At 42.5% G+C, this 72,089-nt stretch overlaps 1 protein-coding gene across 2 annotated transcripts; it reads right to left on the bottom strand.

Moving 5' to 3' along the window:
* Positions 1–20,867: 20,867 nt before the first annotated feature.
* LOC118589997 (C-C motif chemokine 12-like) lies at positions 20,868–35,141 on the bottom strand. Of its 2 annotated transcripts, none has more exons than XM_036197774.1 (3): positions 22,297–22,406; positions 21,471–21,585; positions 20,868–21,091 (listed from the first exon to the last, which is right to left on the bottom strand). In XM_036197774.1, exons 1-3 carry the CDS (start codon positions 22,370–22,372, stop codon positions 20,986–20,988), a joined length of 297 nt encoding a protein of 98 aa, XP_036053667.1. In that variant the 5' UTR covers positions 22,373–22,406; the 3' UTR covers positions 20,868–20,985. The 2 variants fall into 2 exon arrangements, with proteins under 2 accessions (XP_036053667.1, XP_036053666.1); XM_036197773.1 differs by lacking the exons at positions 20,868–21,091; positions 21,471–21,585; positions 22,297–22,406 and adding exons at positions 33,708–33,980; positions 34,278–34,395; positions 35,023–35,141.
* Between the last annotated feature and the right edge of the window lie 36,948 nt (positions 35,142–72,089).

The following is a 72,089-nucleotide window of genomic DNA, read 5'->3' as shown; positions in this document are numbered from 1 at the left end:
AGCTGTCACTGTGAGCTTCCTGGGGCCCTCCACTGCTGGCTTAATGAACACGTTCTGACACTCCCTGCTTAGAAGTGCAGTGTTCATTCTATGCTCAGTAGAAATCTCTCCCGTCAGTTTCAACATATTTACAAGTTGGCTGATTTACTGGCCGGACTTTTTACTGTAAATTGTCACCTTGGGACACTTATAAAACTTAGCAGTTATGAAATAATTAGCTTTTGCACAATAAAAACAAATGCCTTCCCCCAAATTCTCCTAGATGTCTACGGTTATAATTAAAACTGTCTTCTAGACGTGGAGAGGCCAGCAAAGAGCCATCCCGCCACTGCTCTGACCACATATGTGACGTCTGCCTGCTCAGGACCACATGAGTTCTATGAGGTCGATGAACAAAAGTCACCACAGAAGACAGTTTTCTCTGAAAACTAGCAGGACATTTATAGAGGGAGGGATGGTTTCATGGCTTCTAACACATGTGGGCATTAGGGATTATCCATTAATACTGAGCAACACTTGCTGAGATACCAATATAGAGCAATGGCCAGACAATATGAACAAACCTACCAGGCTCAGGACCCTCCTTTCCACACAATCCCCTCCTTGATGTCCAGCATCTACCACTCAGAACACCCAGCATTGCTTCTAAGACATCCTGTTTATCACTCCTCAAAGGCAGCCATTCCTTCCAATAACAAAGAAGAGAAGAAATCTTTAGAGGGTGTTATGTTAGCCCTTGATTTTTACCACTTATGTCCTGTTTGTTTTTATAGTCTTAAAACATTTATATTTAGTTATGTGTCTATGTATGTACCTGAATGTGGGCTTATGTATAAGAGCACGGTGACCATGGAAGAGAGTGTTGGATCCCTCTGAAGCTGGAGTTACAGGTAGCTGCCAAGCCACTGGATGAGGGTGCTGAGGTTCTCTGCAAGAATAGCAAGCACTCTTAACCTCTGAGCATCTCTTTAGACTCCATTTATGGAATTTTTGAATATCTAGAAAAACTATGAGACGTGTGCAGCCCATGAACCATGTGTAGTCAATGAAAGCTGTAAATATAGCCCACAAAACATTAATTAAATTAACTAATTGACTTAATTAAACTACGATGAGGTCTTTTTGTTTTCCTAAAACTTCATTGTACAGTTCTCAAGCGTGAATTTTGTAAATGACAGTATTATGTCACACTATCAAAAGGTCTGTCACCTGGTAGATACTTCCTACAAGGACTTAGTTTCCTGGTGTGCATACAGTACCATTGGAAAAAACTGCACTAGTTGAACTAAGGCTAGAATCAGCAAATGTTTAGAGGTAAACAGTCACATTTTGTCTAGAGTCCTTCCTACCTCTGTGAATACCACGGTCAGGTTTGTGCAACTGTAATGTTCTGAGGGCCCTTGGACCATTGCAAGGTGTCAAAAGAGCAGCTTTTTCACCGGGTGGTGGTGGTATATGCCTTTAATCCCAGCACTCGGGAAGCAGAGGCATGTGGATCTCTGTAAGTTTGAAGCCAGCCTGGTCTACAGAGCAAGATCCAGGACAGGCACCAAAACTACACAGAGAAACCCTGTCTTGAAAAACAACAACAACAACAACAGCAACAACAACAAATACAGGTTTTCCTGTAAACATGACACAGAGGATACTCAGTGTCTTAATTACTAACTTTCTTTTGTCGGGCACCAGTAACCCTTTTAGCACCTACAAAGACAATGCTGTGTATCTGGGCTTGCCCACATCCTTTGGTATACATAAATGAATACAATACTTATAAAATGCAGATGTGAGGGACAGTGGTCAGCACTGCTTATTAAAACACACTGGTTTAGAACCATTTGCACTTCTCCCTGCTCCCTCCCAGAACCGGCACAGACACGATGTGTACTGCTCAGAGTGGTGGGTTCACCACTGCTTCTGACAGACAGCGTGGTATCTACAAAACGTGCTATTTTTATGCCCACTTTTAATGTACTTTGTCCCCTTCTAAACATCTGTAAGATGAGATATCTCAGGTTAGGACTCAAGTTTGTCTACTGAATACACAGTACTGTTGGATGTGGTACACACACATAGCAATGGTCATATCTGCAAGTGTCATCCAATGAATATGCTCTGGTCTAGTAGCCTTCATTTCTCCATCTTCTCATCATGTCTATCATATGTGATATGTGCACATGTGTCCTTAGCATACAATGCTGCAATTTCCTTCCCCCACCCCCAAAAAAATCCCTTTTCAGAAGAGGGCTTTTCTATGAATTTGAACACAAAGTATACAAAAGATGTTACCTTACTAACTACTTTTTTTTTTTTTTAAAGATTATTTATTTAATATATATACAGTGTTCTGTCTGTCTGTATGCCTGCAGACCAGAAGAGGGCACCAGATCTCATTACAGATGGTTGTGAGCCACCATGTGGTTTCTGGGAATTGAACTCAGAACCTTTGGAAGAGCAGTCAGTGTTCATAACCGCTGAGCCATCTCTCTAGCCCCTTACTAACTACTTTTGTTGTATGTCAGCTACCTCTTTAATGTCTAGCTTCCACATATCATAAAATGAGGACTCATTTGTCCAATCTGTATACAATATATCCAATATAGCAAAACTGAATGAAATGTATACGAGGTAATGACCAAACCTTCCTTACACATTATAGCGAAATCCTTTCTATCGTCTTTGCTTCCACCCCCTTCAGCCCACTAACAGGTACAGACAACAGTCTGTCCTCAGAGGCAGTTTGGTAAACCACTTTCCACACACTGGACTTCCTAAGTTTAAGAATCTGTTTACACAAAGCATCATTTTGCTATTGCTACCTTTAGACATGTCAAGAATGTCTAAATGTCTAGAAAGACTAGCTATTTCACATAAGAACTTCTCTGCTATGTACATGGTGGTGGTGAACTAAACCACATGTGTAGCAGTGGTCAATCATCTGCCAAATGTGGCCATTCTCTCCCAGCTTTCTCCTTACACTCTTGTCTTCAAATCAGTTGATGAGCACAGGCCTGTGCAATGCTCAGAAATAATTCAACAGCTCTGAATCCAGATATCATTTGCAGGAAGCAAGCATTCCTGTGAATTGCCACATGAGGTATATATGAAGTGATAGCTTTACCAACCACTCTATTGTCTACTGGCAGCCTCGTTAACATGCTGGACATATTCGATCATTATATTCACTTACACAGCAAAACAAAATGTGCAAAACATCCAGGAAGCCAGCCTCTGAGATGGTGCAAGGATAAACACATTAACTTATTATCACCTTTTGTCACACTATCCCTCCATTTCCTTCTAACCACTGAATGAGCAAGAGTAGACCACTCTGCTCCTGCCTGGGCTGTGGTTCCATAACTCTATTCCCCAAAGACAGTGTTTCCTACAGACTCCAGCAAAAACGTGCCTACAAAGTGAAATTTTACTGCCTCTGCATCCAGTAAGGACTCGATCTGAGCAGCGAGTGCTTGGCAGTTTGCAATAAACTGCACATGTGTAACAATGGTAGTAAATCTAAAAATGTCATACAATAAGTACATTCTGGGCTGGAATCCTTCTGTTCTCTACCACCACAATGTGCTAAAATGTCCCAAACTTTCTAAATGAGTCTTTCCTTGAAATGTTAGTGCCACATATACAAAATGGATTAATTTGGTATTTTTGTTGTGTGCTGGTAACCTACAAGGGCCTGCCAAAGGCACCAAACAGCATGCCTATCTGTCACTGCCACTTCAAGTACAATCTGGTCTGCTGTATCATATGGTCCAAGTGGTAGAGCAGCCTGCACAGGAGACTGAACCTATTGAAGAACCTTCTCTTGTTCCAGGCTCCACACAAAGCTAGTCACTTGGTATATGGGCCAGAGTAACATACCCAAGTGGGGAATATGCTGTCTCCAGAATCAAAATAGGTCCACTAAACATTGTGCTTCTTTCTTGGTGGTGGGAGGGGCCAGGTGCAATAACTTATCCTTTATCTTAGAAGGAATATCCCTGCATGCCCCACACCACTGGATTCCTAAGAATTTTACTGAGGTAGAAAGTCCTTGGATTTTGGTTGGATTTATTTCCCATCATCTGATGCACATATGTGTTACCAATGAGTTCAAAGTGGTTGCTACATACTACTCATTTGGTCCAACTGTCATAATGTCATCAATATAGTGCACCAGTGTAATATTTTGTGGATGAGACAGACAGTCAAGATCCCATCTAACTAAGTTATGACACATGGCAGGAGAGTTAATATAGCCTTTTAGGCAAAACAGTAAAGGTATACTGCTGGCCTCGCAAACTGAAAGCAAATTGCTTCTGGTGGTCCTTGTGGACAGCACTGACAAAAAGGCATTTGCTAAAGCAATAACTGCATACCATGTATCAGGAGATGTGTTCATCTGCTCAAGTAAGGACACCGTATCTGGTACAGCAGCTGCAATTAGAGTCACTACCTGATTGAGTTTTTGATAGTCACCTGTCATTCTCCATGATCCATCTGTTTTCTTCACTGGCCAGACAGGAGAGTTGAAGGGAGATGTGGGAATCCCCCCCCCCCCTTCTTTCAAGTTCTTGATGGTGGCACTAATTTCTGCAGTTCCTCCAGGAATGCAATACTGTTTGTGATTTGTTATTTTCTTTGGCAGAAGAACTATAAAGGTTTCACATTTAACCTTTCCAACAATAACAGCCCTCACCACACAGGTCAGGGAACCAATGTGAGAATTATGCCAACTTCTAAGAATATCTATCCTAATTATATATTTTGAAATTGGGGAAGTAACTACAGGATGAGTTTGGAGTCCTACTGGACCCATGAACTGGACATCAGCCAAAACTCCATTAGTCACCTGGCTTCCATAAGCCCTCACTTTAACTAGAGGGCCACAATGTTCTTGGAATCTCCCAGAATCAGTGTCAATTCAGAACCAGTATCAACAGACCTTGGAAAGTCTGATTGTTTCTTTTCTCCCAGTGAACAGTTACCCTTGTAAAAGGCATCAGGTCCCCCTGGGGAAGAACTGGAGAAAGGCTAACAGTAAAATTTTTAGGTGTCTTATCAAGGTTCTTCCTCAGGGGAACCTGGCCACCCCTTCATTCAAGTGGTCCTGGGTCTGCAAACTGGCTCAAGTCTGGAAATTGATTCACTGGCCTAGATTGCCTTTGGCAGCGATCCAATGTAGCCTTTCTTTCATTTGTTTGGGAATTTTTCTGCTTATACAGGTCAAACAAAAATGTAGTAGGCTTCTTATCTATTTCATGCCTGGAAACGCCACGACTGATTAGGCAGTGCCAAAGGTCCATATCGGTCATGCCACCATAAAATTCACTTTGCCTGTGCTGACCATTACATGTTAGGTCATGATGAACATTGTTTTGTCTATGCTGCCCATTATGATTACTATGACAACCTTGCCTCTGGAGATTCAATGCAGCCACCTGGCCCCTGTTACCTTGGGGCCCAATGAAACCCACTGCATTTAATTCATCCAGTTGAGCAGCAGCATCTCCAACCATAAGGTTTGGCACAAGGAAAAGGGAGAAAGCAAAGCTCTTCAAATGTGCTGGTGCCTTTCTCACTAGTTTGAGGATTATAGGATTAGTGAAGTGCATGTCTTCTGGGCCTTCCCATTGTGGGGGATTAGATTTTACACAGCATACCCACTCTAGCATTGCAATTTCCCTGAGTCTTAAAATCCCTTCATAACAATATTAAGCCAAGGGATATCAAGCATTTCCAAGTCCTTTTCAGTAGGCCAACACTTCAGCCAACCATTTAAACAAACTTTTGGACACCTGTTTTTAAACTGTATTAACTTCCATATTAAACCTAGAATCTCTACTCAGAGGGCCCACGTCACTGACCTCAGCCTGATCTAGTTTTATGCTCCTTTCACCACTGTCCCACACCCTTAAAACCCATTCCTACACACATTCCCCAGACTCCTGCTTGAATGAATTAGCAAACTCATTAAGCTCTTTAGTAGTGTAGCACACTTCCTCAATGACTACACTTTCTACCTCCCCTCAAGGAGCCTGCTCTGCATGGTTTTGGGTCTAGAGGCAACTGCTGGTGGGCCCTGATGGACATCAGTACTGTCTTGCCTGGCATTTCCTTCAGAGAACGTCACTGCTGGGTTAGCAGACACTGAAGGATTCATTTCCTCAGTGAAAGATGAAAAGGGCACTATTTCAAGGGGTGGACTGAGGGTACTACTTCCTCAAGAGAGAGAAACCCTTGAAAATCTGAGGGCTCAAAGTTCTCAGCTTCAGTAGAGTCCTTCCACAATCTCCACCTCAAGTTAGAGGACCCCATTCTTTACCAATTAGTGACCTTACTTTAACCGATACCCTCTGAGGCTGAGACTTGAATTTTCACAGTAATTCTGCCAACCTTGTACTAAGGGCTTTAGTTTGATTTTCTGCAACTCAAGCTCTGTGGCTGCTGGAGAGAAGATTCTCTTCCAGGGAGCACTTAGACTTTTTGAGTGTTTATTTGCATCTGAAGCCGGGCATCTATTACTAGTTCATTGCTGTCCTTCATGGTATTCTGAAGTTGGTTAATTTTGTCATGGAGTGCATTCCTATCCTTTATCAACTTATCCAGAGATGTTGTCTTATGGTTTATATTGCTGTGAAGAGACACCATGACCATGACAACTCTCATAAAGGAAAACATTTATTTGTGATAGCTTGCTTACAGTTCTGAGGTTTAGTTCATTATTGTCAAGGTGGGAAGCAAGGCAACAAGCAGGCAGACATAGTACTAGAGAGGAATTGAGAGTTCCTACATCTTGACTCAGAGACAGCAGGAAGTGGTCTGTCTCACTGGGCATGGTTTGAGCATATATGAGACCTCACAGCCTGCCTCCACAGCGACACACTTCCTCCAACAAGGCCACACCTCCTACCAATGCCACTCCCTTTGGGGGCCATTTTCTTTCAAATCACCACAGATGCTAAGAGCAACACCATTTCCCCCCACACCGTCAAAGTTTCATATACAGGGTCCTTAAACCCATTGGCACTCACTACTGATGAATCAAGATGATTAAAGACATTTATCTCTTTAAGTGTGAAATACAGTTTACAGCATGGGCTATCAGTACTCTGAGCTCCCAGGAGAGGGAGTTACTGGAGAGGCTTCAGTAGCTGAAGGTGCTGGTTAATTACAAAGCCTATCCTATATCCTTAAAAGATTCATACTTATACTTCTGTTTCTCTAGAACCACTCTGGTATGAAATCTGTATTAATCAGGATTCTCTAGAGTCATAGAACTTTTGGAATGAATCTCTCTGTCTTTCTTTCTCTCTGTCTCTCTCTCTGTCTCTCTGTCTCTGTCTCTGTCTCTGTCTCTCTCTCTCTCCCTCCATATATATATATATATATATATATATATATATATATATATATATATATATATATATAAACTGGGATGATTAGCTGCAGTTCAGCTAATACAACAATGGCTAGCTGTGAATGGAAAATCCAAGAATCTAGTAGTTGCTCAGTCCCACAGGCTGGGCATCTCAGCCAGTCTTCTGTATACGCTGGAATCCCGAAGAAATAGACTCCGATGCCAGTGAAGGCATGGATGTCCTAACAATGTGAGGACATCTGGGCAAAGAAGAAGGAAACCTTCTTCCTTCTTCCATTGTCTTTATACAGGCTTCCAGCAGGAGGTGTGGAGCAGATTAAAGATGTGCCATCTTGTCTCAAGATCCAGATCAAAAGCCTGTCTCTTCCAGGCTTAAGATCCAGATCACAGTGTGCTCTTCATTTCTGGATTGCAGTTCATTCCATATATAGTCACGTTGACAACCACAAAGAGCCATCACAGCAAGGGACCTCTTCCTCTGTACTTTGCTCTTAGTGCTCCAACACACTGAACAGGGAGGAGTGGTCTTCCCAGGTCTTTCTAGAGATGGTCCAATGACATCATTGTAAAAATCCACTCCCAAAAGACATTTTTTTTTCTGAGCTCTCAAAACATCAGAGTGACTTCTTTCTGTCTCTACTTTGTCTTTTGTTGGCAACCTCGACACACCTACAGTGTCCTGATGGCTTAGTTGGCTTCCCCGCTGCTGTGACAAAACACTGACCAAAGACTTGGGGCACAAAGGGCTCATTTCCTTTTATATTTCTAGGTAGCAATCCATCATTAAGGGAAGTCAGGGCAGGAATTCAAGGCAGGAACCTGGAGGCAAGGACTGACAGAGGTCATGAAAGAACACTGCTTACTGGCTTGGTCTCCATGATTTGCTCAATTAGCTTTCTCACATAACTCAGGACCACCTGCCTAGGGGTGGCACAATCCACAGTGGGCTGGGCTCTCTCACTTCAATAATTAATCAAGAAAATGGTCCTATTGTCTTGTCTGCAGGCCAATTTGATGGAGGCAATTTCTTAGTTGAGGTTTCTCTCTCTAAGATAACCCTAGCTTATGTCAAGTTGACAGAAAACTTCTAAAAACTTGGCAGATCTTCCTTAGGCATGTCCCATTGCCCACATGTGGTGTATTTTGTCACTGTTTCTCTCAAGTGGAAAGAAGACCAGCAACCCAATGGCTACTCATCAGTTCTTCCTGAGGCATCTTGGCTCCCCCACTATTTTAGAGACCATTAAGGCCTTTCTTTGTCAATGTAGGGGCAAGGTTATTATGAGGTCTCAAGTCTTGTCCACAGGGCAGTCACCCTACAGCAGCGACAGAGCTTCCTGGTACAGACCTGCCTTTTCTGATTCCCTCAGGGTTGAGCGTGATATCTGCTGGATACCATTATTTTTCTTATATCATGCCTTCTGCCTCTCAAAGGCTCCAGATTCTTGAAGGCATCTTTTAGATACTAGATCATGGGAGACCTGGCCCAATCAGGTCTTGGTAGAGGGTCAGGGGAGGGCTTTGCTGCTCCTTAGAGTTGGGCAGGTTCCACTCCCACTATAAAGCTCTCCATATGGGGCTGGAGAGATGGTGAATTGTTGAGACCAAGATTGGAAAAGCACAGGGACAAATAGCCAAACAAATGGAAGCACATGAATTATGAACCAAAGGCTGTGGAGCCCCCAACTGGATCAGGCCCTCTGGATAAGTGAGACAATTGAATAGCTTGAGCTGTTTGGGAGGCACCCAGGCAGTGAGACCCGGACCTATCCTTAGTGCATGAGCTGGCTGTTTGGTACCTTGGGCTTGCACAGGGACACTTTGCTCAGCCTGGAAGGAGGGGACTGGACCTGCCTGTACTGAATCCACCAGGTTGAATTGAATCCCCAGGGGAGTCTTGGCCCTGGAGGAGATGGGAATGGAGGGGAGGGGCTGGGGAGAGGTAGGGGTGGGGGCAGGAGGGGGGAGGACATTGGAACCCATGGGTGATGTGTAAAATTAAAACACAAATACCATAAATTTAAAAAAGGAGAAAAAAAAAAGAAAGAAAAAAGCTCTCCATATCAGATGTCTCAAGTTTCTGGCATCTCCAATACCTTGGAGTTCCTGCTACTCCTTTATAGCTTTACTTTCAGGATCTCCTTGAAGGAATTTTTTTCCTGCCACACTTAACCTGGCCTCAGCAGCTCTCTAAACTGTGGAGGAAGAGGCCATGCACCTGAATGTGAGTTGTTATATTGTAAAGGCTGATACACTCTCATGAAAATCCAAGCAAATATCTCATTCAAACTGGTAAGTTTGTTTTAGACTTTATAAGAAGACATTAAAAGCCCTAAATAATCAAAAAAAACTTTAAGGACAATACTGTAGAGCTTTTTCCCACCCAGATATATTAAGTTTATAACAAAGTATGCATTCCAGAATAGTTAGGAAAAATAACCCTATGAATGGCTGGTACTAGATCATGGGATATTCTATGAAAAAATAAAACTATGATTCCTACTTTTCATTACCTCTGAAAATTGATTGCAGGTAGATTGTAGCACTAGATGTGAACAGAACAATAGAAGCTTCTACAAGAATATGTGAAGATATAGCATGTTCTTGCATGAGAAAAAGTGTTCTTAAACAGAAGACAAAGTTACTGTCAATAATAGAAAATAATTAAAATTAGGCTGTATTGAAATTCTGAAACTCTTTTAGTAATTTTTAAGGAAGTGAAAAGGTGAGTCACAGATTGTAAGAATTTTCTAGTTGCATGTCTGAGAAAGGAGCCCTAGCTGGAGTGTAGAAAATTCGTTTAATTCGAAATATCCAAAAATCTAACAAGAGGGAATGAAACATGTAGAGTATAATTTTATAACATCAACTACTGAATAAAAACTTGACCAGATGCTCAACTTCGTTAGTTATGAGTGTGAAACTGGTTAAAACCAAAATGAAATGAGTGTCACACATAGGCAGTGACTCAGTAAGCAAATTGAAGAGTGTTGCAAGATCAGATGCCCAACTACTCAACCTCCACCGCTGTGCCTCTTGATTTATTTTTTTTAACCATTTGAGATTAGCTTGTAGACTGGATACCTTTTTAATTAAATCATTATATTTAAGTGTATATTTCCTAGAAACAAATACACATCTCTGCAGAACAATTGTACAAAGGTCATAATCAGACATGACTCTGGATCCAGCCTCATGAACTGACCAAAACAGCCCATTCATAATTTGATCATTGTCCCACTAACATCTTTTATGGACTCAGGAGCCAACCCATGGTCATGTGTTTCATTTAGCTGCCATGTCTCCTTAGTCTCCTTCATGGTCCATTTACTCAGTAGGCTCTTCCTCGGTTTGAGTTGCCTGATGTTTATCATGGTGAGATCTGGTTCATGGGTCTGACTGAAGTGACGATGTAGACTCCATCAGGAGGTATTCAGGCTCATCAGTGTCATTACTGGCCATGTCAACTTCTGTTACTAGTTTCTTGGTGAAAATCTTTGTAGCTCTCTCCTCTTATTAGAAATGTACAGTAGTTAGATCTTTAATTTCTTTAGTTATTGTTAGTTATATTGTAGGGAGATACTTTTCTATGTCAATAATCTTAGTGAAATATTCACCCACTGGTTTGAGCATTCATTAATGATTCTTGGCTGAATTAATTTTCACTTTCATGGACAACCAAAGGGTGACTTAATAACTCTATCATTCTTTATCTCTCTGTATTGGCTAGCATTGTATAAGTTAGGACCTCCTCTTCTCTGATTTTATTAAATAACTTATTTTGTACTTTCAAACCGATTGTATTTATTAATGTGAATATTTTGTCCTAGATTGGCTAGTGTGAGCCTCCTCTCTTTGGTTCTCTCATGTTTTCACAGACCTCTTTCAGTCTTTGAGGACTTCACTCCATTTCTTTTTAACATGACAAGACGCTGCAGCTCTAAAGCCAGGCATTTATCCCCAGGAACTTCTTGCTTCTTTAACAGAGAGAAGTACTTATAAATTGGCACTTTGGTGTGCACACTGCCATGCATATGTCATTGTTTCTACATGTTCTCGTTGAACATAACCAGCATATGCATATACTAATGTTCTCATGTATGCATGTGGGTTTATACATCTCTCTAATTCTATTTCTGTTTGTCTGTCTGCCTGTCTCTGTCTCTCTTTCTCTCTTCTGTTTATCCTTAAAATGATGAGTTCATATCCATATTTCTAGTACTGGACCAATATGTCATAAGTTTTTGTTTGTTTGGTTTTAGTTTTCCAACTTCTTTCACTTGTCTATGTCCTTCTCCAACCACAAGTGACTTATTTCCTACTGTCTTTGATAAATTTATTTATTTAATCCATTTCCTTGGCAGCCTTTTCCCTAGTCAAGTGGTTAATGTAGCTTCATGTTTGTTAGCCCTAATTTGTGAGCTGCCCTGACTCTGAAGAGCATGCTGGTAAGTCCCTGTCCCTGATCTTGGTCCTAGCTCTAACTCTAGCTCTGGCAAACACACCCAACAAGTGCCCAGATGATTCTGTTACCCTGTCACAAGTTAATTGCTGACTTAGATCCAGGCATTGACCCAGGGGAAGAGAACATGTTGACTGTGTTTTAAAAAAAGTCAAGGAAACAAAACATAATTGAGGCCTTGTGGGCAGACAGTTCACTTGGGAAGGTACCTTAGTGATCAGACTGAGGAGGTGACAGAGTGAGATGGGGACACAGAAGACACTTGGTGTCTTGCCTTCTGAGAAATGGTTTTGTGTCTCATAGAAGCCTACAGAATGAAACCCAGAGTCAGCCACTGAAAAGAGGGAATCAGAGGTATTTAGATGTCTACTACAGTGGCATCCTTTGGAAGGCTGCTACCCAGAGACCCTTCTGTGCCCCAGGATAGTGCATAGCCCAGGCTGCTCATGACCCAGCAAGTTGCCCAAGATGGGCCTGTGGGGAAAATACACGAAGTAAGAGACACTGAAAACAGATGTTGAAAGAGTAGCATGAGTCATAGCTTACAACATATTGCAGTCCTAGATCCAGGATGAAATCAAAACATGCCCAAGAGGAGGTGTTCGCTTAGTGACCTCCATGGCCCTGTGTCTCATGTCTCCAGTTTTCATGGCAGTGTGCATTAGAACACACAGATATGAACCAGTTCATATAAACATGTAAAGTTAAAAATTCTTATATTCAAGCCCAGGAACATAAAATATCAATTTGAATAAGACCATGAACCACATCCTATTATATTTATTTATTTGCACACAGGTCACTTTTATTTGATTTAAAAAAAAATCAACAAATCTCAGAATGCAGCTGTTGAAAATGTGGGTTGTGTCCTTTGTTGTAGCCTGGTGTCAGTTCAGGGTGAGTCTTCATGCCTTGGACCTGTGGTCCAATATTTCATGGATCCTCCACTCATGTCAGTGTATCCAGTTTGGCCCTGAGGCTGTGGAAGAGAGAGGCTAACACTGGTTGAAGATCTTTGCAGTACTCTTCCTTTGGTGCCCTGCTGACATTGAGTTGCTTTATCACTCCAGGGCTTTGAGTGAGAATTTTAGAGAAAACTCCTCTCCAAGTAGGGGATACCTGACTTGGAGGTGTTTCTGATAAGCTGGGCCCCTGGGTAACTCAGTTGCTTTACCACCAGAGGCTTTACACACGTCTTCCAGACCCAGTCAGCGTATATGGCCACCGAGAGACGTGACTATAGTAAAGGGTAAGGGCACATGTGGAGGTCATTAGCCAGACACCCCTTCCCTATGGGAGTGATGTCTGCACTTCTGGGTAAGGTGAGGGGAAAGTGTATTTCCCTAAGTGAATTAACTCAGTCTATGCACCAGCACATTACCCTGTGTTCTGGATTTCCATATGGACTGGAATTGTGGTATCTCACCACAGGGGCATGAAAAAAGAACCCCAGGGAGCTGGCTGGACAAAGAAAAAGACTTTTCCTTATGTATTTTATTTTTTCTTTTATTGGAAAAAATATATATCCAGATTATGGTTTTCCCTCCCTCTATTCCTCTCAGTTCCTCCTTCCCTTCTATCCAGATCCAACCCCCATTCTGTTTCTCATTAGAAAGACAAATGAGATCTTAAGGGATAATAATAAGATAAAATATAACACAAAAGCAATCACATTGGAACAGGACAAATGTCTTAGCTAGGGTTTACTATCACTGTGAAAAGACATGCTGACCACAGCAACTCTTAAAAAGAAAACATCTAATTGAGGTGATGGCTTATATAGTTACAGAGGTTTGGTCCATTATCATCAGGATGGGAAGCATAGCAGTGTGCAGGCAGATGTGCTACTGGCTACATATTGACCAGAAGGCAGTGGGAAGTCAACTGACTCTCACACTGACTGAAGCTTGAGAAAAGAGACCTCAAAGCCTGCCCCCACAGTGACACACTTCCTCCAACAAGACCACACCTCCTCCAATAAGGCCACACCTCCTAATAGTGTCATTCCTTTGGGGAGCCATCTTCTTTCAAACCACCATAACAAAATAAACAAAAGGAAATAAAGATCCCAAGAAAAGTCACAAGAAAGAGTTATACACACAGAGACCCACTCATTTGTACCCTCAGGAACCCCATAAAAACATAAAACTAGAAGCCATAGTATATATGTGAAGGACCTGGAGCGTAAAAGAAGTGAGAAAAAACAAAAACAAAAAAAAAACATAAAGAAAAGAAATAAAAAGAAAGTCAGATAAGGAACCTCCAAAGATGCCATTGAATTTCTGTTGGCTATCAACTGCTGGGCATGCAACCTACCATTAGGAATATTTTGTTTTCTCAGTGAGACTTCCTTGGAGAAAACTAAACTTCCATTTGCAAGTTTTTATCAGCAGGAGATACCTTCTGGGTTAGGAATGGGAGCATGTATCTACTTCTTTCATTTCTAGGGCCCCATCTTGTACAACCTATACAGGCCTTGTGCAATGCTGCCTTAGTCTCTGTGAGTTCAGATGTACATTGGCGTTGTTGTATTTAGAAGGCCTTGTTTCCTTAGTGTCCTCCATCCCCTCTGGTTCTTAATTTCTGTCTGCTTCCTCTTCCACAGGGTTCCCTGAGCCGGAGATAAGGGGTTTGATGGAGGCATACTATTTAGGATTGAGTATTCCAGGGCCTCTCACTCTCTGCTTATTGTCTGACTGTGAACCTACTGCAGGAGGAAGCTTCTCTGATGATGGCTGAGCAAGGCATTGATCTATGAGTATAGCAAAATGTCATTAGGAGTCATTTATTGTTGTTACATTCCTTTATACGGTAGTATTTGGTTTTCCAGATGTCCCTGGGCCAGCTAGTCTCAGGTTCTTGGTCACCCAAGCAGGGTTAGGTATGGGTTTCTTCTCCTGGAGTAGGCCTTAAGTCAAAGGCAAGGAAAGGTGAAAGAAACAGATACTCCCCTAAACTTGGTGCCACCATGGCACTAGCACATCTTACAGGCAGGGCACCATTGTCAGAAGGGTTTGTAGCTGGGTTGGTGTTAATGTTTCTCCTTTGATAGTGTGCAGAGTACCTTCTGGTATCAAGAATAGTAGCCCCCAGTGATGAAGGCTCTGGGTAGGCACCAGCTTGACTTCTCTACATTCAGTGAGATATGTAGGTGGTGTCTTCAGCAATAGGGCTTTGCTGACAGTTTGTGGAAAGCAACCTATAGCCTTAGCACCAGCCTGGGTTGTTGGGGGGTTCCCATGGGACCTCTTTGGCCAACAACTCTATTTGATGTAACCCATTTCTAGTACTGGAAGCTTCATTTGGTGACAGGAGATATCCCTTTGGTGTTCTGACTCTCCTATTATTTGGCAATTTCATTGAAATTGACTTCACATATATGTATGTTTTAGGAAACTTCTGCTGTATTAGGTTTCTGTACTACCCTCCAAATAGCCCTTAAGTTTATCTGTCTCTCCCCACATTTCCCCCTGATTACCCTCTTTTCCACACTTAATTCTCCCATGCCAGTTCCCTGATCCCATTTATTCATAACTATATATTCTATTTCTCCAACAAAGCCACACTTCCTAAGAGTTTTACTCCCTTTGATATCTATTTTTTTTTAAACCACCATTCTGGGGCCTTAGAACCTATAGGTATCCAGTCTGAAGTTAAAGGACCCCTAAATCCAGGCTACAATCTTTACTTCTTAATTTCTAATCCCAAGTCAGCTGTCTTTTCAGTATTTAGCTGGTGGGGGATCTACACCCTGGATCCCTGACCTTCGTTCTTTCCTGGAAGCTCAAAAGAGTCCCATTTGCTTTCTGTAATATGTACTACCCTCCCAGAGCAAATGTGTCTGACAGTTATCCTCAGAAAATGCTCCAAGTGGATGTGGGATACAGGCATCTAGTTTTCCTCAGAAGTCTGGTTTCACTCCTGTTATGCTAATCTGGGCTTGAAAAATCATTACATGGAAAAAGAACTTGAGTTAGGGAGAAAAAGGCCCACAGACTGTTGCAAGAGGTTGTGGGCGAGACTTCTTGTAAAGATAGGTATGACGAAAAAAGAAATGAACTGGGTAATAATACAAGGCCTGGAGCTAGAGAGTGGAGGCCACAGACTCCCCAGAGCTCAGTGGAGTCAAGCCACAAGGCATCCCTGCAGAGAGGCCCTATACACAGTTACAGTTACCCACTGCTACTGGGTTCTCTGTCCCAACTAAATTTGGCCAGGTGCAAGGCATTTAAAAACATATGCAGGTTAGTGAAGTGACTCAGCAGGTAAAGGCTCTTGCTGCCAAGTCTGAAGACCCGAGTTCCATTACAGGAGCCCACATGGTGGAAGGAGAGAACTGAAAGTCACAGAGAGGAAGGTAAAAAGCATTTGAGTTGGTTGTACACACATTACCCTGGCAAATTCTTATCCTGTTCTGGAAGGGTGTGCTTTATCCAGTTCCAGGAGCTAGTCATCCAGTCACAGGAGGCTTTTAGTGGTAGATTCTGTAATGGCATTTGATATCTATCTCCCTATCTCTTTATCTATTATATAGATACTATACACACACACACACACATACACACACACACACACACACACACACACACACATTTCTGAGAATAGGTGGCTCTGGGTAGTTGGTTTATGATGCATTTTATGGTTACTGGGATAGGATTCAGTCAGCTCTGAGAAACAGAAACTCAAGTTTTATGGCAAACAGAAACTTGGCTACAGGCTCCAAATGGCTCCTAGGAACATAGTGAAGACTGATTGGTTTCTCACATTCACTATGTCTTTAACTTCAATCGTCTGAGTTGATGCTTAAATCAATCAATGGGATCAACTGTCAAAAGAAGCTAAATATTTTAGCACTGCTGGGGATATCTTTCTGTATGCTGTGAATGTGTTGCTCTAATTGATTATTAAATAAAACACTGATTGGCCAGTAGCCAGGCAGGAAGTATAGCACAGGCAGGGTAAGCAGAGAGGAGAATTCTGGGAACAGGAAGGCTGAGTCAGGAGACTCTGCCAGCTGCTGCTGCCATGAAAAGCAAAATGTAAAGCACCAGTAAACTACAAGCCACGTGGCAACTTATAGATTAATAGAAATGGGTTGATTTGAGATATAAGAACTAGATAACAAGAAGCCTGCCACAGCCATACAGTTTATAAATAATATAAGTCTCTGTGTGTTTACTTGAGTCTGAGTGGCTGTGGGCCCCAGCAGGACTGGAGAAAACTAAATAGTACTTTCAGAAATTCCTTTCAGTCCTTCTAAATTTAGCATCTACTCCTTTTTTTTTTTTTGACAATGGTCTACTATCTACTTAAAGAATACTAAGCATCCTATAAACATTAAGTAAACAAGTATCTGAGGCATGTCTATAAAAGAAAAAAATATACATTGCTGCAATGCACTGTTAAGCATGACAATCCAGAATTGGTTCTAGTGTTTCTACAGTGAACTCCCAGAACAGGAAAAGCTAAAGGAATAAAATGGAAAGCAAGGTGATTTCATCAACTAGGAAGAGACATTGCATCAAGAACTCCCTTCCATCTAGAAAAGACTCTATCAGGTAGGTCTAGCCATCTTCTGTTCTATGACTTGTAAGGAGAAAACCATTTAGCTCTGCATTTTTCACCTCAAACTTGTACCAACTTCTACTGGAGACACATCCTTCTGGACTTTAGAAAAGCTGGGTGATATTTATTTTCAACTACAGTGACAGTTGAGTATCTCAAGGAACCCTTCTGACAGAATTTCTAATTCTCAGATTTTCCATTTCTTAAATAGTTTTATGTTTAGATGCTTTGAAAACTGTCAAAGGTGTTTGGAATTTTTTTTAGTATTTTCTAATTGACAAGCATACTGCCAGTCTTGGATTTAGTAAAGGTCCAAATGAAGCTCCTGAGTGCTTATTTCATCACACTTTTATTATGTCTGTTTGTCTGCTCAAACTTCAAACCTTACTTGAACCAAGTCTTTTTGTTTGAAAAGATTCTGTGACTCAGGGGCAAAGCAATGGAGTCAGTCTGATTCAGGACTATGATGACTGCCTTAATTTAGGGTTTCTAAAACACCATGACCAAAAGCAACTTGGGGAGGAAAGGGTTTATTTATCTTGCTTTTCCAGGTAAGAGACCATCCCTGAGGGAAGCCAGGGCAGGAACCTGGAGGTGGGAACTGATGCAGAGACCATGGAGGAATGCTGCTTATGGGCTTTCTCTCCTTGCTTTGCTCTGCCTGTTTTCTTTTTCTTTTTTTATTAAGAAATTTTTAAATTTATTTTACATACACATCAAAGATCCCCCTCTTCCTCCAGCCCCTCTTCCTCCTACCCCTCCAACCTCCCCCTCCCAACCCACCTCCCATTCCCTACCACAAGAAGGCAAGGCCTCCCATGGAGAGGTACGTTTAGTAGAGGCAAGTCAAATCATGTCCCCCTGCCCCAAGGCCATGTGAGGTGTTCCATCATAGGTAATGGGCTCCAAAAAAGCCTGCTCATGCACTAGGGATGGATTCTGATCCTACTGCCAGGGAGCCTCTTAAGCAGGTCAAGCTACACAACTGTCTCATTATGCAGAGGGCCTATCCCAGTCCCATGCAGGTTCCACAGCTGTTGATTCAAATATCATGAGTTCCCACTAGTTTGGTTTGGTCATCTCTGCAGGTTTCCCCATCATGATTTTGATGCCCTTGCTCATAGCATCCTTCTTCTCTCTCTTCAACTGGACTCTTGGAGCTCAGCCTGGTGTTTGGCTGTGGATCTCTGCATCTGCTTCCATCCGTTACTGGGAAAGGCTCTATGATGACAGTTAAGGTGTTCACCGATCTGATCACTGGGGCAAGCCAGTTCAATTCAGTGTCTGTTTTCTTATAGCACTCCAGGAATCATCCCATTCACAGTGAGCTGAGCCCTCCCACATCAACCATCAACCAAATGCCCCACAGGCCAATCTCAGCTGATGTTCCTTCTTCCCAAATGACTCTAGCTTGTGTCAAGATGAGATAAAACTGCAGAGAGGTAACACATTAGAAACCACCACACTGACAACCTTTTCTAAAAAGCTATTCTTTTTTTTTCCAAGACAGGGTTTCCCTGTGTAGCCCTGGCTATCCTAGAACTCATTCTATAGACCACGCTGGCCTCAGACTCAGAGATTTGCCTGCCTCTGCCTCCTGAGTACTGGGATTAAAGGCTTGCACTACCATTGTCTGGCCACACTGACCATCTTAAAACCGATGACTGCACATCCTGGGTGGGCACATTTCAGTTAGCAAGAAGCAGAACTTCAGAAGCCAAAAAAGCAATGTTAGTAAGTTCAGGGACTTTTCGCTTAGAGACTGGAACCCATTAACCGAAACTTTGTTCCGGTTTTGTCAGGAGTTGCAACCTACTTGCTGGTTTTCAAAGCCTGAATGGGGCTCCTAACATGGTGTCAGTTGTGCCAAGGTTTAGGGGCCTGCTACAAATCTAACCAGATAGTGACACACACAGAGGAGTTTTGGCTGATTAAGATGATGATTTCCTTCACTGATATCTTCACTTCTTGGTTATTTGATAGTTTTGATTGTCAACCTGACACAACCTGGAATGGCCTAAGAGGGGAGCCTCGATGAAGGGTGTCTATATCAGATTGGCCTGTGGACATGTCTGTGGGAATTGTTTTCAGTGCTCTGATTGAAGTTGGAAGACCCTCCCCAAGTACTTTCTGGCAGTGGCTGCCCCATAAAGGGATATAGAAGAAGAAATTTTTTTTTCTTACTTGACTTTCACTCTCATTGGCAAGTTCATCTACCCTGTTGCTGCTGATGACTGATGTTGATTCCTTTACTGATACTAGAGCTAGCTTCTTTGGGTTTCCACCATAGAATGAACACCAGCGGTTCTCCAGGAATCCTCCAGGCTTTGGCATCAGATTGGAACTGCCAAGGTACAGAGACACCCATTGCTGGACTACTCAGCCCAACTAGTGTAAGCCAATCTAGTTCATCCTCTTTTAATACGTATTCATTCTGTCGGCTCTGGTTCTCTAGAGAACCATGATTCATACTAATATTGATAGTGTTCCTATTGTGTGTTACATGTAAATGTGTCAGACACAGAGGGCATGGCTCTCTATGAATTAGAAAGAAAAGTTGCCAGGCAGTGGTGGCTCACGCCTTTAATCCCAGCACTCGGGAGGCAGAGGCAGGCAGATATCTGTGAGTTCAAGGCCAGCCTGGTCTCCAAAGCCAGTTCCAGGAAAGGCACAAAGCTACACAGAGAAACCCTGTCAAAACAAACAACAACAACAAAAAACAAACAAAAAAAAACAAAAAAAAAGAAAGACAGAAAGAAAACTCTTTCATGGGGAAGTTAAGGCAAACAGGCATAAGGATATCATAGCAATTTGAACTCTACTTAGTTTGGGCTATGTACATACTCCCTCTCTGAAGAGTATACCAAGACACCTGTTAGCAACCTAGTACCCCCACATGCAAAAAGCTATAACTTATTAAATCAATTGCTCCACTTAGTAACCCCTTGATAAGTCTTGTTTCTAGTCAAACAATCTGGAACACAGTCTGGGGCCAGCTGACCCTAGATCAGTTTACAGTGCATGCAATGAGGCAAACATATATCCTTAAGTGAACTTTCAGAGTGAATCCCCTACTTACCATTCTATGTTTATGCACAGCTGGGCATGCATATGATAAAAAACAAAACAAAACAGGTGCATTATGGGAAGGGACATGAGTAGTGACCAAAGATTTATGTAACCCAAGCCTGTCAAGCAAAATGGAGAACCACCCATATTATATCCATAGTAACCAAGCTCCTTCCCTTGAACTCCATAAAATGAAACCCCAGACAATAAATTGGAACCCTTAAAAATCTTCATGCACATAGCCTGCTGCTCTCTGATAGTGATCTTATCTTTTCTGTCACTTTGCTTTGAATAAACATTTCCATGTTACATTTGCAAATCTGTATGAGCTTTTATTTCAGCTTTTCAGATAGGATGCATTCTGAATACTTCAAAAATAATCAGAATTATTTCAGGTAAGAGATAAGGACAAGGGAACACCCAGCCCAGACACCATCTGCTTGTAACAACTCTGTGCCTGGAGAAGTTAGGGGAGAACTTTGTGCTCTGACTCTCTCAGCCTGAGTGTGAAGTTTCAAGCCTGCAGAGTTTGAGACTTCTGGTCCAGGAACTTTATGGAATCATTGACCCACTTCTGCTTGGGGTCCACACAGATATTTCTACCCAGCTTGGTCTTGAAGCTGTGGAGAGATGACATGGTAAGGAGTCATGCTCAGTGAATGGCCCATAGGTCTCCAGACCTCATCCACTCTTGCTCTATAGATGAAGGAGCTGCTGGGCAGGAGGGGAAGATGAGGGACGGGAGAAGGAAGAAGCCTGAGGAGGAAGAGTTGGTCCTGCTGTCCTATTTGAAGCTGTCTCATCTACTGGGTAAAGTACCTGGGGCAAATCCCTCCAAGTTCCTAGAAAGCTATGGATCCCCTCACCTCCAATCAGTTTCCCTATGTCGGTGAGGAGCCATTCAGATGCCAGGCTGTGTTTGTTGGATTCATTTGCCTGTGTGTCCTGACCACTATGCCCAGAAATTTTGGCTGGGTGTTCTGAGCAAGGATCACTTACATCACAGCTGCCAAGAGACACTGGGTGCTGGTTTTGGTGTAGCTCTGCAGCCTCCGCAAGGGGATCTTCCTTGAGATTACAGAAAAGCAGCAGGCAACTGGAAGGGGCACTTCATCTGAAAGAGAGGGTCAGGGGATGCTACAGGGTGTTCTCACAAGGGAAGGTGAAGTCTTGGCTGTATCTGGGAGCCATGGCTCCCAAGTTATGTTTCTAGATTCTAGGGACAAAATATAACCTGGGAGTTAATGTCCTCTGTTGAACTACAGGATTCCTCACTGATGTCTGTTTATAATGAAGTCTCATTGACTGATCCTATATTTCTGACACAGGAAAGTAAGTCCTAAGAACTTGCTGTCTATCACCTTGTTGCTGTGGGCTTAGAGTCAGCCTATTCTTAGACTAAGAAACCTCTCCAGTATCCACATGTGGCTGGTGTTCTGGAAGCCACTCTCAACCACGACCTCAGAGTTCTTCTTCCAGCTTTAATTCTTGTCACTCCTCTATTGCTTGAGATGTCCTTCTCGCCTACAGGGCCACTTCTGGGACACCTCTCCACTACAGATATTACAGGGCAATATCTGTAGTGGCTGCACACAGCATCTTATCCCAGGGTTGGTGTGATGAGACATCACAGGGCCTGGGCTCAGTGGTCTGAGCACTTGGTTCTGGCTCTCTGGCTAGCTAGGACACAATGGCTCTTTCTAACTTCTCCTGCAGTCTTAGTCACTCCATCTTAAAACTGCAGACCCTGCATCAGCTCTAGGATGCCTTGTGCTCAGATGTTAGAACCTACTAAACCATTACCTTAGGAAAGAAGATGCCTTACCTGGCTCAGCCATCTCTCCTGGGCTGATGGTGGCAACTATGAGCAGCAGGCACAGAAGCATTGCAGAGATCTTCATGTTGAGAGTAAGGACTTTGGAGTGAAGGCTTGAGTCTTCTGGGTTGAGTTAACTCTTCTAATCTGGAGGCTCCATCTGTCTTTTATAGGGATCAGGGAGCCTGGCAAGGAGGGTGTTGCTGTGTTGAGTAGCATCAGAGTATGAGGTGATTCCCTGGAAGGCGGAAGGAAGTACAAACTGAGAGGTAAGCATGTTAACCTAGTAACTTAGAGGAAGTGATACCATTGGACCAGGGATTCTGATTTCTTTGGAAGGGAAACCATCTGTATGAAGAAAGAATAGATTAAGGTTATCATGACATAAAGAGAGATCAGAGTCTTCCCTTGAGAGGGTGCCAGGAAGCTGGAGATAGGCTAAATCTTTGCCTCTGGCCATTTTGACACCAGGCTGTTGCAACCCTAAGGCAGTTGGGCTCCTCGGAACCCAGATGTGCTCCAAAGAGCTCTGGAAAAGCAGTCAACCCAAGTCTGTAAGTCCCCTTCTCTTCTGCCTCCTTTCTCTTCTTGTTACTAGGAATTTTATGTTAGCCAGGGCTTTGCACATAGTGTGAAAGTATTCTACCACTGAACTGCCACGATACCACAGCCCTTCTTTTTAGGTATTTTTGCTGTTGTTGTTTGGTTTTTGAGATAAGGACCCACTTGGTAGACCTGGCTAGACCAGAACTTACTTGGTCCCCAGGCTGTCCTTATTCTGTGATTCTCCCATATCAGCCTGGCAAATGCTGCTGTCACAGAATTGATTTACTATATCTGACACAGCCTGCAAGTCCTGGAGAACTGGGCAGCATGTGCTAATCCTGAAGTAGAGGGGATCTTGAGGTGGCTGATATCCTACAGGGGCATAGCTCTCTATATCATAGAGGTTTACATTTCTTTGCAGAATCTTTAATGTATGTGTGGCTTTTTGTCTGGGAACTTCGACTCACAATCACTCTATTGGTCAAGCACCCTGTTTGATGTGTGTGAAGGCCAAATAGTGCCATGCATAACAGTGCTAGGAAGTCTCATTTTTAGAATCTACTCTAGGCATGGCTTAGTAGGCAGGAAGAAAGTTTTCAAGTGAGGGACATAGTTGGTAAAGACACTAAGGAAGTAATCCCTGGATTATATCCATTATATTAGCCATCATGAGCAAACAGCTAATATTGTACAATTTTTCTGGTTTTTACCCTCTATAAGAGAGACACAACATTTAAATGCAACACATGACAGTAGATATCTAAGGTTGAAATAATCAAGAAGACATCATGACCTAAAGAAGTGTGGGTAGCCAAAATTCTTCAGCATGTCCTGAGTCATCCTGCTCCTTAATCCAACTGTGTATTTTTATTGTGTCCACAGAACCTTTTCCCGAAATGAAGACTTGTTTCAAGTAAGACTTGAAGTTTGAGTAGGTGACGAACATAACAAAAGCATGATGAAGTAAGGACACACTATCTTCATTTGAACCTCCACCAAAGCCATGATTATCACTGTTAGTCATTTAGAATATACTAACAAAAATTCCAAATGTCTCAGACAATTTTCAAAATATCTAAACATGAAAAATAATTTAAGAAATATAGAAACCGAGAATCAGGAATATTGTTGGAATTTTGAGCTATTACTTGGAGTATTCAACTGTCATTGCAGATGAAGAAGAATATCACCCAGCATTTCTGCAGATCATAGCTTCAGAAGAAGTTGGTTCAAGTCTGAGGTGAAAAATTTGAACTAAAGTATTTATCACCTTTAGTATTAAATGCATCTAAGAGTTTACCATCTTAATAGTTATAGCGTAAGTGCAGACACACTGATTGATTTACAGATGAAGACCGAGATATAAGTTCACATACATACAACCACTTACTACAGATTTTTGAGTAAGAGGCCATAAATGAACACTGGAGAAAAGATGGCATCTTCAACAAACAGTGTTGATCAAACTGGATAGCTCCATGTAGAGGAATCAAGCTAGATCCTTATCTCTCACCCTGTATTTAACTCCAAGTGCTTCAACATAAGACCTGACACCATGAAACTGATAAAGGAGAAAGTAAGAGATACCTTTGAACTCATGGACACAGGAAGAGACTTTCTTAACAGTCCTGGCAGCACAGACATTAAGACCAACAATTGACAAAAGGGACCGCATGAAACTAAAAGCTTCTATAGAGCAAAGAATGGAATCATCTAAGTGAAACAACAATCTACAGAGTGGGAAAATATTTACATCTGAAGGAGGGCCAGTATGCAGAATATAAAAAGAACTAAAAAAAATTCAACATCAAGAAGACAGGCCACTTACAAGTTAGGGCAAGGAACTAAACAAAAAGTTCTCAAAGGATCAAGTGCAAATGACTGATACACACACACACACACACACACACACACACACACACACACACACACAGCATGTTTGACAGCTGTAGCCATCAAGGAAATGCAAATCAAAACTACTTTGAGATTTCTCTTACCCCAATAAGAATTGCTAAGACAACAAACAAACAAAAAACAGTAACAAGTACTGGAATGCATATAAGGAAAGGGGCACACTCATTCACTACTGGTGGGAGTGCAAAACTGGTGCAGCCACTGTGGAAATCAGTGTGGAGGCTCTTCCAAAGCCTAGAAATTGATCTGTCATGTGATCCAACTATACCTCTCTATGCCAACTATGCTAACTATACCTTAGGGGACATCTACCCAAACGCCTCTGTATCCTACTCTAGAGATACTTGCTCATCTAAGCCCATTGCTCTATTTACAACATTCAGGAATTGAAAACAACCTAATTGTTCATCAATTGATGTATGGATAATGAAAATGTGGCATATTTGTATAATGGGATATTATTCATCTGTTGAGAAAAACAAACCTATGAAGTTAATAGGCAAATAGTAGCATTGGACACAATTATCTTGAGTGAGATAACCCAGACCTGAACATCACACTCTCTCTCTCATATGTGGATGCTAGCTTTGAATATTTACATATATTCTGTTTCCTTTGAAATACACATGGATGTCCAGAAACTAGGAAGGGGCCATACTGGGGGCTTTCAGAGGAGGAGATATATAATGAAGTTACATAAAGTGGGGAAAGGGAATAATGGAACAGGAATGGTCAAATGGAATAGGGGATGGGAGGGCAGGGTATAGATGGAAGAACTGGGAAGAGTATATAACACTAAAAACTTTTTTAAAAAGTCATATGGAAATTTACTAGTGTAGAATATTCCTAAAACATATACTTATATATATATAAAAAGAGTTTAAATGGGGTCACCCTATAACACAGGGACAATGCCCCTACTAGGTGCCACAGGCTGATACATAAAAAATCCAGGGTGGGATCAGGTTACTTGTTTTGGAGTTGTTGGCCAGTGGAATCTCATAAGCCCCCAAACATTACAGGCTATTGCCATTGCTTTTAGTTACTTTCCAGAATCTAAGAGTGAAACCCTCTTGCTGAAGACACCACATACTTCAGTCATAGAACATGGAGAAGTCACATTAATACTAACCTGGAAATTTCATCCTGCTAGCTAGATTCTGCTACTGGAGGAGAAAAGTTATCATCATTCTCTGAGTACTACAGTAATGCTGGCCTGGCAAGACATGCCCCTTGGTACAGTAGAAACATTAATGTTGTGGGAACAACAAAATACTTCCTGGTTGGATTTAAGATGCACTCCATATGCTGGATCTGTTGTTGCGCACATGTATGAGTGCATACAGACCCACATACATCTTACATAGGCATTCCAAAAACAGTAATATTGCAAACTGGCTACTGGTTCCATTATTCAGTTATTTTTTTATTTTATTTTATTTTTTTTAGAGATTTTAGGGACAGATTGACTTTGTTCTATAAACAAAAACAAAACAAAACAGAAAACCAAAAGCCAACTATGATCATTTGTTTTATTGCACAAGACTTAAAAAAAAAAAAAAAGACGAGGTTCTTAGCTAGGATTTAAAACATTTTATCAAGACTTTCAAGTTTGAGTTAGTGTAATTAATCATAAGACTGTCTGGAATGCTAAACAGAAGCTTTTAAACATTGTCTTTTTTCTTGAGTTAGATATTGCACCATCAGCTAAACCTTTTGTAAGGCTGGTTAACTGGTTAGACTTAATGACTGTGGAGAGGCTGAAATGCTGCAAGTCTAGAGACTAATTACAATTTGCCTTGAACTGTCTTTAGCATCCATGTAACTACTGCTTCCCCAAGTCTGTGTGGGACCTGATATCCTGTGACTGACAGAGAGAAACCTTTGGAATGTATTAGCTTCCCAGAACTCTGATTTCCACCAGCTAAAAATTTATGAATACTGTCAGACAGCATATAAGGCCCACAGCAGAAGTGTCTCCACTGCACTGTAACCATTTACTTCATGTTTCTATCCATGTATTGCAAAATTGTCTTTATTTATGAGTTTCTTTGCTCTGATGCTATAAAAACTTCATCCACCTTGGACAATGGACTTTGAGGTGATATAATTCTGTATGCCTAGGTCTGGATCACTAACATCTAGCTTGTATTCCTTTTTTGGTAAGAGTTGTGGTTTTTGTTTCTGTTTTTAGTTTTGCATTGACAGAAGAGTGTCAGTGAAGAAAGTTGAATGCTAGCAAATGAACAAACCCAGTGGTCAGAAAAATTATAAGCAGAGTGTGTTGAACTATAAATGGACACCCAAACAAATAGGATTTTCATAACCAATCCAGATTAAACCAGTGGACCATGAACTGTATCAAGGGATGCCCAAGACCAATCTGAATTCATCCACATTCATCCAAGAACTCAATGTTGAGGCATGAAAGCATGGGCCATGGAGAGCAGCTAAAGCTTGGCACTGTGTGACAGGGTTGGTGTCTCCTGGAAACCTCAGGCATGAAGGAGCTGTGGAGAAAAGCTGAGGCTTAATACCATGTGACAGGGTTGTTTACCTTGATGAGACCAGAGAGAGACAACTGGTCTCTGTTTCAGTGTAGACACCAAAATATTAGAGATTCCAGGACCATGGTATGACCACCAAGGATAACAGCAAGTGTGGAATGAAGCCAACCTGTGCCTACCCGACAGTCTGTGTATACTACAGATGGCAGAGTTGGAGAAGTGGAGCTTCCCATATCCTTTGGAGCGCAAAAGATCATGAATGAATCCCTGATGTCAGATACTGAGATATCTGTATTGTTGAATTTTTGTTTACTTTGACGTGATTTTAACTATGCAATGATTCTTATCTTTTGAAACAAGAAAATAGATAACTTAATTTAGAGTTTAAATTAACTTGCAGTTAAGAGTCATTTAACTTTCAAAGATATACTGTTAGATTTTTTTTTAAGATTATACTACTTTTATAGTTATACTATGTTTTATATTACGGTTTTAACATTTAATCTTGGGGACAAACAGGAAAGGAAAGGGTATATTAACATCAACAAAGGGTGGAGTATCTTGCTAGCTTCTGTTGTCAACTTGGCACACTAGGCAAGAGGGAACCTCAAATAAGGCATTGTTTCCATCAGATTAGTCTGTGGGCATGTCTGGGAGGCATTTTCTTCATTGCTAATTGACGTAGAAGGATTCAGCCCACTGAGGTTGGTGTCATCCCTAGACAGATGGACCTGGGCTGTATAAGAAAGGCAGCTGAGCTAGCCAGCGTGAGCAAACAAGTAGATGTGTTCCTCCATGATCTATGCTTCAGTCCTTGCCTTGAGTTCTTGCTTTGGCTTCTCTCAACAATGGACTTTAACTTACAAGCCAAATTGCCTTTTTTGGTCAGTGTTTATCATGGGAACAGAAAGCAAACAAGAACGAAAACAGTGGGCCTTTTCCTTAGGTTGTCTGGGCCAAACCTCTGCTGTGGTCTTGCTTGGAAAGGCTGTAGAAACTTTAGGAGACTGAGGCTTGCAAGTGGAAGGTGAATAACTTGGGGGCAGTCTTTAGGCTTTGTAGCCAGGCCCACTTCCTCTTGACTCTTGGCTCCCAGGCTGTTACTGGCCAGCCTCTTTATCCTTTCACCATGCCTGCTCCACCATGATGAACTGTCTATGCTCTGAAACTCTAGTCCAAACAAACCCTTTAGCCCTTACATGCACTTGTCAATGCCTTGTGCAGCCCTTACTGTAGGGTGTTTTGTCCCAACAAGGTAATTAGGACAGCCACCTACAATTTCTCCAGTTTTACCTTCTCCAAGTTATGTAGTTTCAAATTTTAAGCAGTAAATAAACTTACATCTATGATTCATTTATGTCATTTTTTTATTTAAAAAAATAGATCTGTCTCTACATTCATTTACTTTTTACAGTTTTCACATTCATTACAGTACTGTTTGCTGAAATTACTATCCTTTCTTTATTGAATTGTCCCTGCTACTTTTCAAAGGTAATTTGTGTGGATCTATTTCTGTCCCATTGATTTATTTTCTATTATATCATCAGTCCCATCTCGATGACTTCAGCTGTGTGATAAGTCTTGAGGTCAGATAATGTGAGTCCTCTGACTTGATTTTTCAGTGTTGTGTTAACTCATGTGGGTATTTGCCTCTCTATGTAAACTTTAGGACCGGTTTGTCAATATCCATCAGAGAACTTGGTGGGATTTTGATTGAAATTGTTGAATGAAGAGGTCATCTGGGGAAGAGCTTAGAGTCTGACAGTATTGAGTCTCCCACCTGGGAACACAGAGATCTCACCATTGACAGAGCGCTTTCTCCTTTCACAGAGGTTTGTAGTTGTTCTCATAAATATTGTACATTTTTTTCTTAGACTGAATCCAATGTAGTTGCTTTTTGTTGCTAATATAAATGGTTTAGATCGAATCATTAAATTTAGTTTGAACTGTTCATTATTGATATACAGGAGGCTATTGAATCTTAGACATTATTAGCCTTTGTGCTCTGTGACCTTTGTTTGTGTGCAAATGTGTGTGTGTGTGTGTGTGTGTGTGTGTGTGTGTGTGTGTGTGTGCATGCTCATGTGTGCATGTGAGATTGATGGGTATGTGTATGCATGTTGGAAGAAAGTGGTTGGACACCCATATGAAGACCAGAGTTGAAGTTGGATATCTTAATCATTTCCTATCTATTGTTTTAGACATGGTCTCTCCCCCAACCCTGGATCTTGCTGTTTTTTGGTAGGCTGGCTAACCAGCAAGGCTCCATAATCTACCCATTGCCTCCTACCTCTGAATTTGCATTGCATATGGATGTTACTATGCCTGTTTGTTTTTTTTCCTAATGTGGGAGCTGTGGGATCCAAACCTGGGGTCTCATGTTTGAGCACCAAATGCTTTACCCACCAATCCATATCCTGTGTCAATTCTGAAATCCTTCTATGATCATGAACTAATTATTAGAGTTTTGTTTTTATATCCATTATTGATTCTCTGCAAAGGTCAATCATGTTTTTCTTAAAGGCAGCTTAATGTCCTTCCATCTATGTGTCTCACTGTTTTCTTGTCTGTGTTGATGAGTCAGCCGGGACTTCCACTGATGTGACACTGTGGTGGTGAGAGGGAGCATCCTTGTTAGTCTCAGTTTTGAGAGAACACCATCTGCAGTGAGTATGGAATCCATTGCAGGTAATTGTGGATGTTTATTAGGTTGAAGAAGCTTCCTTCTGTTCCAAGTGTGTTGAAATGTATTTTTTTGTTTTAGAACCCTGATGGTTATGCACTTTTGTTAAATGCTTTTCAGTGTCTACTGAAAATATCACGTGACCTCTCCTCCTTCAGCTGACTGATGTGAAAGATTACAATAATGAATGTTTGAATAGTTTTTAAGTTTTGAGATCTTATTCTTATGTATGCGTGTGTGATGTGTGTGTGTGTGTATGTGTGCATTCCTGTGTGTGTTTGTATGTGAGTGTGTATATGTGTGTGTGAACATGTGTGTGTGTGTGTGTGTGTGTGTGTGTTATATTGGTGCTTGATAATGCATGTGTGGTTGTGCTGACCTATGGGTTTGTATGTGGTTAGAGGTTGACATTGGGATGTCTTCCTCAATCACATCTGCAACTCATTCTTTGTGACAGAGTATCTTCCATGAGCCTGGAGATGGCCATTTCAGCTGGACTGGGTGTCTAGGGGGCATTCAGGGTACACCTTGGTGATACTTTTCTATTCTTTGATGCACTATGTGACTTCTAATGGGTCAGGAATAAGAAACAGATGACAATATTGACTCTTCTTGCTGGTGATCTCAGCACGGCATGTCTCTGTCTGTATGGATCTTCCTGGCCTCAGAGAGGGAAGTTTCAAGTGCTCTCTCTGCTTTTATGTTTTGGAACAAATTGTTGAGCCTGGGCATCATTTACAGCTTCAGTGCTCAATAGAATTCATGGGTATAATCTGCTGGGAGATCCTTGTGCTTTCAGGGCTGGGAGACTATTATTATCCAATTTACATAATTGATATAGACATATCTTGATTATCCCTATTTCTCTATGAGAGTTTTGGCAGAGTGTGGATTTCAAGAAATAGAATAGCCTTTTCTATGCTTTCAAGGTTTGGGCCTAGAGTTCTTACTGATCTTTTATTCTCCCTGACCCCGTCTTGTCTATGGCAGTAGTAGGGATAGTCCTTCTGCATTTCTGACAGTAGTAATTTGCACCTTTGTTTATTTCATGTGGCTGTTTTAGATGATGGTTTACTGCTTTTATTGTTCTTCTCAAAGACCCGACTTTGGTCTCATTGATTTTTATTTACCTATACTCTTGTTTTCCTTTCCATCTTCTGATTGATTTAGGTTTATGTTGCACACAGACATACAAACACATACGCCACAGAAATAAATAACTGGGAAGGAGAGAATGCCAGGAAGAGGAGTCCTTGCCTTTTAATGGATGCTCATGAGCTCTTAGGAATTGTCCTTGGGACTGAAGCACAAAGACTACCTCCAGTAGTTATCTTCTTGTCATTGGAGCTGGAGATGGGTGCTACCATAGCTGGTTCTTTATCTAGAAGCTGGAGGATCTGAACTGAGGTCTTTCAGTGGACTGAGCACTTTACCCACTAATCTCTCTCTCTCTCTCTCTCTCTCTCTCTCTCTCTCTCTCTCTCTCTCCTGCCCACTCTGAAACCTCTCTATGATACCTGATAGAAACAAGTAAGGAGGATGGATTTATTTTTGTCTCACATTTCCAGAGAGCACAGTCCATCACTGCCTTTGGATGGCATTGTGGTAAGAACAGCTTGGTCCATATTTTTAGGAGCTTGGGTCTGGACATACTTCAGCAGCAGACAGGAAGCAAGGTGCTCCCATGTCACTCACTTCTAGAGTTTTTCTTCCTTCCCTAAAGGTTGTACCATCTCCCTCAAATATGTCTGGTTAGGAAACAAGTGTTCGAGCACATGAGCTTAGGAGGGACATTTCACATCACACTATAATGATTATATTAGCCTATTCCTACTACTAAACATAATACCTTAGACAAAATAACTTATAAGAAGAGAAATCAATTGCTCAAATACTGGATTTGGTGATGCTGAAAATAAGGTACCAGCAGATTTGGTGTCTGGCCACGGCTTGCTCTGCTTTGATTCTGCTCACCTTCTGTGTGCTCTTCCATGGAGAGGGAGAGCAAAACAATTCCCCACAAGCCTCTTTTATTAACATGGATATTACTTAGGAAGGCAGACACCTCTCTTTTGACTCCATCATCTGCTGAAGGCCCTGCCTCTTAAGCACACCACAGTGAACGCTTTAATTTGTATGTGACTCTCCTCAATGGTTACTTGCTGGAAGCTTGGCCCCTACCTAGCAAGGTGGTGGTGAGATGGTGGAGGAGCCTTTAAGTATAGGGACTGAGTTGAAGGAAACTTTGGTGCTGGGAGCTCTGCCCTTGTGAAAGAATTGATGCTAGGACTGGTTTGAAGATATAGAGATTGATCACTGTGGTCCTTCTACATGCCTGGCCCCTTTGACACACAGCACATTTCCTTTCTGACTCTCTGCTGTGTTGTGATGATGCCAGGTTGCCTCACCAGTGGCCATGCTGTGTTGTTTGGGCCTTCTGTCTTGACTTGTAAAGCAAGTAGCCTTATTCTCTTCATACAGTACACACAGTCAATGCAAGTGGCTAAGACTAGATTCCAATATGAATCTTGGAGCAGCATAGACATTCAGTCCATAACACAGTTAAATTAATTTTAAGTCTAAGAACTGCCAGCCCCTTAAATAACTGCTGTGTGAGGCTGTAAGGGATGAACTCATATTTAGGGTCCATTGTTTCCCTTCTACAGCATTCCACACAGCTTTGTTCTGTTCTGATATTTCTGATTTAACCCTTGCTAGCACCCAGCTTAGACTGTTGAGGTCCTCCTTTACCATTACAGTGGCTGCTCCTAGGCCCTTCCTTCCCCTTGGCATCCTGTGCTCAGACAACTCCTGACAACTCCTTTTCTTCTTGCCTCTCAGTGTGTCCCTGTCCTTACAATTGGAGACCACTTACTGAGTTGTCACTGCTTTCCCACCCTGAAGTCCAAGAGCCCCTACAATAATGTCTAGTGCCTAACACCAATTCCTCCAGTGTTGGGGCATGCAGCTGGCTAGATTGCTTTCTCGGGCTCAGTCCCCTCCCCTCTGTTCTAGAGAACTCAGAAGAGCACTGTGAATTTGCAGTCTGTCATGTCCACTGCCCTTCCACAACAGAAGTGTTGGAGAGCCATGCCCCTAAAAATATCCAAAAATAGATGTGGGACATAAATGTCTAGTTTTTCTTGTTGGTCTGGCTTCACTCTAGACATGTTACTACCCCGGGCTTCCGAATTTATTACATGGGAAAACCCTCAGAGAAAAGCCCCTCGACTCTTACACAAGGTCATGAAAGGGCCTGTGTAAAAAGATAGGTGCGATAGAAAAGAAATAGGCTCAGAGAAGCTCATGAATAAGGGAAGGTAATGGGAGGGCTGGAGCTAGAGGACTAGAGGGCCTGGCATATCCTGCCACACTCTTCCTCAACCTCAGGGGAGTCCAGCCTAGCCAAAAGGCATTCCTGCAGGATGATCCTACACTCTGTCACCCGTTACTGCGGGGTTTTCCCTTTCAGTTTAAATAGGATCCAAATTAGTGTAATGTAATTAAAAACACATATGTATTTTTCTTTGAAAATACCACAGCCATATAACAATGCTGAACACAGCAGTAGGGAGCACACACTTCACATGAAGAAATGCAGATTCCCCAAGAATACAAAAGCTTGCATAATGCTGATGCACCATAGGTGGATCTCAAAGTCCCACTGGCAGGTGGGAGGAAGAACACTGACATTTTTGCTAGTAATTTAACTGAGTTCATATACAAATAAATATACAATTTGTAAATTAAATTCAGTTTATTTGGCCAAAATATAACTTAAATATCATTAAATATTATTTAAGCAAGTCTATGTTTTAAATTATTAAAAGCATCTCTCTTTAGACATCGCAATAAATTACCATCGCACTGCCCCTGGGGAAAGGTTAGGGGAAAATACAGAAGATTTCCATGGGGCTCTCAGCCTAGACATGAAGGTTCAAGGATGCTGAGTTTGAGACTTCCGATCCAAGTGCTTTATGGAGTTCTCAACCCACTTCTCCTTGGGGTCAGCACAGATCTCCTTATCCATTATGGTCCTAAAGCTGTTGGGAGAGGGCGTGGTTAGCAAAGTGCTCCGAGGGGTCAAAGAAAGTAGACTCGGGGAGAAGCCCTGTCCTAGCTGAATCTCTTCAATCTCCTGCCTAAATGAATGGGACACAATCTCTCCAAACTGATAGAAATGTCTGGCTTCTCTAACGGGCTTAGTTTTCCTAGGTGAGAAAAGGACCAGGTGGGCAAGACAATCTATTTGTTTGATTCGTGGCCATGAGTCCAGACTTCTCTCTCTCTTACTCCTCAGATAGGAAATTGGCTTGGTGTGCTGGGCACAGACTACTTACATCACAGCTTTCCAGGGACATTGGGTGCTGGTGATTCTCTGGTAGCTCTTCAGCCTCCGCACTGGGATCTTCTGATTAGTCATCTTATAACAGCAGGTGACTGGGACAAACACTGAATCTGAAAATAATTTTGCAAAGAAAGAGAGAGTTAGGAGGCATTGCAGGGTGCTCTCACAAAGGAAGGAGAAGGCTGGGTAATACCTAAGAGTCATGGCACCCGAGTTCTAGAGTTCAGTCACAGAATATGTCCTAGCTGTTGACTGTGTAGAGGGAAAAAAAAAAACCTCATCAATTTCTGACACAGGAAAGTAAGTCCTAAGAACTTGCTGTCCATCACCTTGCTGCTGTGGGCTTCGAGTTAACCTGTTTTTAGGCTAAGAAGCCTCTCCAGTATCCACATGTGGCTGGTGTTCTGGAAGCCTCTCTGGACCATGACCCCAGAGTGTTGATTCCAGCTTTAATTCCTGTCACTCCTCTATTGCTTGAGATGTCCTTCTCACCTACAGGGCCACTTCTGGGACACCTCTCCACTACAGATATATCTGTAGTGGCTGCACACAGCATCTTATCCCAGGGTTGGTGTGATGAGACATCACAGGGCCTGGGCTCAGTGGTCTGAGCTCTCTGACTGTGACACAATGGCTCATTCTAACTTTTCCTGTAGTTCCAGTCTCTCCATCTTAAAACTGCAGACCCCGTAGCAACTCTGAGTTGTGCTGAGAGATTAGGAAAGGAAAAGCCTCACCTGGCCCAGCTAACACCTGTGGGCTGATGGTGGCAGCTATGAGCAGCAGGCACAGAAGTGCGGTAGAGATTTTCATGTTGAGGTCAAAGGCTTCGGAATGAAAGCTGGAGGCTTCAGGAGTTAGTGTCACAATCTCTGCTCCTCTGGAGGCTCCATCTGTCTATTTATAAGGAGCAGGGAACTTGCTAGGATCCTATTGAAAGAAGGATGAAGATCCTCTCGGCTGTGCTGAGTAGGCATCAGCCCCCGGGGTGATTTCCTCACAGCCGGAAGGAAGCTGTGCAGTTTCTGTCTACTGGCAGTTTAGACCATGAAACAGAGGTAAAAAGGTAGACAGCTGAGCACAGCAATGTGGAGGAAATTATATCACTGGAAAAGGGGTTCTCGTTTCTATGAAATAAAAAAAAATCTGTGTGGAAGAAAGAACAGAAACTACAAGTCACAGTGGAGTAAAGAGAGGCCAGTAACTGCCTCTTGGATGGTTCCAGGAGGCTGCAGATAGGCTGTCTTTGCCTTTGGCCTTTATTATACCAGGCCACTGCAACCCTAAAGAAGGTGGGCTCCTTAGAACCCAGTTGGGCTCCAAATAATCCTGGAGGAATGACAGGATCCAGAGTTATCAATCTCTTTCTTTTTCCTCTTCCTTCTTTTTTTTTTTTTTTTAAATCATATTGTACCTGTTAGGCCTAGCCTTGCATATGCTAGGCATGCACTCTACCACTATGCTGCCACTACATGACCTGACCAGCACTCCTTACACTCCTTTCTTTCCCTTCTCTCCCTCTCTCTTCCTTCCTTCCTTTTTTTCTTCTTTCTTTCTTTCTTTCTTTCTTTCTTTCTTTCTTTCTTTCTTTCTTTCTTTCTTTTTTTCTTTCTTCCTTTCTTTCTTCCTCTTTTGAAATAGGGTTAACTTAGTTGCCCAACAAGCCCTGAACTAATTTTGTAAAACAGGTTGACCTTGGATTTGTGATCGACTGTCTTAATCTTCCAAATAGCTGGGTTTACAGAATTGCATCATTATGCTTGCCTCAGTGTCTGAAAGTCTCAAAGTCCTAGAGACACTGATTCTGTAGTTGGTGTGATTTTGAGTAGATGGGATCCTCTAATGGGAGGGAGTAATCCTATAGTGGGCGTGGCCCTGCAATGAGTAGATCCCACAATGGGAGAATGCTATAGTGTGTAGGCACTTGCAGTGAAGGATTCTGCAGGAATGGAAGACCCTGCAGTGAGCTAGATCTTGTGGTGGAGTTGATTCTGCAGAGTGTGGAATCTTACAGTGAAGAGGATACTGCGGTGGGTGGAATCCTGCAGTGGGTAATATAATTCTGTGGGTTAGATCCTGTGGCAGGAGGAGCTGATCTTATAGGGAAGAGATCCTTTAGAGGAGGGTATCCCTGCAGTGAAGAGATCCTATAGTGGAGGGAACTCTGCAGTGAAGTTGATCCTGAAGTAGTGATTCTTCCCAAGTGAAATCATTTGGAGAAGGCCGTGAGTTCATGAAGATCTTGGAAGTTTGGATCTGTTTGCTAATGACCTCCCAAAGCAAGCCCTTCACTGCACACAATGAATGGGAGGACATAGGAAGATATGAAGGGAAACTAGGTTGCAAATAGCTGACCTCATCTGCTTCTTATACTTCATGCATTATCACCATTGAATTTTATATTACAGCACTTCCAGGCTGGATCCTTTCACTGAGCAATATTGCTGTAAGATCCCTCTATGTCTTTTGTAGTTTAATAGCTCACTTCCTACTTTTTTGAAAATTAATTTCTGTTTTCATACACGCACAAATGTAATAAAATTATATTTATAACCATGAAGTGTGCATTTCACATGGACTTACAATCAGTCTCTATGACTCTATTTTGTGAACAACATTCTATGCTCAATAAACCAGCCCCATTCCCACCTGCTCCCTGACCCTGGGGAACCACCCTGATCTCACCCACTGAATGATCTCACCCGTTGCAGTATCCCCCAACAGTAACACTTACCCTTCTGTGATTTCAACTTCTCCACCTCACGTAAGCAGACACATAATGTATTTGAATTTCCTTCAACTGCCTTATTTCACTTAGCATTATGTCCTCAAGGGACATCTGTATTGTTGCACATATCATAATTTCTTTCTTTCTTTTAGGCCTTGTAAGATTGTACACTAGGCATGCGACAGTGTGCTCATCCATTCATGAACATCTAGCTAGTTTCCATGTTTCAGTTGTAAATAACACTTCAATGTGCATGGGTTGGCAAGAGTCTCACCAATACTCATTTTAAATTTCTTTAAGTAAATATCCAGAAGTGGAATTGCTGAACTCTATGGTAATCATGTACTTGTTTATTTTAGGAACCACTCTTCCCACAGAGCTGTCCTATTTGACCTTCTCAGCAGCCACACACAAAGCTCCGTTCCCTCCATATCCTTGAGACACTCGTAGTCTTCTCTAGTAGACATCTTAGATGGGAAGCAGTCACTCATCACAACATTTGTTTCCATTTCTCCAATGTTTACTGGTGATAAACATATTTTCACGGACTTGTCAGCTGTTGGTGTGTTTTCTTTGGAGCAATGTTTTGCCCATGTTTGAATCAAGTCATTAATTTTTGCTGTTGAGTTGCAGTGTCTTTATTCTGGGTACAAATTCATTAGGACATGCAAACACTTCTTCCCTTTTGCTAGATTGCCTTTTCACTTTGCTGATACTGTCCTTTGATGCCAATATCTTTTTAGTTACCACCAAGTCTAACTTGCATAGTTTTTGTTTGTTGTCACCTGTGGTTTGGGAGCCACACACAGAAAGTCACTATTAATTCCAGCATCATGATGATGCTGTCTTCTAAGATGCCGCCGTCTGTCTTAGATCTCAAATTATTTCTTTGGTACATTTTGAGTTAAGTTTTCATATGGTACTGGGAAAGGGAACAAGTTCATTCTTCTGCATGAGACTATCCAATTTTCCCAAAACCATTTCTTGGGAAAACAATTGAATAATCTTGATGTTATTCTTAAAAGTCATTGGACCATATTGCTAGGATTGATTTCTGGGATCTCTGTTCTGTTTCACTGGTGTGTCTATTGTTATGTCAACACCACACTGTTTTTTATTACTGTGAATTAGTAGCAGATTTTGGAATTCAAGATTATAGGGAGTATTTATGGTCCATTGATAATCTAAGTGGATTTCAGGATGTGTCCCTCTGTTTCTGCTGAACATGTCACTGGGATTTGGACAGGGATTTGAGTTGCTTTAGGAAGTATTTACATCTTAACAGATTTGCCCTCTGACCCATGAACCCAGAGTGTGTTTTCCTTCCCTTACCTCCTCCTTATTTTATTTTCGCACTTTCCCAACTGTCAATCCTTGCACCTTCTTGCTTCATTCTTAATTCTCTTTTGTTTGGAAACTATTGTGAATGTAATTGTTTCCAAATTCCCTTTCAAACCAATCATTGCTACTGTTCAGAAGTGTAGCTGATGTACGTTGCTGCCTTTGGATCTTGCAACTATTGTTTTTATTGTCAAATTCAAACCTTTCTGTAGGTGACTTTTAAGAAGAATTCTCTACATATTTTAAATACAGGTCCCTTTTCAGATATATGCTTCGCAAGTAATTTCTGCCAATCTGTGACTTGTCATTTACTCAACAGCATCTTTCTCAACAGCATCTTTTATAGAGTGGAAGTTTTGGTTTTCACGAAATCTAATCTGTCAGTTATTTTACTTGTGTGTGCTTTTTTTGATGTATCTATAAAGTTATCATCAAATCCAAGTCACTTATTTTCTCCCATCTCCTAGAAGTTATCTCTTTGCTGATTAAGAATTTCATACATGCATATAATTTGTTTTGGTCAAATTCACATCCTTCCCATCCCCCCACCACTATTTTCTCCCAATTTCATATGGACTCTGTCTTTTAAAACCAGTGGAGGCCACATAGTACTGTATAGTTTGAATTTTAAGGTGCAGAAGTTCTTAGGTCTATGATTCATTACACATTAATTTCCATGAGAAGCATTAGGTCTCCATTTAGATCCATTTTCTTTTTGTGTGTTCACCAAGTCCTTACAGATCCATTTGCTGTAAATTCTCCCTTGAATTGCCTCTTCTGGTTTTCAAAGGTAATTTGTGTGGATCTATTTCTGTCCCATTGATTTATTTTCTATTATATCATCAGTCCCATCTCGATGACTGCAGCTGTGTGATAAGTCTTGAGGTCAGATAATGTGAGTCCTCTGACTTGATTTTTCAGTGTTGTGTTAACTCATGTGGGTATTTGCCTCTCTGTGTAAACTTTAGGACCGGTTTGTCAATATCCATCAGAGAACTTGGTGGGATTTTGATTGAAATTGTTGAATGAAGAGGTCATCTGGGGAAGAGCTTAGAGTCTGACAGTATTGAGTCTCCCACCTGTGAACACAGATCTCGCCATTGACTGAGTTCTTTCTCCTTTCACAGAGGTTTGTAGCTTTTCTCGTGTATATCACACAACTTTCCTATGGTTAAGTCCTATGTACATGATTTTTAGTAGTACTGTAAATGATATAGTGTCATTAATTCCCTGTCCATTACAGATATGGCGGAAAGCTATTGAATCTTACACCATAACCTCATATTCGGCAACCTTTCTGTGATTACAGATTAATGGTAAGAGTGTTGCTTTATACCTATTTTTGATTCTTTGTGATTTTCTGTAAAAGTCAAACATGTTTTTCTTGAATGCAGCTTAACTTCTTTCTTCCTATCCATGCACTTTTTCCTTTCTTGTCTGTGTTAATGAGTCAGCCAGGACTCCCACTGAAGGGAGACTGTGGTGGTGAGAGGGAGCATTCTTGATTTGCAAGTCTCAGTCTTTCTTAAGAGAACCTGATCAGCAGTGAGTGTGGAGTCAGCTGCAGGTCTTTGTAGATGTTTATTAGCTTGAGAAGCTTTCCTCTCTTCCCAATGTGTTAAGAAGTATTTTTGGTTTCACAACATATAGTCTTTTGTGTGTACTTTTGCTAAAAGCTTTTCAGTGTCTGGTAATAGTATCATGCGATCTTTTGTCCTTCAACTGACTGATGTGGTACATTACCATAATAATAATTATATATATATATATATATTGCTTTTTTGAGACAGGGTTTCTCTATGTAGGTTTGCGCCTTTCCTGAAACTCGCTTTGGAGACCAGGCTGGCCTCGAACTCACAGAGATCCGCCTGGCTCTGCCTCTAGGGTGCTGGGATTAAAGGCATGCGCCACCACCGCCAGGCTATAATTTTTAATCTTTTAAAAAAATTTAGTTTGTGTACCAGTGTGTGATTTATGTGCGATGCACATGCATGCGTGAGTGTACTCACTTGTGCAAGTAAGTATATGTGAAGGTTGAAAATTGACTTTGTTGATATTCTCAATCAATTTTCCACCCCACCTTGTGAATCTGGAGCCATCCATTTCAGCTGGCCAGCAGGGACCCAGGATCTACTTGTCTCTACTTTCCTCCTGAAGTTCTAGAATTACAGGCCCATGGCATCATGTCCACCTTCTTATGTGGGTGCTGGAGACCCCAACCTTGTTCCTTATGCTTGGGCAGCAAGCATATGTCCACTCTGCTGTCTCCCCAGCCTTTCCTACATGGAATAAATTTTGTGCCATGTAACTTTTAAACATGTTGGGTTCTGCCTTCTGACATTTTGCTAAGGCAGTCTGCATTTATCTTTATGGGTCTCATGTGTGGTCTTCTGCTGGCCCATGCTTTCCTTCCACTGTGATCTGTCATCTGGCTTATGTTAAACTGGGAAGAATAGAAGGTGGCAGTATGAACTCTTTCTGCCTGTAAGCCCTGAAGAGCTGTCTATTCAGATCTTCCTGTCCTCAGACAGTGAGTTTGCAAATGTCCTCTCCACTTTTATATTTTGGAGCTAGGTGTTGTTTAATTATTTATTACTCAGATATCCAGTTGAGCTTACTAGGCACCCATGTGAGAGGTCTTAGTTCTTTCTGGGTTGGAGAATTGCTGTTCATCCAACTCTGCAACTGATAGAGAGATGTCTGGTTGTCTCTTTTTCCTTATGTGAGCATTGGTAGTGTATATTTCCAGAAACTGACTCTTTCCCTACCCTTCAGAATTTGGACGAAGAGCTCCTCATACCATGTCTTCATTGTCCATAGTGTTTAGAGGAGTGGTAGTGATGGCCATTTTGTGTTTCTTGGAGTAGTAATTTGTGCCTTTGCCTTCTTGGGGTTGTCCTAGCCATAGATTTATTGATGATGATGTTGTTGTTCTTTTAAATGACCAGACTTTGGTTTCATTGATTTTCCTCTTGATTTCCTGTTCCTGTTCCTCCTTTTCCTCTGCTTCATGGGGGCTTACATCTACTCTTCCTTTTCTGTTTTTGTCAAGTGGAAGCGTTAGTTGTTCATTTTAGATCCTTCTTATTTTCTACTTTAATTCAATATTAACACATTTCCTTCTCACTACTGCTTTTGCTCCATCTAACACATTTTACTATGTTGTGTTTTACTTCTACTTTGTACAAGATATTTTCAATTTTCTCTTGAGATCTTTTGCTGGGTTGATGCATTATTTAGAACCATACAGTTTAATCTCCACGTATTTGGAGACTTTCCCTCTTTCTTTTACTGCCCTTCAGTTTAATTCTATCATGGCTGGGAAGCATGTGTTATACAGTTTCTATACTTTTATATTTACCAAACACAGGTCCTCTTGTAAATGTTCACACTTGTTGAAGAGAATGTGTATTTTGTTTTCAGTTTTTGTTGAATCAAACCTTCTGTAAACATCAGCTAGAATCACATTAAATCCAGATGATCAGTGACATTGTGTAGGTCATCTAGCCCTGGTGCTTGTCCTCCCAGATCTGTGAGTTACTGAAGAGGATGACTGAAGTCTTCACCTGTCATATGGTTGGCATCAGTTATTAGTTCTGGAAAATTCTCAACTGCTAATGCTTCACATGTCTTCCTTTTCCTTTCTCCTTCCTTCCCTTTGAAATCCTCATTTTGCATATGTACTTTCAGCATTTGTCTTTCTGAATTCTGGAATATCCCATTTTATTTCCCCTCTGCAGTCTCAGTTCTGGAGACTTCTATGTGCCCATCCTTATGCTTGCTTATTCTTTATTTGGCTCTGCCCACTCCACTGTCAAGCCCCTGGATGATGTTGTTATTTTTTGTTAGGGTGTTTTGACCCTTAGAACATCTTTTTGCTTTTTTATTAGTGTTTCCCTATCTCTGCTGACATTTTCTTGTTTATTTTTCCAACTTTAGCTCTTAAAATGTTGCTCATAATAATTTTAAGTTCTAAGTGCGATGACTTCAGATTTTCCGCTATGTCTTTATCAAGTTCCCTGGCTTGTTCCTCCCTCCCAAAGTCTGTGTATTTCTTGCCTTTTGGTATGTTTGTGACACTTTGTCGAACTCAGGTGACAGGAACTGAGGTAAGTCAGTCTTTCGGGGTTTTGTTTATCTAAGAGTGAGACAGATTTTCTCTAGAAAGTCTTTATTATATGAATATCTAGGTATTGCTTCTCTTTTAGCAGTCATCCTCTGGCATTCTGGAAAGACTCCTTGTAGATGTGGTGGCAAGGTATGATTAGGTCTCAGTCACTGACTGCTCTCAACCTGGGCCCTCAACACTTGCTCCGTTCTAATTCACGGAAGCCTAATGATTCTTCTGAGTGGGTTTTCCCATTCCCTGTATAGATTAAGTTCTGGAATAGCAACTTTCCTTTGGGACTAGTAGAAAACACCAAGCTCTGAGCATGTTTATATATATATATATATTTTTTATTGATTGAGAATTTCATACATGCACACGATGTGTTTCGATGAAACCTGTGTCCAAGCCCTTCCTTCCAATTGCTCCTGTGTCCAACACTATGAGTCCCTCTCAGCTTCATGTTTTTTCTTTTCCTTTATTTGAGCCCATGGGGCCCACTGAGTTCCATCAGTACATGAGAGTGTTTATGGTCAGCTACTGGAGCATGAGTAGTCTCTCATGGGCTACATCCCCAATGAAAGCTGACTCTCCCTCTCCTGGCTGCCATCAGTTGCTAATTGCTCTTTAGCTGGAAGTAGAACTTCCAGACTGACCTGATCTTGTGCATGCTGTCACTGCCAATGTTAGTGTATATGTCCAAATTCCCTCTTATGTCTCTGTAGTCATCCACTGCCTTTGGCTCTTACCATTTTTCCAGCCCCTCTTCTGCAAGGATCCCTGAACCTTGGGAATAGGGGGTGTGATGTAGATGTCACATTTAGGGCTGAGCACACCACAGTCTTATTCTCTGCACATTGACCATTTGTTGAATTTTTGTGTTAGTAATCATCTGCCACAAAAAGAAGCTTCTCTGGTGAGGGTTCATTAGTGTACTTATCTGTGGGTACAATAATGAATCTTCAGGGGTGAGTTTAATTCTGTGTCCACTTAGTTCTCCCTAGGGCCTATGGCTCACCTAGTCTCAGGGTTTTGTCCTTGTTAACAGTGCCATTGTCAGGCCAGTCATTATTATAGGATTCATAGCTGAGTAATATTGATGATTACTTTTCCCCTCCAGCAGCATATGTCGAATTTTCTAGCACTAGTTTTTGAAGGATGGCAGCATTTCTTTTGAATATGTTTCAAAATGGCTGTTTCCACTGCCCTTACTAGAGGTATGAGAGAATGTTTGTGTGATTTTCATGCTGTAAACCTGGTAGAGCTCCCCCTAGAAATAAAATTTATGCATGAATTGGGACTCCCCTCCTTATCCTGTGTAGCATACAGTTCCATTTTCCATGACCCAGACATTTGCCCGCTGAAGCCTAACCTCCCTAACAGGTAGTTTGTCCCTTTGACCCCTGCTCCTGACAAGCTCAGCTCTCGAATTCAGCTGTTCTGGTTGCCTTGAAGAACTCTGGCAGATCTAAGAACTGCCCATCTTCAGGTGACTCGGCATTTTCTTCTTGTCAGATAGGAATTATCCTTCTAACTTCTTTCCATGTCCAAGTAGGGAAGCTAGAAGTCACAGGAAACCATTTCCTGTGTTGTTTTCCTTTCCTATATGCTCCTCAATACCACGTCTATTCAAATCTTCTGCCATTTTAAACATGTGATGGGTCATTTTTCTTACTGCTGGACTTAAGAATTATTTGTACGCTTCAGATAAAATTTCTATTAGAAATTAGACTGGGAGGCTACCTAGTAAAGAGGACCCTAAGAAAGACACAGGGATCATCCAATGACAGATAAATGGATGAGATCTACATGAGCAAACTGGACGTGGGTGGGTAATGAAGGGCAAGGGTCGGGGAAAGAGAGCTTAGGGGAGCGGGAGATCCCAGCTGGATCAAGAACAGAGAGGGAGAACAAGGATAGAGAGACCATGATAAATGAAGACCCCATGGGAATAGGAAGAAGCAAAGTGCTAGAGAGGTCCCCAGAAAGCCACAAAGATACCTCCACAATAATCTACTGGCAATGGTCAAGAGAAAGCCTGAACTGACCTACTCTGGTGATCGGATGGCCAAACAACCTAACTGTCATGGTAGAACTCTCATCCAATGACTGATGGGAGCAGATGCAAAGATCCATGGCCAGGCCCCAGGTGGAGCTCCAGGAGTCCAATCATCGAGATAGAGGAGGGATTGTATGAGTGAGAGATGTTGGGAGTATGATTGGAAAAAGCACAGGGACAAATAGCCAAACTAGTGGAGACACATGAACTATAAATCAATAGCTGTGGAGCCCCCAACTGGATCAGGCCCTATGGATAAGTGAGACAGTCAATTAGCTTGAACTCTTTGGGACACCCCCAGGCAGTGGGACTGGGACCTATCCTTAGTGCATGAGCTGGCTTTTTGGAGCCTGGGGCCTATGCTGGGACACTTTGCTCAGCCTGGATCTACCTTGACTGAATCTACCAGGCTGAGCTGAATCCCCAGGGGAGTCCTTGCCCTGTAGGAGATGGGAATGGGGGGGGGGCGTAGGATGGGGGAAGGGAGGGGAATGCAGGAGGAGGGAGGACAGAAAAAAGAAACACACACACACACACACACACACACACACACACACACACACACAAAGAAATTAGACTGGGCATCACAAATGCCTTCTTCCAGTCTACAAAGTTTCCTTTTAGCAATGCCTTTCACCAAGCAAAACTTTTCAACACCAATGAAGTTCATTTTACCAAATTTCCTTGCCGCAGCTCTTGATTTTTAAATAGTTTCTGATCCGAGATCTCATATTGCCTTCTCAGTTGACATGTTGAGACTTCTGACAGGCCATTAAGTATGCTCCAATAATCTTGAACTTAAATGCTCCATAAAGCTCTATGTACATGGGCACACTACAATTAATTTATTCATTTTCCCATAGTCATAAATTGTGCGATTTTCATTTTTTACAGTTACAAATAGTACATGCGACAAAGCTGATACAGCATTATCATTCATGGCTCCATTTAATTCCACAGCTAAGGGATTAATAAATCAAATGTGTGGGTATTGTAAAACCTCTCACTCAGATGATTACATTGTTGAAAAGCTTGCCCTGTCACTAAAATATGAGTCAATTAGTCTTAAAAACATTGGGCAGCTGCAAAGAAGAAGACTTCTATCTTGTTAAAAGGTGAAGTTAACCTATGATAATAGGGGTCAGAATGGTGGTTTCTGTTGTGGGTACTGATGGAAGGGAGCCTGAAACATTGTTTCTTTTGATGTATTAATCTCCCAGCTCTCCAATTAAGTAGAGGCAGTAATGATCAGGTCACATCAGCTTTAACAGAAGGATTGTTTATAATTACGTTTTGACCTGAGTGATGGTGAAGTAGTTGCTTATGCATGTGAAATGCACGAAATCGTACCTTTAAAATACCTGTACTTCGCCATGTATCAATTACACTTTGATAGAGGATTTGCTTACTAGGGAAACAGATTAAAATTGTTATTGAAATTAGGGTCAGAGCCTGGGCCTTGGCAGGCACCTAGTAAACAAGGTTCAGGCACACATCCTTAGTAGTCCAATTAACAACACAGTTAATAATGAGAGCAGAAAAAGGAAATTTACTCACTGGGCAGTTCAGTCATTGGAAAGAGGTCTAGCCAAACCCATTTTTTTTTTGGTTTTAATATGAGGTTTAAGTACAAATAGAAAGCTAGAGGTATGCATAGAGAGACAGTCCAATATGTGGACCAACCTGCCACCCTGTGTCAGCTCTAGTCTTATCTGCAGATAATCTGACATGTCATAAATCTTTTTTTTTTTTTTTTTCAGGAGACAAGCACCCTTTCTGACTGGGCCCGGGACCTCAACCTTTTCCTTTCCATGGCATGAGATACCTGGAGAATTTTCTATTTCTAGAGATCTAATGCTTAAATAGTCTGATAGCCAAAGGGCAGGGCACTCTAGAATGTCCCTTTAGAATGTCTCCATTCCTGACAGGATAACTGTATTATCTATGTCAGAACACACACAGCTTCTTTATATTTAAGATTTGAATCTTCTTACACAGAAGCGGGACCCACTGTGACTGTTGAGTACCTGCTGTCATGCTTTGAAGAGTGAGTAGTGCATGGTGAGTACATTAGCTGTAAGCCCTAGTCTGGTAAGATAAGCACACAGAGATGTGTTAGAAGAGTGAGCCCAAGACCATAGTGTAGTTGGATAATGATGAAATGTCTCCTAGAAGTGAGGTCTTGGGATGCTACCGCTACCAAGAGGCAGGACAGTCTGGGGACTCTTAAGGACTGGGAGTTGTATCCCCATGTTGATGGAGACTCAGGGGCACCAGGATTCTAGCTCTCTGGGGACTCTGTCTATGTCAGTCTTTGAGTCCCTTTGGTTATGCAACTTCCCTCTCTTGCTTTATTTTTAAACAGAGTTCAAGGAATTCCATGCAAGAAGTTGAAATGAAACTTAAGCCATGCAAGCCAAGGTGCAGTTCCATCCAGAGGACTGTTTATGTTACTTCCCTTCCTTCTCCTTTCTTTTGAGTGGCTTCCCAGTGAGAAATTTTCTAAGGAAAATTCATCAGCTTGCCTGTGGCCCTGTGGCTAATGAAAGAGATCTTGAACTGAGATCAGAAACAGTTATCTAGAAAGCGAGGGCTGGGAGTGGGCACACTTAGGAGCAGAGCCAGGCTCTGACTTGGTTCTCCTGGAAATAAAGCTCTCTGCCTGGGTTTTCAACCTCTTCCCCATCCTCCATCATCACAGTGTTACACAATGAATTGAAGGAGGCATTTGCCCATATTCAACTCTTTACCTTTACAAATGAGAGACAGAATCAGGCAGATGAAATGATTTATGGTAGGCTGTACGACTGTACCATGACAAGTGTGTGACCATGCCAAAACAAAAACTACCATGCAACACCAATTAGAGAGGAAGAAACAGCTAGAAAATGATAACAAGGTACCTAAAGAAGCTCATAGACTATCCAGTGCACTGGTATCCAGACCTGCCTGTAACATGAGGATGCCCTGGCCAAGTATTAAGTGGACAGGCTGATTTAGTCATACCAAATACAGAGATGTTGTCTGGAATTTTCTGATTTTGAAGTTCTCCATATGACCGGGTGACTTTTACTCCAGACCAAATTAGAAACCTTTGAACTAGCTCAAAGGTTCATTTACCAATAGATTGAAGCCAAAAATAGGAAAACAATTTCCTCAAAATTATTGTGACAATTCAATTAAAAAAAAAAAAATCAAACCCAGACTCAGAGATGAATCACTATGTCCAGTTGGGCATTGTGCCTCCTAATTTGTTCTCCTGGAATAGTTTACAGCTATCAGTTCCTGGGATAAGTACAAGCAATCCAGGGCTGCACTGGAAAATAAGTGATTTCACGGAAGCTTGCTTGACATGTCTTGATAAAAGAGACATGAACAAATTCTACTGGGCCTAGGGAATACCCAGTCCTTATATCACCAGCTCTAATCAGTACTGAGCTTACCTAGAAGAAGGAAGTCTCTGATGACTGGTCATGGCTTGCCTAGCTGCACCATGATAATCAAATAGGCATACTAGAAAAAAGAGCTATTGTGCGATTCAAATTAAATGGCAAGAACCAGGGAGAAGACTACAGTGGGGTACCCAGAAGCCTCTGAGACTCCATATTGCACACATATGGTAACATCTCATCATTGATTACTCTGTAAAAATCAGCTGGATGCTCCCCTGGATGATGTTTGGGGTAAGGGTTGAGTAATAGAAGTGCACAGAACTGTTTTATTATGAGAAGTTGTTTTCTGGGTGGCAATAACTTTCTAGTTGCTTCTGGGTCTTTACATACGTTGTGGGGTGTGTATGGAAATCCTCTGACTAGCTCATGAAAGTTATTAGAAGTTGGGTATTTCCCATGCGTCTGGATTCCTGAATGGCCTGACAGGTATACATCCCATCCTTCTTTGATGTCAACAGAGGCTACATAGTCTGAAACATGGATCCAACTAGGGATGAAAAGGAGTTTATCTGTTCAATTGCCTCATGTTCCTAAATGAACGTTATTATCTAAATTTTACTGATGAGCATGCATTAGTCAGGATTCTCTAGAGGAATGGAGCTTAAAGAATGAGCTTATTAGAATAGTTTACAGGCTGCAGTCCAGCTAGTTCAGGAATGGACATCTATCAGTGGAAGGTCCAAGAATCCAGTAGTTATTCAGGACACCAGGCTGATGTCTCAGCTGGTCTTCAGTGTACACTGGAGGCCTGAAGAAGTAGGCTGTAATGCCAATGAAGGAATGGACTTGCTAGAGAGACTGAGAGCAAACAGGTAGAGAGAAAGCTGGCTTCCTTCTTCCGTGTCCTTAAATAGGCTGCCAGCAGATAGTGTGGCCCATATTAGAAGTGGATCTTCCCACTTAATAGATCCAGATTAGAAGTGGTCCTTCCCACTTTAAATTAAGGAAAGAAGTCTTCACAGATGTGCCCAGCCATTTGTGTTTTACTTAATTCTAGATGTAGTCAAGTTGACAACCAAGAATAGCCACCATAGGGTAGATGAAAAAAAGAACAAAGATTTAGTGTGCCATGGGGAGTGAGGGCAGGTCATGTAATAAAGCACTCAAATCTCTGGTTGTCCTGTTCATTCTCTGCCTGTAGTGGAAGAAGGATGTGGTATAATTGACATAGTACAGCCTCCCATGACTATGTTCCTCATTGGTGAATATCCCTAGAGTCCATGGCTGCATTCCTCATCAGTAAATATCCCTCGAGTCCACAGCATGTGGAAAACATAGAAATATTTGTCCCAGTTCTTATTAGCCCCTGCCCATAGTGGCATATGTTAGCTTGGCTTGCCTTTTATTGACTGAAGTAAGCCATGAGTTCTTGTCTTCACAATGACATGAAAATCTAGTCCTGCCAAACTCACAGAGTGAGAACTGGAAGTGCCAGGAACTACCTCTCATCATGCCCAGCTGTTCCATGTTGGCATGTTAGCTCAGTGGCTGTGGAGCATTGTTTGGATGTGTTTAGAAGTAGGCTTCCCTGTCACATTCTGGGGCTGAGTGACTGCTAATGCTTCACATTCAAAGGTCCACTCACTTAAATTTTGTTAAATTTTAATGTGAGGCAGAGTGGGGCATCTACATAGCTTAGTAACATTTGGTGCCCTCTGCAGCATTCTAAACAAAACATATTTTTGTATTTTTTTTTCTGTAGAGACAGAAAACAAACCTGTAACAATCCCATAATCTTGCAATTGACTTTTATCTAAATGCCAGGCTATTATGCTAATGATTATGATATCAAGTTATCCACATTAGCTTAGTAAAGTGGAAATGATGATAAAGCTCTCAGTGGGCACAGGTGTTAATTGGTACTTAGGGTGATATTTTATTTAATTATTTATGAAAATTACAAATTTATAAGGGTTGGAAATACAACATGATGATTGCCTAGCATGTATGAGGCTCTGGATTCCATGCCTGTTCCTACATAAACCAGGTGTGGTGGTCTGAGAGTAATCCCAACACTTGTGAAGTAGATTCAGGAAGATCAGAAGTTCAAGATTATCCTCAGCTACATAGCAAGCTCCAGGATAGCATGAGATCCTGTCTAAGGAAAAACAAAACAAAACAAACAAACAAACAAACAAACAAACTTATCCTCTAGGTTAGTATCTATCAGACACTGTGAAATATTTGTTTGAGACTCAAGGTTCATGTCATACATAAGTAATTTTCATTATGTATTTTTCACTGTTTTTGAAAAAAAAATGAGACCAAATATAGTAGACTTTTGGTTTAATAGTGTGAACTTTTTGAGGTTTGAATGTGGAGCATTTCTTGTCAAGACTTGTTTTTGCACAGCATTCCACAGCTGGTGGTGCTTTTTAGAGGGTGTCTGGAACCTTTGGGACATGGGCTCTTTGGGGCAGCAGTGGGTCACTGGGGGGCAGGTCTTGAAGATTATACCTGTGTCTGGTTCTGGTCAATGTTTCTTGCTTCCTGCTTCAGCTGATATGGGAGGAACTTGCCACATACTCCCATTGCCAAGTATCTGCTCTGCCTTGCCTTCCCTGCCATGATGGACTATACCCACTGGAATCCTGAGCCAAAATAAATCCCCCCTGAAGTTGCTTCCTTCAGGTATTTTGTTACAGTGACAAGAAAAACAACACAATATGCTGAACCAAGTAGTTTCCTATCTTGATGCCAAAATTCATTTTTATTTTCTATTTTTCAAGATGAAAAAACATTACAGTAGGTCAACCATATCATCTTTAGGTCAGTGTAATAAGTGGGAGCGTGTTTTATACACTACGAAATGGCAAATGCATGTTGTAATCCATCTCTCCCAAGGTATCTGCAAAAGCTGGTGTATAGCAATGACAAATGTTGCTTGGTAGCCTCTCCATACACGGGCAACTTCAGGATCCATGGCAGAGATGGCCTGCACAAATGACTGTCACTGAGAGAGTGTTCCTGGAGTCAGGGGCGACCCTAAGTAACTATTTTAACTCTAAGGATTTTGAATGACTTCCTATCTTCCCCCCAACCCCCAATCTCTGAGGTTTCTGCAGTCATATACAACTGAAGGCTGAAGCTGTTCCTTCTCTGAGTTCTAGAGATTGTGGTCCATAGATGCCCTGTGCTCCCTCTAGCCTCCACAGTCAACAGATTCCTATTTTTTCCATCGTGAAGGGGACTGTACTCCCATCACTTGTCTGAAGACCTCTGAAGATTTGCCAAATTTCTAAGGCCAGTCAAAAGATACTGGCAAGACTTAATTTGTGAATGATCCCATACTCACGTAGGAAACACAAGGGATGTATAGGGACACCCAAAGTATCAAATGTATCTTCATTTAGCATGAAGTACTCATCTTGGTTTGTTTGGGACTCTGGTTTTTGTGCCACAAGTGTCGTGTCTTTGGAGACACTTCCAGTGGGAAAACAGGGACACTATCTGTGTTTAAACATGAAGAAGGGAATGTGGTGAGAGTGGAGTTCTCAGCCCCAAAAAGGACAGCCATAATCCCTGTGTAGGCAACATCACAGAAGAGGGGGAAGGAAAATGTAAGAGTCAAGGATAGGGAGATATGCTGGTGCACTCAAGAACTCATTAGGTCTGCACAAACCTGGGCCTCTCAACACGGCATCATGGATGAGTGAGGGGCCCATGAGGTCCCACCCCTCCTAGGTGAACTATTGGCAATTAAATGTTGGCTTGTGGCGGGGAAGCATGGCACTTTTTTTCAGTGGTGTAGTCATAGATTTCTTCAGTGGTATAGCAACGCAGTTACCTCCCACCACACTCAGGCAATTCACTCTAAACCCATGGGGCCATACACAAAAGGAAGACAGTGAGGTAGCAGAGGGACTCATTGAGAAGTGCCAGTGGGAGAGGGATGGGCAAGGGTGGAGGAATTGGGGTGAAAACGACTACAACTCATTGTGTAAATGTATGAGGCCATCAACCAGTCAAACAATAAAAGGACAGGAGACTGAATCTGGATGATGTCTATGTGTGTGCTTTCTTCTCTACAGGTCACTCAGAATGGATGTCATATGTGTATATGTGCTCACATATACATGGATACATGGAAATATTCACAATATGGTTATCCACTGCCCATCACCCCCGCCATTTTATTTACCATTGCCCTTGCCCTCTCCCATGTCATTAAACTTTGTTATTTCCTGTGCTGGGGATTGAACCTAGGATCTGGCACATAGTGGACAAGCTTTCTACTGTTGAATCCTCTTTTGACATTCTTTATAGTTTGTGTTAATGCGCAAAGTAATGAGGATCATCATGACATCTTCGTGTGTGTGTGTGTGTGTGTGTGTGTGTGTGTGTGTGTGTGTGTCTTTATGTTTGTTCTTTTTATACCCACTGCTATCCCCCATCCCCTTTCCCCTCCTCTGGTTGGTTACTTACCTTCCCATGATTCATCCTCCCTCTGCCTTAATACATGTTTTTATTACCTCTTCTTTTTCCCATTCCACTTAAGAGTCTTACTCCCCTTTCATGATCCTTTTTTATAGTTTCATCACACACACACACACACACATACACACACACACACACACACACACACACACACACACACACACACAGTTGAACTGTGATCTTCCTACCCCAGTCTCCTGATTAGTCAGGATCATAGGATTGAACCACACAAGTCTTGACTCAAGTCATTAAAAATTCTTCAATTTCTTAAGCTTTAAAGGTTCTGTACTGATGCTACACACACACACACACACACACAAAAACCACACATGTACATGCATGCAAACATATACATCACCTCTGCTAACATGCATGTAGTAGAATATATATTAGAACATTCTGCTATAATGTAGAACTATTATTAATGTTAAATTTGAATAATAATTGTGTATGTGTGTGTGTGTGTGTGTGTGTGTGTGTGTGTGTGTGTGCATGCGCAGGCACTACAGAGGTCAGAAGGGGACATCAGAAGTCAAAAGAAGACATCAGATCCTCTGGACTTGAAGTCACAGCTGATTTTGAGCTGCCTGATGTGGGTGCTGGGAATGGAATCTGAGTCCTCATTAAGAGCAACAAGTGTTCTTAACTGCTGAGCCATCTCTTCGGCACCTCAATTTTGTTATTATTCCCCATGTGCGTGTTTTTGTCTTATGAATTGTCTCTTTATATTAGGAGTTTTGTCCTTTTGTAATTTACTTATAAAGACTTTAGAGCTTTTGTCTCTTATTTATGTTGTTTTGTGAACATCATGTCACTTTTTAACAATGTAGAAGTGAGAAAACTTGAAACATATCTGCAACCTCCAGATTTCCTCTGACAAGAAGGAACTTAGATCCTTTAAAAATAAATCATTTGGTACCTTCCCCTTTCACAGAACCCTGAGTCATCGTATGAGGTTCAGTTCAGGAATCAAGCAAACATACACGCCTAGCCAGCCCAGGGTGCTTTCACTCATCTGGAGGAGGGATATGGAGACAGGAATCAGTTTAAGGGAGCAAAGCAAAAGACTTGAGATGGAAGGACCTGCTCCATCAAGCAGCCAGCCATGGTCTTGGCTTACCTGCTGGTAGCTATCTGGTCAAAACAAAGCCTGCTAGACCCACTTGCTTCATGTATAGCACAAAAAGGCATATGCTTAGTGATGACAAGGATATCTCAAAGCAACTGTCAACCCTAAGAGGATTGTTGGGAAAGAGGTTGCTAGTCTTCCCTGGTTTGATTTTGTGTTGCTGTGATAAAACACTAGCAGTGACCATCTTAGGTAGTAAAGGATTTATTGACTTACAGGTTACAGTACATGATCAAGGAAAATCAAAGCAAAAACTCAAAGCAAGAACCTGGAGGCAGGAACTAAAGAAGAGAACATAGAATGGTGGTTCTCAACATGTGGGTTGCAAGCCCTTTGGGGGTTGAACAGGAGTAGCCTAAGACCACTGGAAAACACTTATGTTTATAGGATTTGTAAGTCAGGGTTCTGTGAAAGGGGAAGGTACCAAATCATGAGATTCATAACAGTAAAATTACAGTTGTGAAATAGCAACAAAAATAGTTCTATGGTGTGTGTGGGGGTATCATTGAAACATGAGGAACTGTATTAAAGGGTAGCAGCATCAGGAAGGCTGAGCATCAATGCCTTAGAGGAGCATTGCTCTCCTCCTCCCTGCTGGCTCAAGTACCTTTCTTCTACAGCCCAGGCCCACCTCCCAAAGGACAGCATCATCCACATCTTCCTCTATCAATCATAAAATGCTTCACAGACATGTTCCCAGGCCAACCAAAGGAAGACATTCCCTCAGCTGATGTTCCCTCTTTCCAGCTGTGTCAAGCTGACCATCACAATAAGCCACTACATGCATGACATGGTGTTGTGTGACACTATTCCTATGAAGATGTGAACCAAGGTTTACTCATCACAGATAGAGAACCAGCAACAGAACAAAGACAAGACACCACTGAAGTTCAGCTTAGTGAACTAGTGAGTTTTATTGGGGTTATTTATAAGAATATGGACGAGGGTTTACTTACAGGAACAAAAATTTCTCAAAGACAGCTGAATCACCAAAGCCCACCCCAGCATGGGTGGCAGCTCACAAAACCTAGAAGCCTTGAAAGCACTGCACAGCCTGCCAATAGTTCATTTAGCCTCTGCTATTTTAACACTGCTTGGCTGGTCTGGGCCTCTTCCAGGAAACTAAGCTGAGAGTGTCACTCAGCAGTCCTTACAGCTTATGTATGCTAGGGAAGAGAGGAACCTAGTGAATCTGGTCAGTTTCAGGGACTTCCTGAAGCCTTTGAGTTGTTTATTTCTTGAACTTAATGTCGGATGAAATATTTCACCTTTTAGAATATCCCATTGTTTCACCTCCCTTTAGTGTCTATGTCTTGATGAGTCTTCAATATGGAAGGTTTTAATATCAGAGGAAACTGCTATACAACACATAAGACATGAGAAACGGGGTGGGATTATTTATTGCTACCCCCCCCCAGGTACCAGATTAAGGATAAGTGGAAGTCCTGACATGTTGATCATAACTTTGTTCTTCTTTCTTCTATTCTTCCATGATTGATGATCTTTTTGACAATGGGCTCACTCTGATACTAGGACATTTGAGTCCAAGAAGAGCAAAAGAGTGAAGGGCAAGGAAGAGCCTTTGAAAGCTGGGATGGGCAAGATTAAGGGTTAAGAAAATGTATTCTGGAGTCAGACCACTGGAGATTTGATGCCCAAATTCAAATGCTTATTTCAGTTCTCTGGGCCTCAGTTTCCCCCGAAATGCATGTAAATTAAGTGATTTGACAACAAGAAGCAACAGACAGTTGCTGTCACATAGTTGAGCAGCTAGTTAGCTCTTCTGGATATTGAAGCTGAGAGAAATATGGGGCTGAGAGGTAGTCAAGAAGAGGATTAGCATGTAGTGCATCAGAGAAAGACTTCCAATAATGTTTATGCTATAGACAAGGGAGTAGTAACGTACTAATCTTTATAAATAAATAGGGAAAATGTCTCCTGGAAACACAAGGTCATGAAATCTCAGCATGCTCACATGAACCAGAGGTGCAGAGGGCTCTAGTCTCTACAAGACTGGGGAAAAAAAGATGCCGGGTCTGTGACAGCAAAGGACAGCATGCCTAGTTTCTGTGGGTAGTTCAGGGACCACGGTCAGCAAGTCTCTTTGACTGAGTAATTTCCCTTCCTTTGGCTCTGGTTTCAACCGGGGTTTGAGGAAGCTTCATGAGCAAGAGCGGAATGAGACTTTAGACTGACCAAGTTCTGGAGTGGTTCTGGCCAGCTGCTGGCCATGTTCTTCATGATGGGGCTCTTCTGTCTCTTGCTCTTTCGGGTGGTTTCTTACTTCATAGTTTTCCGAAGAGGATCAGACAGCTTGCTGGTAATTTAGAGCCTGATGACGGGGATGATTGTAGGGACTCCAGCCAGCTTGGGCATGATGAGCATGGGTCTGGAAGCCTTGTTCTTCTCTCCAATTCCCTCTGCCTTGCTGCAAACCACTGGATTACATTCCTAAAGCTGGATGTCCAAGGTCTATTCCCTTATTTGGCCACTTCCTCTTCCTGAGGCTGACTATTAAGTTCCACCTATCAAAGTATTAAAACACAGCAATCAAAAGCCCCCTCTGGCTTACCTAATTAACATGCCTAATAAAAACATCCTACCACATCCTAGCCCATTCTAACAGACTTCTACTTTTTCTCTTCTTAAAAATTACACCCACAAGGTCATTTGCTGCTGTTTTCTGCCTGAGTCAGAAAGCAACCACTTTAACTTGTCTTCCCATTTAAGCAAGGATCTCTCTATGAAAACAGGTGTTTGGGTGTGGTTTGTGCTTAATCTGGGGTCCGGGAGAGAGCCCCTGCTCTGTGGGATCTCTTTCAATGATGGATATGGTCTGGAGAAGGAGTTAGTGGATGGATATGATTATCATTGAAAGACAGCCAAGTTTCTTGTAATGAAATCTGTCTTCTGTCTTAGTTGCGACTGAGGCAATGGGGCAAGATGCTCCTAGTGCCACGTGCTCTTGGCTGAACTAGTGAGTTTTATTGGGGTTATTTATAAGAATATGGATGAGGGTTTACTTACAGGAACAAAATTTTCTCAAATTTGCTTTTTCATAGATGTATTCAAGGTTTACAAAACCACAGGACAGATAGAGGCACACAGCTGCTCGGTGGTGAACCAGGACTAGAGGGTTATCAGAGGCCAGTGTACGACATGGGCAGATAATTGGAAAGACCACAAGTTCAAGGTAGTGGGCTAGAACCCAACAATAAGACCACAAAGAAGTCCAGAGAGTTATCGGGGTTCCAGAACTTGTAACATCTCTGAAGAAACCGGTTGGAAACCTGATAGGCACTTTCCCACACACAGCCCAGCACTCTGACTCAGAACCTTGGGACAAGGTGTGATTCTGTGAGAGAGATTGTTCCTGGGGAGACATAAAATACTCATCTTCTCACTCCAGAGAAGGGACCCGCAATAGACCAATGTATCAGTTGCTCTCAAGTACAACTTACTAGTAAACCAATGAGTTTAGTTGGGGCTAATAATAGAAGTCTGGGTGAGGGGTTACTTACAAGAGCAAGCACAATTTAATAGCAGCTATGTGTCCAAAAGCCCACCCCACGGAACCCCAAAAGCTCTTTGCAAGCCTCTCTGCAAGCCAGCAGCTCTACGGGTGAGAAATCTCCTCTTCATAGCTGGGCTGGTCAGAGTCTCTCCCTGGGCAGTTGTTTACTCTTCCTCAACACTGAGGAGGAGCTTTTAGAGTCTTACAAGTTCCACATTTCTCAGACATATTTGTTTACCCCCTGGCTCCCTCCTGAAGGTAATGTTTTAATCCATAGGAAACTGCTTATACAACACCTGGATACCTGTGTTTTCAAGAGCGGACCCAGTGATTTTTGTGATCAGTAACCGACTCAGAAACCATCCGTCTAGTACAAAAGTGAGCAAGATCTGCCCCGATTCCCCTGACAGTTCAGTGCAGAGCCTTGGCCTGAAGAGACATCAAGGTTACAACACTCAATGGTGTGTAACGCCTCCATGAAGACAGGTGGGGTGAGGACCTCTGCAAAATAAAGAGACTGGGCATCACAAAAAGATGTGTAAGAAAAAAAGATATCTGAAGCTAGGTATATGATGTCCAAGTCACCACTCCCTGCCTGTCATCATTCCCCCAGACCTGCCCAGTATCACCGGCTCCTCTGAGTGGCAGAACATATGGGAACATCTCTGCCATCTTTATGCCTGAGTAGTGTGTGCTCCTATGTTAGGCTAGATCTCTAATCCTGACGGCTGCTTCAAGGTGGAACCTTGGTAGCAAAAGAGACAACCAGAGCTACTGGATCTAGCAGGAGGGTGAAGGAACCTGTGGAGTTGGTACTGTCCCTGGGATTTGGGGGAACTATCTCCGGCAGTGCCTGTGCTGTGAGAAGATGCTGAGCCTTGTCCCTGGATAGCACTTGAGGACACGTTTGAAACATCTCTTCCCCAGCCCATGCATACATGACACTGTGTACAAGGAGTCAAGCTACCCAGAATAATTATGGCTTCTAGAGCTATAGGAATCTGTGAACTTGTGTAGCTGATTCCTTCATTTCTTGCCTGGAAGGCAGGCCATCCCCACTTAATAGAATGGAAAAGCTGAGACCCAGAGGGAAGCTTGACATATCTCTTTGCAGGGGGTTCAGTGACACTCTTGGTACTAGTTCACCCTGTGTCCCCCCCCTGCCCCCAGCCAATGCTCTGCTATTGCTCCATGTTTCTGACAAGGCTTTATGCAGAAGACACCCCAACCCACTGCCTCTCTGAGCCTTGCATACTTGGTCTCTCCTACAGGGATGAAGGTTGGTTTCCATAGTGAGTCTCAATTTGGAAAAAGAAGTTGGCCGAGTTTGTATACTACAGAGGATTCTTGGGGAGCCTTCCAGGAAGAAGAGGTCCTATCTCTGAGTTCATTGCCATGTACCTCTGCACTGGAGTTAGTAGGGTAGTAGGAAAGGAATTGGCATCGGGGGAGATATTGGGGAGTCGGTTGTAGGACCTGGTCCCTAGCCCTTCCAGTCGGTCTTTAGGACTACTTGTCCTTCGTAAGTCACAGTACAGTTTGCTGTTACTACAGCTGCTGGCTCTCCTGCACCTTTCTTTCCTGGGTTACTAGGGAGACCTGTTCCTCTCTATACACTGTTCTGCCATGGCCACCAGAAGCATACTACTGATTAGGTTGCCTCTCTTTCTGGCTAGTTCAAACACCATTGGTGATTCTCTGTCACCTTTGGAATGAGCCCAAGCTGTACATCCCAGAACCTCAGGGTCCTCCAAAATATAGTTCCATGCTTAGCATCTTGAAATTTCTGATTTTTCCCACATAAAGCAAGATATGAAGCCTGCCAGTTAGGGTTTCTGTCTCTTGTCTACCCTTTCCTGTCCACTCTAACTAGATCTGCCTTCATTTCACTCCATTCTGTCCACTGGAAAGGGAAACATGATCACGGTGCCCATTGTTACCTCTTTCCCAAGGGTCTCTCTCTTCATAGACAATGAGTCAGAGATAGAGAAAGAATAGATCAGGTAGAGATGATGTGGGTAGGTGGGGGAGAATGTTCTAAAAGGTGTTGCGATGGATTGGGGGTACAGTGGTGGGAGATGTTCTGGTGAGGAGAAGGAAGGAGTAGCCATAGGCTGGAGCTGGACAGAGACTGACATCTTGGCTTCCAGGAAGCTGATACTGGGCATTGGAACCACCATGTCAGAGCAGCCCTGTCAGTTGTGAGCCTGCCTGTTGACTGGTTATATAAAAAAGCCGTGCATTAAGATGATGGTGGGTCATCTTTCAAGACCATACCTTTACCCCTACTCTCAGCTTTACCTGTTAGATTCATGTGACTACAAAAGAAAATATAACTGACACTTAATTTAAAACACACACACACACACACACACACACACACAGAGAGAGAGAGACAGAGAGACAGAGACAGAGACAGAGACAGAGAGAGAGAGAGAGAGAGAGAGAGAGAGAGAGAGAGAGAGAGAGAGAGAGAGAGAGAGAGAGAGAGTGGGATTGTTAGTGATCTGACTGTCCCGGAGTTGCTCAATATCGTTGCAGGGATGAAGCTGGGAGCTGCTGGGAGTCATGTGCAGAAGCGCTGTGGATATCTTCATTTTGGAGGAGTCTAGTTTTCTCTTGACCTCTCCACTCTGAGTGTTTAACCTGGTTTTTATAGACTTGTATCCTGCTCCTTGATATCAGATGGAACTCCAGGAGATGAAAGGAATTCCTTTCATGGCAAGTCATGGTCTAGGTATGATGAAATAAGATCTCCAGTCTGCAGAGTAGGCACTGAGCCTTGGGGAAGTTTCCAGGAAGTGAAAAAGGGAACCCGTGGGCTGGAGCTGCATAGAGTCTTCCACCCACTTCTGGGGATCCCAGGGTGAGATAGAGAAAGGAGGAGCAGCCAGGCTCAGTCGAAGAACAGGAAGTGCTCTGACTTGGATCGTCTTGCTGGCTCCACTTCCTTTACTTTGAAATGCTCTGTAGAAAGGGAGGGAGAAAGGAAGCCATGGTCCTCAGAGAAGTGAGCAGATCAAGGTCCTTCCAGCACTGACCCCCACCAGCCTTCTAGTCTCTAAGCCTTGTTAAATGAGGACACTGGCTGAATGAAGGACTATAGGATTTTACCACGAGAAATCTCGAGGGTCTGGATATCAAAGCTGGAGGCGATGGAGTGCGGTAGTTCTTTAAGCCTATGGCAAGTTGTTGGCATCTTCCCAGAGTGAATGGTAGCAGGGATCCCAATGCAACGTGGGCAAGCGGAATAGACTGAATGATGCAGGATCTGGAAGTGCCTGTCCCTCACTCTCAGCTCCAGGGAACAGCACAGTATAAAATACATGGACACAGTAAGGCATCCCTCCCCTGACACACACACACACACACACACACACACACACACACACACACACACACCAGAGCAGGTGTCTGATAGGCACAGACAAGGTGTGAAGAGCTCAGATGTGGCTTCTGGTGATGACTGGCTCCCTCCAGTGGACGGTCCACGTACAATGGGGAATTCTACAGCATATAGCACAGAGAAAAAGCTGCACCAGCTAGCTACTACACGTTTCTGTTCAGCTTTGCCTGTGCTCCATGCATCCCTATGCTGCCTGCTCCTCCTGGGCCTCACCATCAACTCCTTGAATGGTTGTCTTCTCCCCTCCATTATTGCAAATCCCAGAAAGGGTTTGCAACTTGACTTCCATCCTCCCTCCTCCATTCACATTTACATATTAGACTGCTCAGATTTACATATCAGACAAAAGTGTTTTGGCAGTCTGGGTTGCGGGTTCCACTCATCTGACAGCAGGCATGATGGGCAGGCCTCCCCTTATTTCTCATATCAGGAGGGGATTTACCCAGCCATTCTGTGGTTCCAAAGAGAACCTCTAATGAAAAACTGCAATACTTGGCTATTGCAAAGGGCACAGGGGCCCCAACCAGAGGGCACATGATAGCTTTTGGGAGTATTGGGTCAATAGGTCAAGGATAATAAGTCAAGGACTTGACCTACTTGAACTTCTTCAGGATGAAGGCTTAGAGCATTTGCTGTCTTGAGACCAGGCAAAATGCTCACTTGTGCCTACGAAGTAGATGCCCCATGCTCGCAACCATGGGCGATAGAAAAGGAGAAAAGAGATGAAGCTGTAACTCAGTTCCAATGTCTAGAACCAGTGGGCAGTACTGCCAAAAAGGTTCAATGAGTTGACCCATGAAAAATGTTTAACATTATATGTGTGGGGATGTGTGTGGGTATTTGTGTGTGTGCCCTGTATACATGTATTTGTGATGGCTAGAGACTGATGTTAGTTGTCTTTCTCTATTTCTTCTCCACTGTGTTTGTTTTATTTTAAATTTCAGATAGGATTTCTTCTGGAACTTGCAGCTTGCTGATTCAACTGCCAACAAGGTCCAGCTTTTTATGTGAGTGTTTGGGATCTGGATTCAGGTTCTTGTGCATACACACCAGTAATTTTATTGACTAAGCCATCTTCTCCAGCCCTGAAGTGTTTTGTCAGTAACTAGTACTTAATAAGTTTTCAATAATTTTAATAGTCACTGGGATGAGGAACATCAGAGGAAACGTGGGATGCTGGGAGTGCCAAATATAAGATAGAAATTCTCAAAAATTTCTTCCAAAGAGTGATTAATGCTTTTAAACCGGACATGGCAGTGGGCTTCATTTTCTAAGGAATGGCCGTGTTCCAGAAAAGATAGATAAGGAATGCCAGATAGAGGAAAGAGGTCTAAGGTCTCTTGCCAAGGATTCAGAAATCTCTGGATCTGGGGAGTGTGGCTAATATGGCTCAGAGCCTGACAGCCTGAGTGACCTTAGTCAACGGCTGAGTGTTGATGACATCAGACAGTTGGATTGCTATTGCCATTTTGAACTCTTAGTCCAGACTGCAGCTCTCTACCACCCACAGGGATTCAGGGGGTCATGTCAGGCCAACACTGGAGCTTTGGCCCTGGCAGCTCCTCTGGCCAGCTCAGTTGTCCTCTGGGGAACTAGTGGCTACCTGCCTTTGTGTTTCTCTTTTTTGGTGGCTTTGTGCAGCAGCTGTTTAATGTGGATTTGAGGCATTTTCTCCATTACTGGAGAATGGCAAGAAGGCGTGTGGTCAGTTCTGATGGGAGCTGGGAACAATTCACCCAATTGGGAAGAGATTCCCTGGATTTCTACCCGATCTTCAGAAAGTACAGATGATAAGAGCTGGAGATCTGACTCCTAGCTTTGCTCAGTAGCTGTCTCAGATTCCCCCACCTCCCAGGGCCATATAACTCGAGGGCTTAGGACAAAACCAAGATGCTTAAGGCATTGGTGGCCCCTGTGTCTCATACAGTGGTCCTGTGCCTGTCCCCTGAGCCTATCTGTATTCCTAATGCCTGGGTTTCAGTTTAGTTACCTACTAAAGAGAATGCATTGGGATTTGCTGCAAATCTTTCTCAAAGTTTCTTGGCACTCCATAGAGCAGTGCTTCTGGACTTTCCTAATGCTGTAACTCTTTAATACAGTTCCTCATGTTGTGGTGACCCCCCCCCCCGCAACAGTAAAATTCTTTCATTTCTGCTTCACAATGGAAATTTGCTACTGTTATAAATCATAATTTAATGTCTTATATGCTTGATATCTGGTGTGTAACCCCCCAAAGGGGTTGAGATCCACAAGTTGAGAACAACTGCATAGAACAAATATTTATACAAACCCAGTTTTAATACAGAAGTATATACAACGGATGCTTAATTAAATATTGATGGCTATTCTTGTAAAATGTCTTCTTCATGCCAGGACTTTAGAGTTTGTGTGTTAATGAGTTTAATCCTCATGATAAATCTCTGGTGTAAACACTGCTTTTCTGGTGGTTATTATAAAGCTCTTAGTACCAAAGTTTAGTGAAGCCAGGTGCTTTCCCCACAGGAGACAAAGTCTATGGAGGTGTCCTTTACCCCTGCTGCACACATACCTACACCCCTAAACATACAGTACTGCTTGATTGTTATTCATGAAATCCTTTGTTGACAGACACCTTTATCCCTTCTTTTCCAATGTGATTAAGTGTGGGGTGTCAGAGCTGCAGAAAGCCCTGCTGTGGTGTGGCAAAAGAGAGTCTCTGGAGGAAGATCTGTGCTTGGGGGTCAGTGCGATAGAGGTGTTTTAATGCAGACCTGAATGGTCCTAGTTTGATTGTTGCATCGCACATGGTGGCAGGAGAGAAATGATTCCTGTTTGTTGCTCTCTGACCTCCACACATAAGCCATGTCATATGTACATAGGTGTCATATGTATCACACACACACACACGCACGCACGCACGCACGCACGCACGCACGCACGCGCACACACACACACACTTTAGAGTCTGTGCTTTTGGACACATCTCTGACTATTTATTTAAGACCTGAATAGAAGCTAGGCACATAGGTCTTAAACTTATACCCCATTTGTGGCAGTGGAGACTAGAGCCTGGAGAGGAAATGTGAGCTACAGAACAAAACTATGATGAGCCAGCCTTGCCTCCTGCTACTTCTTGCCTTGGCTGCCCTGTTGCTCTGCCTAGAGCTCTACCAGGATCAGAAAAGACATTCTCCTATCTTTGGTGGTGCTGGTGGCCTGTGGGTCTCTACTGACTATTTCCTTATGAATTGGCAATGGCTGTGGGAAACAGAATGACTCTGTAACCAGTACTGCTCATCATAAACTGGAGTTAAGAAATCCACTAAATCATGGTGTGGAGTGACCCAGCAGCAATCCCCTGGGAGATGAAGCTGTTGGTCCACTGGGATGAACACAAACAAGACACAGTAAGCCAGATGAAGAGATGGCTCAGATCTCCACATCAGCCAGCCACTCTGCCATAACACTTACTCTGCTCCCACTCCGGCTGCCTGATCAATCACTTATGAAAAATGATGGTAGAGCAAGGCTGAGCTTGGTTCCTGAAAGTTTTAGCCTTACATGTGTGGACAGAAGACAGACATGGGTATCTATCATTCTACTACCCATCTCTGAGTAGCCTTAAAGGACAGAAGTAGAAGGAGCATCTTCCCAGCAGATACAGTTTAGGGATATTTTCTGCTCACTTATTTGTTTAGAAAGAGAGGAGGCCTGGTATAGCTGGAGTATTTCTCTCCAGCTCCTGCCAAGACCCTGCAGTCCCACAATACACTTATAAAAGAATCACTTGGATGCTTATATTACTTATAAACTGTATGGCTGTGGCAGGCTTCTTGTTATCTACTTCTTCTATCTTAAATTAACCCATTTCTATTACTCTATACTTTGCCATGTGGCTTGTGGCTACCGGTACCTTACATCTCGCTTGTCATGGCAGCGGCTGGCAGTGTCTCTCTGTCTCAGCCTTTCACCTCTCAGAATTATTCTCTCTCCTTGTCCTGCCTATACTTCCTGCCTGGCTACTGGCTAATCAGTGTTTTGTTTATTAACCAATCAGAGGAACACATTTGACATACAGAACATCCCACAGCACTTCCCTTTTTCTTCTCTTTTTTTTCCAAAAGGAAGGTTTTAACTTTCACACAGTAAAATTACAAATAACAAAACAATTATCAAGCAAGAATTACAGTTATAATATCTAGTCTATTTATAAAAACTAGACTATTTGGCGAAATTAAAGAAGATATCCTATCTATCTTATATTTGTGAGTCTAAGGTTTCATATCTAACTCATCTTTTATCATAACTAAGGAAAATTATAACTATCTCTAGTCTTCAACTATGTCAAAGACCTCAGAAGGATATAATACTACCTTAGAAATGGGAGAAGGATGCAAGCAACTTTTGGGAGTCTTGCAAGAGTAGACAGAGACAGCTGGCAGCCTGAACAGTCATCTAAGGTTCCTCTGTAAAGTTGGGGCATCTGTGCAGTGGCTGGCAGTGTCTCTCTGCCTCAGCCTTCCACCTCTCAGAGTTATTCTTTCTCCTTGTCCCACCTATACTTCCTGCCTGGCTACTGGCCAATCAGTGTTTTATTTATTAGCCAATCACAGGAACACATTTAACATACAGAACATCCCACAGCAGCCTGGGGTTAGAACATAACCACTCAAGGGCACTTTAAGGACAGAGACAGTGTTCTGAGATTTGTGTCACTGGATTTGACCACTGGTAGTCACCACAAGGTACTCAAAATGAACCTATTGGCACTGCCCATGTATACCCAGGCTGTGTGGTACAGGCTACAATTCTGTGAGATTTCTTCTGGCAGACCATTCCCCTCCATGATTGGCTTTCTTCAGTTGTCTTCATAGATGCACTCAGAGGTCTCCTGCTCAATCTTGTAGATCATCATGAAAATCAATACTTGAACCATGTGAGAGTCACCTGGAGCTAGCCCCAAATCCAACATCATCCTCAGATCCAGCCTTTTCAACACTGAAAACTGTCATGCTTTAGCCAAGATCACCATGGAGCTGAGTGGGGCATGCTTCTGTGTGCCTCCAACTCAGTCATCAGAACTTTCTCTGACGCAGGCAGTTCTTGAACTTATGTTAGTTTCATGACCTTTAATGAAGCAGAAACTTGAATGGCTTCCTTTGCTATTCAAGATGGCAGCTATGATAAACTAGGACAAGGTTGGAGAGTGCCAGCCTCTGTTTTTCCACCTTTGCAATCCTTAATCACTTTTAATTTCATTTCCAGGTCAGTCATTTGATGAGGCCACTTACTGAGACCATCTGATATGCTAATAGGCCATAACAAACAGGGCAGTGTGGGATTGTATCAGCACTAGAGGAAATGATGCAAGTATGAATTGCTTGAGGTTGCTGATGGTGGAACACGGCCCACCATTTACAATTCACTTTAAAAAAAAAGAAAAAGAAAAGAAAGCATAACTGGAAGCAGCGTACTCTACAAGAAATAGTGAAAGGGATAGCATAGTAAATAAACACATGAGCTAGCAAGTCGTAATTCACTGTCACTGTGAAGGATTATGTACTGTGCATACCTCAGACACTGAGGATCCATTTCCAAGCTCTTGCAATAAAATGATAGCCCAGAGAAGAGAGGCACATGAATTTTGTTGTTGTTTCTCAATGCATAAAAAAGTTAGCTTTAGATTCTGCTGTAGTCCAGTAAATGTGTACTAGAATCATGTCCAAAATCAGTGCACATACCTTAAAAACCGTCTCATTGATGGAAAAGGCTAATGACTACCAGGGCCTTTATTGAGTCATAAGCTTTTGTTGCTGGTGAGAGGGGTTGTGGCTGGGTATCAATGGAAATTGATTGATTAGACTGGCCACTAAGTGTTGGAGTGGCTGGAACAAGCATTTTTTTCTTAGATTTATTCATTTGCATTGTATGCATATGGGTATTTTGCTTGCATGTGTGTCTGCGCACCATGTACATGCAGTCCCCTCATAGACCAGAAGAGGACATCAGATCCCTTGGGATAGGAGTTACAGGCAGTGGTGAACCACCAGGTGAGTGCTGGAAGCTGATCCTGGGTCCCGTGGAAGAGCAGCCAGTGCTCTTAACCACCGAGCCATCTCTCCAGCCTCCCTGAGCCAGCAATGGAATTTGCAGTGCTGACTTTTTCTTTCATGGAGAATTTCTCTGCAATGGATGACACCACTCAAAAGTTTGTCATGTGCAGCAGACTTTCTTTAAAAATTCTTTGAAGTCAAACCCTTGTAAACCCTGTGCCATGTTATCAGCTAAGTTTATGGGAGATCCTAAAGCTGCCCCTACCATAACTTCAACAGTGTTCACAGCATCTGCATTGGAAGCTGATTGATGTCAAATTCCAGGTGTGTCTCTTTGCGCATGATCTCCTGAGCTCTCTCCTCCTACATATTGTCTGCAATTAATTGGAACACCATTGGGTGGCCTGTGACTGTTTGTGTGGTTGCAGATAATGATGACAGGTTTGGATGGTTTGTAAGGGGCTTGATCAAAGAGAAACAAAGCCTCAACTGAAGGAAGAGACATAGTACACGTTTTTTACAAGACAACACACAGCACACGAAGTTACCCTGACCCCAGGGAAACAGAATGGTCTGGTCATTGACACTGACAAACCTCTGGTATTTGTTAACCCTGTGCTGGGACAGTGAGAACATAATTAAATTAGTCATAGGAGCAGGCTTATATAATGCACAGGCCCCATGGCAAGGGCTCCTGCCCACCAAGATTGATGTAGCTGATGGTGTGGCAGGCTAGTAATGAGGCTAATGCTGAGCCCTGCTGTGGGACCATCCATCCAGGAACCTAAACAGCTATAGCAGAAACTGTGCATCTGATTAATGTATGCAGGTTCTACCCTGATAATGGCAATGATTCATCTTAACTGGAATAAACAATTTCCAGGTATGAGTTCGCCATTTTGGGTTCCAGTAACTTAGCCAGCGCCATTTCCTGAGATTCCATAGTTTGTCCTTGGTGTAATGTTCCACTTCACATCACTGTAGAATACCAGGCACACCGCAGCAAATGAGGTGTGTCACTGGGCTGTGCTCATTGGATCCATGGATCCTATCCAGTACTTACTTTTCCCTAGGAGCTCTCAGCAAGAGAGTATAATGAATGGCCTGCTGAAGCCACAGCTGAACTACTAGCTTGGAAAGAATACCTTGCAAAGATGGACTCCATCCTTGAGAATCAATGCATACTCCAAAGTCATGACAATATGGTACTGTAACCCTAGTAGATAAAATCCAAGATCTAAGAATCAAAGATGGAAATAATAGTGACCCCATTTTTCGTTCTTTCTCAGGACCCTCTACAGACATTGTGTTTTCTGTTCCTACCAATCAAAGTGATGTGGTTGAGAAATCTTGACTCAGAGGGGAAAAATACATACATGTACTCTGGAACATCTCATGGAATATCAAGCTACAGCTGGGTTATCACTTGGCCCTTGCAGGCCAACAGAACTAGAGGCAAGGAGAAAGTGGAAGGCATCCTCACCTGGGCTGGGGGTGGGCCCTGGTCCTCAAAGGCAGATAGAGCTACTTCTCCTCACTAAACATCTTTGGCATCTGGGTAGCATATGCATCTATTTCCTGATGTTCCTTCACCCAAGGCTGGCAAGTGGATAAGACCAGCTGCCACAAGCTGGCCTTCAGAAGAACAAGACGATCGGAGGTTTAACCCTCATGCAGGGTCAAGAGAGACTGGCAAAGGACTCTACATGCTGAGTAACTGGAACCCCTGTTATATCTTACAATGAACCTTTCTGGAAGTTTTTCTGTGAGACAACTTCTAGTAGCAACTACATAATGGCTGTAAAGTCAAACTGCCTGGCCTAGCCTAGGTGTTGGCTGAGGTTGGGGTAACTGTGGAATGAGGATTCAAGAAAAGTGAGCACCATTTCCAGACTCAAGATCACCCACAGAGGTTGGAAGCAGATTGAAGTTCAACTCCGTTGACCTTTTTCTTGCAAGTTTTCTCGGGATGGGCCTTGGAAGACTTCTAGAATTTCCTAGATCTCATGTGAGCAAGTGGATTTGAACAGAGATAAGGGAGGACCCTAATGGAGTCTAGTGTGCTTCCCAGGTTTTCCCTCCCGAGGACTGAAGCTCTCCTTCAGCGTGTGAGTTGCCTTCAGCCATCACAAGAAAGGGAGTATATAAGAGTTGAGCCCCACACTTTAGGTTAGCCTCATTCTGATGCTCTCTATAGGATTAGCTGGCTATGACTACATCACGATAAAAATTCTCTGTTTTCCTCACTTTCCAGCACTCTGAATGTTATCATCTAGGCATTTGCTTCCCAGAGAGATCAATGACAATCCAGGTCTTGGTTGGAGTCTGTACAGCAGCAGAAGACTTCCTGTTCCAGAGACAGGTCATGCTATCATCTGCTGGGGGCAAAACCTATTTGAGATCCTTCAAAATATAGGAGGGAAAGCTTGGTATAAGGGATGATGTGACCAAATTCTATTTGATCCTTCACATAAAAAGGGAATCTCTCCCCTTTGTTCCTCTTGTCTGATGTCTCCTTGGCATTTGACTGGTGCAGGAGGCTCCGTGGGTCTGCTGTTCCCAGTGGACTGCCCTATGGCCACTTGATGGCTAGTATATGCCCCCTGGGCATGCATCTCATCTCTGGTTGGTGTTCAGAGCTGCTCTGCTAGGCTATAGAAGAGATAAGGGTCTTTTATTTGAAGTCGGGGCCAAGACTTGCCTGAATGGGAGCCATTATGTAGTTGCTACTAGAAGTTGTCTCACAGAAAATCTTCCAGAAAGGTTCAGTGTAAGATATAACAGGGGTTACAGTTACTCAGCATGTAGAGTCCTTTGCCAGTCTCTCTTGTCCCTGTGAGAGGAGATCACAATATAATGAAGAGTCTTCTCTCATTGTGAATGATTTTATGTGATCATTGGCTAGAGTCCCTAGTTTCCTACCTAAAAGAGTACATACTAACACTACAAAGACCCAAAATAACAGTAAGAGAGATCACTTACATTTATAAACTGATCACCCACCTTCCAGAACATCATTCTCCTGAGTGCCTCAATGCTGATCTCTTTATTGCCTTGTGCCATGGTGACTTCTGTCCCAGGAGAGCTTGGTATGATGGTACCTCTTGGGGCTATGCAATGTAGTGACCCTACCGTACACAGCAAACTTCAGGCCCAGGACTGGCAGCTTCTGATGATACAGTTACACAAGCAAGCAGCCATGACCTTTTCAAGCCTTGGGGACAGAGCTGGTCTCTATGGCTATGTATCAGAGTTATGTGAAGACAGAGAAGCTGATCCATCTGAGACACTGAAAGAGAATGCAGATGGGAGTTGCTCACACAGGAAGAGGAGCCCTGTCTTCTTTCAAATGTTCTCTCAAATGTGTGGAGTTGGATCCTAATTCTGTTCTCTTTAGTTTGCTGGGTTAGGTAGTAACTTTAATTGCAGCTTGGGAAGTTTCTTCCAGCAGTTTCTCAATATACAGCACTTCATCTGTCATCGGACTACTCTGGGGGTTACCCCCTTCCTGTCTATCTACCAGAGATCACCCTCCACCCCCACACACAGCTTCTTGGCTACCTAATGTAATACTATGTCAGCCGCTTCTCCCTCTTGCTCTCAACATGCCTACCCATAACCAAATTTTTCTTTAAGTCTCTCTAGCCATAAACTTTTTCTTCTCACTAACTGCAAACACCATGTGTTCTGACCAGGGTAATGGTTTACTGACTAGTTTATATCTGTTTTCTAAGAGGCATTATTCATAGCTCCCATGCTCTCTGAACACTACCCTAATCTGGATGATAAAACATTACGTTCACCCTACTTACCACTATCTGAACTCCCCACCCTGACAGCCTGGCCTCCATGCTCTTTCCAGATTTTCCCATCATCTCAGACATCTACACCCAGGGGAGGTACCCAGTGAATTTGTCAAACATTACTCACCCTCACTCTTAGGTATTGGCTGAAGCAATGACTCTTTGTCTGGACTGAGATACCCACCCCACCCCACCCCTGCCAAGCTGCCTATCCATCTACACATAGCTTAATCTTGTGATAACTCATCTTTTAATATAGACAAAATCTACAATCATATAGGAGAGATACTCTGGTCTTGTCTGTGAAGGGATTTCCAGAAAGGTTAAAATGAGGAAGGAAGGTTGACCCTGGGGGAGGGGCAACACCATCCCTGAGCCAGGGTGCACCTGGAGAACAGGAGAAAGGGAGTGGAATGCCAGTCTGCATCAGTCTTGCATCCTGACTCCAGAGCCATTGAGATCAGCTGCCTCATGCTCTTGTTGCCGCAGATAATTGTGTTCTTGCCGTAGTGCCCACCACAGTGGATTGGACCTTCAAACTCTTAGCTGCAATAGCCCCTTCCCTCCTTAAGATCGCTTTTGTCAGGTAGTATGTCATTGAAGCCTTTACCCAAGCCAGTAGTCCAGGTTGCCTGGCTTCCCGTGCTTTCCCACATCTGCAGTGTCTGTGTGGTCTGGGTTGCAAGGACCGAGAAATAAGGTCTGGGTGGAGCCTACCACAGGTGGTTGCAATGGGTCACAGGGGAAACTTGGAACAAGTGTGTGTTCCATCATGGTGGAGGGCTCCAGAAGAGTGAGTGACTGAGGACCATGGAGTTGGAACCTTGCTGATAGGAACGGGATTCCCAGGCTGAGCACAGGTATAGTGGGGGACTCCTGCAGAGTGATTGGCTTAGTGTGTGTGTGTGTGTGTGTGTGTGTGTGTGTGTGTGTGTGTGTGTATGTATGTATGTGTAGTTGGGACCTTGCTGATAAGAGCAAGAATCCTAGGGCCAGAATGGAACATCTGGATTTCAATAAACACCAGGCATGCCCAAGAGTCATTTTGTAAGGAAGAAAGTCCCACCTCACAAACAGTTCTCCCACAACTGCCATCTTTACCCTACCCCAGCTGAATGGGATTTCCCACAAAAACCACAATTGAGTAGTAATAAGATATGAATGGATTTTATGAATATCCAAACCAATTTACTTCCATTTAATACCACACACAGTATATCTCCAATAACAATATCCTCCTGGAAATACAAAAAGACTTCCACAATGGTGATCTTTACCAGGTAAGTGGGGAGAAGACCACAAGAAGACTTAATCAGGACTCATAGAGAGACAGGAATCTCCTCAAAGCTTTATATCTTAAAAATGATATGTAAGGAAAAGTTATAGTAAAATACTTGATTACATATAATGAGTATATACGAATGAAAGACATTTTGGCTTAGCATGGTGGCATATGACTTTAATCCCAGGACTTGGAAGGCAGGGGCAGGTAGATCTCTGTGAGTTTGAGGTCAGCCTAGCCTGCATATTGAGTTCTATGTCAGTCAGAGTGATACAGTGAGATACTGTCTCAAACAAACAAGCAAAAAAGAACTGATATCCATGAAAAATACACTTTCAAATCCGATTATTTAAATGTAGCATGTTTTAAAATGTTAATATTTTAATTAGTCTATATTAATTATGCAAAACAATGGATTGTATCATGACATTTTCCCACATGTCTATAAGGTGCTTTGATCATATTTACCCATCTATTATCCTCAGTTATCCCCATCCTGTTCCATCCCATTCC

Source organism: Onychomys torridus, chromosome 8 (assembly GCF_903995425.1).
Source record: "Onychomys torridus chromosome 8, mOncTor1.1, whole genome shotgun sequence".
NCBI classification, from domain to species: domain Eukaryota; kingdom Metazoa; phylum Chordata; class Mammalia; order Rodentia; family Cricetidae; genus Onychomys; species Onychomys torridus.
This window is presented reverse-complemented; position numbering and strand designations above follow the sequence as displayed.

What these genes read in the sequence shown, in the direction of transcription:
- LOC118589997 (XM_036197773.1), bottom strand. Translation starts at nt 35,098, where the DNA reads ATGAAAATCTCTACCGCACTTCTGTGCCTGCTGCTCATAGCTGCCACC. An exon ending in ACAGGTGTTAGCTGGGCCAG is followed by an intron (nt 34,396 to 35,022) that starts GTGAGGCTTTTC and finishes AATTATTTTCAG; the next exon opens with ATTCAGTGTTTGTCCCAGTC. An exon ending in TGTCCCTGGAAAGCTGTGAT is followed by an intron (nt 33,981 to 34,277) that starts GTAAGTAGTCTG and finishes CTCTCCCAACAG; the next exon opens with CTTTAGGACCATAATGGATA.